This window comes from Amblyomma maculatum, chromosome 11 (assembly GCF_055883805.1).
Source record: "Amblyomma maculatum isolate TAMU_Amacu chromosome 11, ASM5588380v1, whole genome shotgun sequence".
In the NCBI taxonomy this organism is placed as follows: domain Eukaryota; kingdom Metazoa; phylum Arthropoda; class Arachnida; order Ixodida; family Ixodidae; genus Amblyomma; species Amblyomma maculatum.
Window position 1 is genome coordinate 53,312,180 of NC_139354.1, and position 69,248 is coordinate 53,381,427.

At 45.5% G+C, this 69,248-nt stretch overlaps 2 protein-coding genes across 5 annotated transcripts in view; both read right to left on the reverse strand.

Annotated features, from left to right (window-relative positions):
- LOC146173819 (zinc finger protein 711-like) overlaps window positions 1–5,969 on the reverse strand; it is a 25,174-nt gene extending 19,205 nt beyond the window's left edge. Inside the window, exon 1 of the mRNA XM_084583836.1 lies at window positions 5,762–5,969. The gene's annotated coding sequence lies outside the window, so the exon portion shown is untranslated. The remainder of the gene's footprint in view (window positions 1–5,761) is intronic.
- Window positions 5,970–30,268: 24,299 nt separating this feature from the next.
- Window positions 30,269–58,677, reverse strand: LOC146173820 (acetylcholinesterase-like). 4 transcript variants are annotated; one of them, XM_084585584.1, is made up of 7 exons: window positions 58,526–58,677; window positions 46,176–46,412; window positions 43,632–43,978; window positions 39,145–39,435; window positions 35,205–35,472; window positions 31,689–32,041; window positions 30,269–30,761 (listed from the first exon to the last, which is right to left on the reverse strand). In XM_084585584.1, the coding sequence occupies exons 2-7, from the start codon at window positions 46,383–46,385 to the stop codon at window positions 30,620–30,622; spliced, it is 1,611 nt and encodes a 536-aa protein (XP_084441710.1). In that variant the 5' UTR covers window positions 46,386–46,412; window positions 58,526–58,677; the 3' UTR covers window positions 30,269–30,619. The 4 variants fall into 4 exon arrangements, with proteins under 4 accessions (XP_084441710.1, XP_084441712.1, XP_084441711.1 ...); XM_084585586.1 differs by lacking the exon at window positions 58,526–58,677 and adding an exon at window positions 55,265–55,287; XM_084585585.1 differs by lacking the exon at window positions 58,526–58,677 and adding an exon at window positions 50,947–51,104.
- Between the last annotated feature and the right edge of the window lie 10,571 nt (window positions 58,678–69,248).

Here is a 69,248-nt window from a genome sequence, read left to right on the forward strand (position 1 = left end):
GACCTGAAGCCCCGGTTGCACACTGTAGCGAACCACACTCCGCGATGACGATGGGTATCTACAAGAGAGAGCAGTGTGAAGATGAAGCAGTACGTTCACCCGTGCGAAATATGAAGCGCCACGCAGTGCTCACAATATATTCAAGCACTTTCATGTACGGCTCGTCTAACCCCTGATTTAGCAATGCCTGCATCACCGCCAAGGTTTCTACTGAGCCAAATGCTTTTTCGTAATAAATGAAGGTTATGTATAAGGGCTGGCTATATTCTGAGCATTTTTCTATCACCTGGTTGATGGTATGGATATGATAGAAAACCGAAAACATGCTTGATCTTTTGCTTGGTTGCAGTCTGAAGCTGTTCCGATTCTATTAGCGATCACCTTGGTAAATACTTTATACATAACAGACAGCTAGGTGATTGGTCTGTAAATTTTTAAGTCCTTAGTCCAGGGTGGCCAGTTTTTCTGAACTGGCCACCCTGTATACGCAGTGCCTGGTGTCATCGACAGTATACCGGAACCATGGAAGGACGCAAACATTATCTTAATTCATAAGAAAGGGGACGCTAAGGAGTTAAAAATTTACAGACCAATCAGCTTTCTCTAAGCACGATATCCCCTCTGTCCTTCAACAAATCTATAGTTACCTGATCCTCTCCAGCCACTTTCCCTCTTTTCATAGTTTCTAGTGCTTTCTTGACCTCGTCCTCCGTCACTGGTGGAACGTCTGACTGTTTTTCCCTACCGTCAATCTCCTTACGCTCCTGACTTTTTGGCAGCTGTAGAGATCTGTATAGAACTCCTCGGCTACTTTGACTATCATCTCCATATTCGTGATGACGTTGCCCGCATTGTCCCTTAGCGCATACATCTGATTTTTGCCTATGCCCGATTTCTTCTTCATAGCTTTAAGGCTTCTCCCGTTATTTACAGCATGCTCAATATTTTCCATGTTATACTTCCTTGTATCGGCCACTTTCCGCTTATTGATTAGCTTTGATATCTCGGCCAATTTTATCTGGTCTGTTGGATTGGAAGCTTGCATACTTTAGCGTTTCTTAATCAAATCTTTCGTCTCCGCAGCTTATCGGTATCATCTCTATCCTACCGCCTACGTCTACAGCGCACTCAGTAATGATATCTCTGAAATTATTGTTCATTGCTTCTAGGCTAATGTCGTCATCCTCAGTTTGAGCTAAATATCTAATCTGTAGCGAGATCCCGAAATCTTCTGCCCTCCCCTCCCCTTCACTGCTAATACGTTGAGGAAATTCTTTCTTACTTGTCTGTTTCGTTCCCTTTTCAGATTTAAACTTTTTCGAGACCTTACTATCCTGTGGTCACTTCCCGGTTACCTCTACGTCATGCATAATCGCGGGGTTAGAAGACATTATAAAGTCAATTTCATTTTTAGTCTCCCCGTTAGGAATTTTCCATGGCCACTTTCGGTTATTTCGTTTGCTGAACAAATTGTTTTTTATGATTCTCAAGTTATTGCGCTCTGCAAACTCAACTAGTAACTCCCTGCTGATATTTCTAGAACCAATGCCATAGTCACCCACTGCCTGGTCTCCTGCCTGCTTTTTTCCTACCTTGGCATTGAAGTCGCCCATTAGTACAGTATACTGCGTCTTTACTTTTCGCATTGCCGATTCTACATCTTCGTAGAAGCTTTTAACTGCCTGGTCATCATAACTACATATAGGTGCATAGGCATGTACAACCTTAAGCTTGTACCGCTTATTAAGCTTAATTACAAGGCCTGCCACCCTCTCGTTAATTCTATAGAATTCGTCTATATTACCAGTTATATACTTATTGACAAGGAAACCTACCCCTAGTTCTCGCTTCTCTGGTAAATCTCAATATTACAGTACGAGCCCGTCTTTCAGTACAGTATATGCCTCATTTGGCCTCCTAACCTCACTAAGCCCTATGACATCCCATTTCAAACCCTCTACAGCACTGCTAAACTAGCTTGACTATAGCTAGAGTTCTTGCGTTAAATGTTGCCAGGGTTAGATTCTAATGGCGGCCTGTCCAGCGGAGCCAGATTATGGTGGCTAGAAGGGGGAGGTGACGCCAACGGCGGACGGAAGCCGCTCCTCCATTTCAAGCCGGGTGTAGGTGGCGCTGTTGGCCGTAGTGCGATGCATGGTACGCGCCGCTCGCCTTGAGCCACGGTACTTGAACATACGCATGCCTACCGTGCGTGCAACGCGTCGGCCTTTCAATGATGTTGCAGGTAATGGTTTAGCTCATTAAACTCTAGTCGAACCTGATTACGGCTGACAGAATTCAATTTTAAGCCGTGGTGGTGCGGTGGTTAGGGCGTTCGACTGTTGTGCCCAAGGATGAGGGATCGCGCATCCCGGCCGCGGCGACCGCTTTTCACTGGAGGCGAAAAGCAAGGCACGCGTGTGCTGTGCGATGTTAGTACAAGTTAAAGAACTCCAGGTGGTCGAAATTCCGGAGTCCTCCACTACGGTGTCTCTCATAGCCCGAGTAATTTTCGCACATAAAACCCAACAAACAAAACAATTAAAAACGATCGGTTGGTACTAAAATACTTCTGGTGTGTAGAATACAGGCGTATCTATCCTTTCAGTTTCAGGAATTAAAGGGTCTTGAATGAGTCCCGCCTGGTCAAGATAGTGCATGTCGAAAGTAGAAGACAGACCAAGAGAATGAGGGTGGAAGGATGTACGTTTCGGCTCCGTGCGGTCGCATTTTTTTTTCCCACAACGTTGTTTGCCCCAGGGGATAAAATAATATGCAAGAAGAAAATTAAAAGGGGTAATAAATGAAAGAAAAAAGGTTGGCTGTTCTCTGGTCGATGTTTTCCACCTCCTTCAGTTTCAAGAATACGAAGTATCAGCATTACTCCTAAAAAATGTGATTGGGGATCCAAACAAACAAAACAAAGCATAGCAAAAATTTATTGCACATCGTAGTAATAGCAATGTCAGTTCAGTTCAGTCGTGTCCGACTCTTCGTGACCCTATGGACCATGTCACGCCACGCTTTCCGGTCTCCCACTATCTTCCTAATATCACATAACTTCACCTGCAATGCCATCTAATGATCGCGTTCACTGCCTACCCCTTCTCCGGCGACCCTCAACCTTTCCCAACATCAAATATTTCTCCAGCGACTCCTCTCTTCTCATCAGATGACCAAAGTAGCTGAGCTTTAACTTTAGAATTTGACCCTCCAATGAGCAGTCAGGGTTTATGGTCGACAATATCGACTGAATTGATCTTCTGGCAGTCCAAGGAACTCTCAAAAGTCTCCGCCAGCACCACAACTCAAACGCGTCAAGTCTTCGGCAGTCACAAAATAGCAATGTACTGCACATCATAACATTCAGGGTAATTCAAAATAACAGATACATTTACACATGCTTCTGTGTAATTAGAAAAAAAACATTAAACATTGATTACAAACACTGCATTCATCTCTTGGCACTAAGAAATGGGGAGGCAAGGATATCACTTCCCGCTAAATAAAAAAAAAATATTACATTCGACCTTGAATAAATATGCAACTTAGAGCACCCTCCTAAGTTTCAGCACGTTCATTCTTCCCTGCTTAGCGTTGCGCTTACAGTTCTGGGCCTTAACATAGAAGTGCTGCCTGGTAAGAACATAAAACTTGATAATTTTGCTTGGGAGGGACATACTGTGATTTTTTTTTTTTTTTTTTTTGCGCTGGAGTTCATCTGTTCGACGAAGTTAGGCACCCACATTAACATGTAAGCAGCGCAACACATCTTGCCATAAACGAGAGATCACGCTGGCAGCCGCGAACAAACAGGAACGCTGCCGCACCGTCCATACACCGCGCGCGAACCTGCACACGCGCGCGATCGCGTGGCTGCATCGCCAAGCTGACCGCAGCGCCACCGCGGCCTTCGCGGCAGCGCATGAACCAGAGGATCGCGCTTTCTCGGCGGATACGCCGGCGCTGGCGCCACCTCCCCCTTCTAGCCACCATAGCCAGATATTCTTAGTACCCCCCGCTACGTCACAGGTCTGACCGCCGCCGTGGTCAGCTGCTCCGCAGGCGCTGGTGACTGAGGGCCGGTGTTTTGTAGGGCTAATCATACAACCCTACGACTAGTAATTAATGTTTTTTTTTACCAGTCTTGATTTCGGTTTTAAAAACCGATCGTGATGTCTGTGACGTCAATTCAAGCGTAAGTCACGTGAGCGATGGAAAACTGCCATATAATCGTTCTTCTGTCGTTTGGTTCACCTCGATGCTAAAAAATTACGAGTCAGGGACCACGGAGTAACCAATCCTGCACACGAGACCAGATGAGCACTGCTGCACGCATGAGAATTACGGTGGACGTACGGCCAATCAAATTACTCAGACGAGCAACAAACATACTACACTGGTTCTCGAAAAGCTACACTTCCAGTGCATGGAATGAAAAGAGCAAGACATGAGCGCGGAACACACTATGTACAGCCAGTCCGAGTTTTAATATATGGCGCAAACGTCGACCAAACTGCGGGTCAGCGCCTTGTAACGGTGATAAGCGTCGAATACGGCGATAATTCGCACATGGGGAGAGAGTGTCGTCTACTACATTGTTTCGATCACAAAGACACATGCAAGGTCGCAGTATCTGCTCGCAAAAAAAAAAAAAAAAAAAGGTGGGTAGTAGAGCACACATGCTTTCCTTGCATGGTGCCAATGTTATCGTTTTCCCACCCTTAGTGCTGCGCGGAAATAGAAGGTTAGCATTCCAGGGAATGCTTTACACGTGCTGATGTATGCTCGTTCTTTTATTTTTTCTTAACTCTGATATGCCAGCGCGGCATCCTGGAATAAAATTGGGAAATCACGTCTAACTGCCAGATCTTATTCAGGCGCATGCGCCCTACGGCCCGCCAGCTTTTCGCGATCAGATATTGGGACAGGGAGTGTGGCCTCATGGTCGGAACAGCGCAGAACTCTCGCTGAATTCCACGTGCCGCTATAAGTCCCTGACCAGCAGTCGGGTCGACGTTCGCGCTATATCATTAAAAATAATGAAGGCTGTAGATATTTTTAGGTAGCATTGCGATCTGCACCCACTCCCCGCTGCTGATTTGTCTAAACGGTGACTTGGCTGCAGAGTAACTAAATTAAATCTCGCAAGTGGGTCTCTTATGGCACATTGCATGTCGCCGCCGGCAATCGCCAGTGAGGAGGAAGAAAAGGTTAAAACGAGACCTTCCGTCAAAACAGCATGACACCACACATACAGGCGGCATCGCTTCGGGCTGCGGCTAACTAGATCAAACTTCCAAGGGCGTGCGTCCATATTCCGCGCACGTGGTTTGTATATTCCTTGCTGAAGGCAAGGCCATCAAGGACATTTAATGGACCACACAGTGCCCTGTGAGGAACTAAGTAATTAAAAAAAATTAACCGATGTTTATATCCTCTTAGAACAAATAAGACGTAAGAAAGCATTGCTTGGCATGGTTTTTCTCGGTTATTTAGCCTTGAGCAGCTATACAGAGTTTGGCAAAGCGTTAAACGTCTACGGTCATTAGGTTTGGGGGCTGAAAAAGGTTCATTATCTGTCTCATTTTTCAGTGCACGTCTGCATTACAATTAAAGGCACGCAACTGGAGACAAAGAACGCCTACGTCACAATATTGATACGATATTGATGATATCACGTTGCATCTGTTTGCTGCCACTTCCTTTGAACGTAACTCAGAAGCCAATCAAAAGGCACGCGCCTTATAAAGCTACGCACCTTGTGGCTGCTCTAGTCGTCACACTGTCCGTTCTCAGTTCGCCACTTCTTGCGGAAGCAACGCGCCGCGCTGTGACGTCAGAGGCACAGAAGGGATGCACATCTGGTCAAGCGAGTCTCAAAATTTGTTTCCCTAAAACTGCTCCGACCGCCCGCAGTAGGCTTAGCACGAGCGTTCGACCAACGTTCTGCGTTCGACAGCATGGAGTCGACTGTGCGACTTATACGACGGCCGCGCCGCCATGCGGGGACATTTAGGACCATTCAGTTATGTTTTCTGCACTTGACGATAGCTGGGGCAACATTTTATTATGCCAGTGTTACGTAGCATCCACGGTATAAGAGTAGATCTAGGCTGCGAGTGTGCAAGTGGCGCTGGTAGGGAGAGAAGGAGAGCCGACGCGGAAAGAAAGGGTAATGTCCGAAACCGCGCCGAGGCTGGTTTCGTTCTTCGGCGGCGCGAACTGGCTACTTTATGTTGTGGTTGGCGGGAAATGTTGGTTGGCTATTTGGCTATCCTTGGGCTATTCTGTATTTTTGCTTGAAACGTCCAGAAAAGGACTCCCTGACTGCAGCGGTGCAGCATAATTGTGACTTGAACAGACATGGCACAATAGAAGATCGGTCTTTGCTCTGCCTGTGGTAAGTTGATTGTTCGAGATGAGGGGTAAATGGAGGACTTCGTACAATACGCGTTCGGTAGACTGATGTGCGCAGGGAGAAAAGCTTATTTCCTTCCCTTTCCTGCTGGTCTAGCAACTTAATGGATAACTTTTTAAACTTAGCTTATCTGCTAGGCTAGTTTTACAACAGAAGGGCATGACTCAAGATGCCACTTTCACATTATCCGAAGAAACGAGCTGACGGAAATTCTCCTTTCTGAGTAAACTCACGAATGAATCTTGCAGTCTACTTCAAGATGATTCAGGGAGAGGGGTCGTGATTCAGTACAGTGTTTGAATACCACCTCTTTATACATGAAATAGAGGATGAGCGATGTGGGGATTGTCTAGCCCCTTGATCATCGAGGGTAACTGGGTACAAGCCCATTCGTCGCACTCCCGCCCCGCGAAACGTTTGAGACTCGCCATTAACTTTATGCGACTCGCAATTGTGAATGCACACTGCTTCTTTTCATCTCAGCAAAGACTGTCAATATATGTTTGAAATTAATTGTGTACTCTAATTGTATGAAGTTTTCTGGTTTGGCTATTTTGGGCTACATCGCGCAGAAAGTTTGGCGGGTCATGTTGTGAGTACCTGGAAACCCTGGCGAACAGTCCGCTTCGTTGGCAATTGGACTAACTGGTCGATGCATCCGGTCAACCCACGTGTTTGATCGCCAATCTTTCGCGCTGGGCATTGCATATGTTATAGTTTTCAACTTTCTTCCATACGCAACGGATCGACACGCTACGTTATCGCATCGCCCACTTAACGTTCTTTAGGCAGTCCCAAAATTTTATACCGTGCTATAAAATCCCCAGTCACCGATCTTTGCCCGACAGCTCGAACCGGAAGCGAAATGAAACGCGACGTGCAAGCGTACGTATTTCACATTTGGCCAGCTGACCAAACACACTTGGGTTCCGCCGACGTCTGAAGCGATCGCTCCGAAAATGGCGAAACTGCACACCTATTATTTTTGACAGAATCCCCCGCTGCACAGCGAATGAAATAGAACCGCCTTTGGCATATCAAATGTCGTCGCCTGGGGAGTCGTGGACGACACTTGAGAAACATGGATATTATGTCCTAGCGAAAGCTCAGTCACTTACAGCATGCAGAACTGAAGCCAGGCTTTCTGGTGGCGGTTGTCACAACGCACAGGACAAAGGGCCAGCCTAGAGTGAGCAGTCGCATCGTGCCAAGGGGGGAACCTCACCGGTTGTTACGTCAGACGCCGATGTTGTGGTGTTGTGGACTGTGCAGCGATGACGAAATATCCACGCCGGCTGCCGGTGAGAGAAGCTACATGCTTCACAAAACCGAGAGCTCACGAACCCAATGAAACAGTCGGGGCATAGAACGCGCAGTAGCAATGAGCGTAGCACCCCTTGCCTTGTGAGATGGAAGGGAGGATGTACCAGGTGCAGTCCTTCTGTGAGGGTAACTTTTTTTCCACCACGTGCACAGTCGGTGGAGGGTGACAGGCATGCGGGAGAACACAAGCACCTGGTTCCCCACCCCAAACGATGCAGCCACTTTCAGTCACTCTCCTCTCTTGAGGACGTCTCGCAAGTTCATACGCGCGCATGTCACCTTTCCGAAAACTTTTTGCGAAGAGAATGGCACGCGGGAGGCGAGAAAGAAAAGACACGCCCTTCGCAGAAAGGGGAGACCCATGCACGAGGTTAGTGGTGGTAGTGGTTCATTGGAAATAAAGAAAAAAGGAGGAAAAAAAATGACACTGAGAAGAAGTAAAGAGGGAGGTATAGCATAAAAGGAGAGGGAAGCTTTTCACATTACTCACAAATTACAGTGGATTGAAGAGAAGCACAACAGACCTCACTAAGTATATACGTTACAAATTACGCACTTGATGCTGCCACAATTTGCATGTACAGTGGACATGTGGCCAGAGACGCATGTTTCTTCCGCTTTCCAAATAAACGGCGTAACAAAAAAATGACCTGGGCTGGGAACGAAGTGACAGACTGACGTACTGCAAGATATGCCATTTGAGCTGATTGCAAACGTGTGTGCATGCGTATTAGGCCGAAAAAACAAACAATTTGCAATAATATTGTAAAGAATATATATTTTTTATATAATAAATAATAATAATATATAATTAAATCAGCCAGCAGTTTACGAGTCGAGGTAAACGTATGGGGATATTACTATTATTATTATATTTTGTACTGTTTTGTAGTTGATTTTGAACAGAGTTAGTACTGTGATGAGTTTAGGGAGAAAGAATGTAAATGCAAAGCGGTAGGAAAAACAACACGTTGATGGTTATTTAAACACACACACACACACACACGCACACACACACACACACACACACACACACACACACACACACACACACACACACACACACACACACACACACACACACACACACACACACACACACACACACACACACACACACACACACACACACACACACACGCACGCACGCACGCACGCACGCACGCACGCGCGCACGCGCACGCGCGCACGCGCACGCGCGCACGCACGCACGCACGCACGCACACACACACACACACACACACACACACACACACACACACACACACACACACACACACACACACACACACACACACACACACACACACACACACACACACACACACACACACACACACACACACACACACACACACACACACACACACACACACACACACACACACACACACACACACACACACACAAACGCGCGCGCGCGCGAATAAATAAAATGAGGACCCTGTGGAGCATCCAATTGGGAGTGGGGAAAGTGGCCGCTATAAGCGCCTACAAAACTGTCCCCGTTAGGTCCTTTCTTCTGGCAACCTTCCTTTACGACCCCCTCTCCCCTTCCCCCATTTCCCACATAGTTTAGTGTGAATGCGCCTCCTCAGTGCCGAAGAGAACAAGAATACATGCCTGCCTCCTGCGCGATACATAGCCTCTTGGTGGATTTCACATCTATTTCGAAATATCGATTCATCTCAAAAGGAAAAAAATGGGCAATCATTCACTTATTTGCACATTGTAACTTGCCAGCTCTAGTTTTCAAGATTGGACAAGCACGAACAAAAAATAAACAAGGGCGACTGTTGAGTGAAGTTCAGCTAATTATAGCTACATTATCATATTTGTAATCACGTTTGATAAAGCAAATTTCTGTTGAACACAAGAGCTGGCAGCTTCCACTCCAGTCAAGGAGTGTTCCGATCCCTACTATATCTATGGCATCAACAATAGGGAGGTTTAGAATATGGTACCCCTACCGCTTAGGCGGACAGGGTAATAGCGCGGGTGACAGTAGGAGCACAATTCTCTATTATAGTGCGCACGCTCTGCTATTACTCTATCCCACTTACAGAATGGGTCGCCGTATTCTAAAGCTCGCTAATGATCATTCGATTGCACAGCCCTAAAGACGAGGATCAAAAGAACACAAGACAGGCGCCGACTGCAACTGAGGTTTATTGACGAAGTCTGCAGAAATAATGCCATTCGCTTTTCCTTTTCACTCGTACTAAGATTGCACTGTGCAATCATGTTGACACCCTGTTTTATTTATGTTCAGTCAAGCTAGCCTACTGCAGTCCAGTCCAACCCCCTCATTCTCAGCGGGCAGGAGTAATCGGGTTTGTGGCTCCAGCGGAAACTATACTTCGTCTCACAAGATATCTGCAGCACTGCGCACTGCGAAAGGCAGAGGAGCCCTTTCAATTGTGCTCCTAAGTGCCTCTCGCCCGTGCGCACTATAATAGAGAATTGTGCTCCTACTGTCACCCCCCCCCCCCCCCAATTTGGGGGGGCGAGAGGCGCTTAGGAGCACAATTGCCTATTGTACGCGTAATCCTGGTTAGACCAGCTGGGGTGCTTCTGCCTTTCGCTGTGCTGCAAAAATCTTGTGAGACGAAGTATAGGCAAGAGAGGGAAGGCTCTTGCCCATTTTCGGGGCGCGTATTGTTCGAAGTAGTGGTGGGGTGGGGTGAAGAGGGGAGTTCAATGGGGCAGCCCATGCTGCGCAGGATGGGGACAAAAGTCCTCCTCTTCTCTGCCTGGACACTGATGTGGAGCCGCAAAAACTTTTCAAAGTCCGCGCAGCAACACAAGAAAAGCCTTCAGGCAGCGCAAGTCGAGAGGGCTGGGTGGCTGGGTATAGCTGGGTACTCAATTCCTCAGTCATGGATTAGTGGCGTAGCCTGGTGGCAGAATCTGAACTGCTTCCCAGATGGCGACCGTGGAACCGCCACCTTAAATGTATTCTTATTCGTTCAGACAATATATCCACTATTTGTCGCCTGGTTGCGCTGCTCACATGAATCACGCGCCGGAGCGTCGTCTTCGCGAGTGCTCCTACGGGACATGGTTTGCTAATGCGCCGCCGGCGCCGGGGTGGCGCACTGGTTACGGCTGAACTACTGCTCCCAAGGATGCGGGATCGAATCCCGGCCTCGGCGGCCACTTTTCGATGGAGGAGAAAAGCTAGGCGTCCGTGTGCTGTGCGATGTCACTGAAAGTTAAAGAACCCAAGGTGGTCGAAGTTTCCGGAGTCCTCCACTACGGCGTCTCTCATAGCCTGAGTCGATTTGGGACGCTAAACCCCACAGACCAAATACACGCACGCACGCACACTCATGCACGCACGCACGCACGCACGCATACTGCCTAGTCGAGTGGTCCGTAAGAATGACGAAGTACATCCTAAGAGAAGGCAAGGACAGCATGTGGTGGCAGAAAGTTAGGGGATGGATATGAGAATAGGAAGCTAGATGGAACAAGATAGCCTCACTACCCGGGACAATACTAAGTTTGCATATACGGGAGAGACCTTGTCCTGAAGCGGCCGTAGTCTGGTTGACCATGACAATATCGAGATTGCAATAACGCGCAGACCAGAATGGACCACTTGCGGAAAAGCTCCTGCGCATGCGCGACAAAGGAGCAACTAGCGCCCTCTGCAGGCGATTTGGTTTTGGTTGGAAAACATGACACGCCAGCGCTGCCTGGCCGTGCATTCTTGCGCTGTTGAGCGGTGGATGATTTGAGTTTCTTGTCTCTTGTGTGTGCCCGTGGCTCGAGAAAACTTATGCATTAAAAAAAAAAGTCGGACACGTGAAAAAAGGCCGTCTGGATATTTCATTACTGGTCCCGAGCGCGCGTCGTCTGCTAACGAAGTAGTGTGCTCGGTGTCCTCTAACGCTGCTGCTTTGCGGAGGCGCTTTTGTTCTCCCCCGTTTTTTTTTTTTCATTTTTTTTTGTCGGTGCCATAATCTATTCTTATGAGTTTTGTTTCCTTCTAAAGCCGCACCATTTACGGAAAAGGGGCCATCTCTGCCTTGAGACAAGGTAGTGTAGAGCTTCCCTTTGACACATAAATTGCCGGAGTGAGTTCTATACCTTCACCAAGAACTATCGACTTGCAGAGTACGCCCGTGAAAGAAGAAGCATCCTAGTGCCCTCACAGAAACACTCAACAGCAGCCGTGCTACATGCTGACAGGTTTCGCTGAGCCTTCAATAAGGAGTAAAGAAACGCAGCATTGTTCACTATTGCATGCAGTCTAAAGACAGCCATTTGACTGGAACGCCTTCTATCTAAGCTAAGCATGCGCCATGCAACAGCGACACTTGTACGTAAATATAACGAGGACCACGACGACATGCAAGGCGCGAAAGACGAAGCCGTTGATGGGGTCGGTTGGGCCCATACGGCCCTTTCCGAAGTAGCTGGGCGTTCTTGCTGTATTTGGCGCTTGCTACCAAATCAACACACATCGGTTTTATAAGAGTTCTTCCCTCGACAGATTCGGTGGGAGATGGAATATTTATATACTTGTATGAAAATCCACCGTAAATCCAACAATACAATAGCAAGATGCGCTATACCTGAACAGCGGAAGCACGGCAGAGTGCAGTCTACGCAGGAAGCGGTCTGTCAGTAAGCGAAGCTCTCGCGTGTGAGCGCGAGCGTGGTTGAGATAATACGAGTCGTTTAACAATCAGTAAAGCCTGGACTACATCAGAAGCTGCAGGGACGAAGTCAGCAGGAACTCTTGCCCTACATACCAGAAAACCCAGACAAACATTTGCGCGTGTTACAAAATAGTGCATCCCATGTCACTGTAACACTCGTCTGCGCATTAGCGCTCATGCAATACACGTTCATTTTGTGTACCAGCATTCTGCACCAGAGGGATACACATGTTTATAACCAAAATATCTCGCACCGCAATGCAATCGCAGTGAGTTCAAACTATGTGGCCCGAATCTACAGCGAACCATGGCATTGTCGCATAAACACTGCGGTTTTCATGGATGCTGCTCACTCTCATCAAAACTTGTTAGTGGTATGAAGATTCAAGTTCCTGACATTGCTTTCCTCCTTTAAGCATCGTCCGGGATGCGCCTGCAGGCGAACAGTTGAGGACGGAAACTGCACGTATTGCTCATACGTGGCCATTATTCTGCTACAACCCGAAAAGTGGGCGCTCTACATCGTTCTCCTTCTATATCATCTTCTTTCTTCAGCATATGCACGTTTTCAGCAAAAGAGCAACACTAAAACAACGATTTAAACGCACGTGAAGCGTCGAACGCTGCCTTGCGCATGCCAGTTCGAGAAGCCCTTTCCAACCAAAAGTGCCGGCGAAGCTTTCCATTTTGGACGACAGGTGGCACTCGCTTTTCCGCAAATGGCCGATTACGACTACTATAAGCTTTAGCTATTGATCCTTTTTTCATTTATTTGACCACACCCTTCATCCATCATAACATTCCTTTTATGCCCTGAGGCAATAAACTTCGCAAAAAAATAAAAAAAAAATAAAGAGGAAACATTGCTTTTGGAATTCAGGCCGGGTATCGTTTAAAGGGCGGGGCCACAGCCCCACTGCTGGGTATTCTCTCTTTCGCGAGTATATTTTAAGGCGAAAACATTTAATGCCTCATACTGTCGTTAGCAAATGTGTCCGCGTTACGGGTGCATGCCTTATATGGCCATATGCCAATCACCATTGAATTAATACTTAATCAATAGCAATCGGATGGCATAGTACCATGATTAAGGGCATTTTAAGATAATTACATGATAATACGACTAATAATAAAATAGTTAAGCAGATGCCCAGATTAACCTATGCATTTGGAGGTCATCGTAACTATCACTAACCGTTACTTATTAGTTAAGGGGTGTTTACCTAACATTAACCAGATATTAACTAGTGTTCAGAAAGTGCAAGTCATGGTTAACTACCACTAACCAATAGTAATGGTTAGACGTTTTGAGACGTACATAGCCGTCACCTGGTGACATCATAGGCCGTGACGTCATGACGAATGTGACGCCATCATGATGTCACATTCGGTCATGTCTAATAACCGGAAATGATAATGACGTCACATCCGGTTACAACGTCAATACTGTTGATGGTTCGTATTGACGTTGTAACCGGAGATTCACGCACATACGAAGCTTACCCCGCCGGGTGTTCGATCCAGGCGTCCGTGCGGCGCATTTCATTTGGCGCTTCCTCGAACGCCGCACCACAGAGAATGTATAGAAATAGAAGCAGTACAGCAGGCATCAGTGGCGCAATTCTAATCAATCACAAATGGCCTCGCAGCCAAGGCCTAACCAGCGCGGCGGGGAAGGCTTCCGCCTTGAAGCACTTTAGTGACCCAAAGTGCCCCCTGAATTTTTTCGTTTAAAACGGATATTCGACCAAGCAGCTACTATTCGTAAATACAATCCATTTTAATTCGACTAGGTCCTGCAACTGTTCGATTCGTATTCGATTCGAATTTTAGCTACACTTGTTCGATTCACTTAAAAAAAGCTATTTGCATCACATATTTGTGGTTCGTACTCGGTTTTACAAGTAATCCGTCAAGTCACAAGTCTCTCCATTGCGCCCTACAGAGCGCCCACATCCAATTTTATTTTGTGCGCGCTTAGGGTGTATATATCTTTAAGAAGGCAGTTCACACTCAACAATAAGCCTGATTTCGTATGCTTATTAGCACGCATAGCACTGGCGACAGTTTGCATATTTTTATTTTGTTTGAGGAAGCCTGCCTCCGTCGCGAAAATGAAGGCGGAAACGCCTTGCTCCGTGATCGCGCAAACCCATGCGGCTGAAACGTGGAGGCTAACCAAGAGGGTTTTACTTAAGTTGAGGACAACCCAGAGGGCTATAGAACGGAAAATGGTAGGGGTAACATTAAGACATAGGAAGCATGTAGAGTGGGTCAGAGAAATAACTCAAGTTACCGGCACTCTAGCGGAAATTAAGAAGAAGAAATGGACATGGGCAGGACATGTAGTGCGAAGAGAGGATACCCGATGGTCGCTTAGGGTGACAAACTTGATTCTAAGGGAAGGAAAGCGTAGCAGGGGGCGGCACGAAGTTAGATGGGCAGATGAGGTTAAGAAGTTCGCAGGGATCAAGTGGGTGTAGCTAGCACAAAACCGGGTTAAGTGAATAAATATGGGAGAGGCCTTCGCCCTGCAGTGGGTATAGTCAGGCTGATGATGATGATGATTGAAACATGGCCTGGTGGGTATGTGCCATTCACTATGAAGGAAGGAGACGAAGCAGGCACATTGTCTGCGCGCACGTGAACCGCCCGCCTTCGTGGGTACGTGCCATTTACCAAGGAAGAAGAAGACGGAAGCAGCAGTCGCCTATATCTACATTTCCTTTTCTATTCCCTAGCATTTATTATTTTTTTTTCCGATGTAGTTATACATCTCAAAATCTAATATCTCTGCACCCCAATTCTTGGCCGATCCCCCTATGTGGGTATGTGCCATCACATTAGAGGAGAACAACAACAACAACAACAGTCGCCATATTGTGCACCGAAGCGAGAGTGGAGAAGACATGCTGAAATTTGTGGCAGCCATGCCGTTCCTGCTTGCGGCGACGACGTGCACGGAACTCCCGAGTACCTGCGATCCATTTTACAAGAATTCGCCGACGCACACAGCGTGCAAACCGCCTAGCCCTTGGTGTCAAGTGTACAAGGCGGGCGTCTCTGACGACGACCGGAGGATAATCTTGAAGTTGCACACTACCGCAGCCAAGTAGCGTTGGGTCGGCTGGAGGGCTACCCTACTGCGGCCGACATGCCAAAACTGGATTGGGACGACGAGTTGGCAAAGGTGGCGCAGGTGAGTACGTGTGCTGCGGGCTTGTTAGAGGTGTCATTCACTTTTCTTGTCAAGCATGAAGCAGTGCAATGCCCGAGTGCTCAGATGTGCCGGCAGTATGCCTGCCCCAAAATGCGTGATTTCGTTATACTTCCAGCAGATGTCCCAAACGTATGTCACTAGGGTAAAATACTGCCTGTAATGCTTCATTGTGCAGCCACAAAGTTTCCCATCTATAGCAATGAAACGGCATTTTAGATACCGTTTTACCTTCTAACAGTATTGAAAGTCTCCCCATTTCTTCCTGTTTTATTAGTGCGCTACTATTAGATGAGTCCCTAGCGAAGCACCTGTGATGTGTCGGGATGCCTGCTCACATAGCAACAGTCTTTTCTGCTCTATTGCAAAGGGCACACAGCTCGCACCAGCAGATGCCGCCAAGCCAGTCGGCTATGTGCGTAGCCATGGCCGGATTCGAGCGGCGGAGGCGGCGACACACTGTTTACGGCCTGTAACAGGCGGTGTTTTCTATCCGCCGCCGCTGCGAAATTTTGTCGATGTGATCCTACTCGTCCTCCACCGGCGTAATGGCCACTCGTGTGAGAGGGGCGTTGGTGCGTTTCCTCTGCGATGGTGGTTTTGGTGCGCAAACTGGAAAGAAAATTTGTTGGCCGTGTCTGTAGCCGCAAGCCTACGCATGATTTATGCATTCACTGAGTTCTCATATTAACGTTCTTCATTCTCATCCACGAAACGTTGTAAAAGTTGCAGCGACAGTATAAGCCATTAAAGGCTTTCGCCCTAATACAAGGACGCGGCCAAGTGGCTTAGAAGTTGCTGTCGACGGTAGCAGTGTTACCGCCTTTGTAGACACCGGACCTGATTATTCGGTCATCAGTGCAGTTCAGTGCAGCAAGAAAGTGACGACCACTTGGGGTGAACCACTAATCCATACCGCTGGTGGTAACCTTATTATGCCGTCCAGGAGATGCACCGGAAGAGTGGCAGTGAATCGGCGTACTTATCCTACGAGCTTCATGGTCCTATAAAACTGTTCGCGAGACATTATCCTGGGTATGGACGGGCGATCATCGGCCTCCGATTACAGCTCATCAAGCTTTCTACGGACAAAGCCATGCCAACTACGATTACTTCGACGTAACCTTTCACTCTAAATGTCCGAGATGAAGAATTGACTGTGTTGCCCCGATCAAGCGTGGTAGTCTGCGTGGGTAGAGCATACATCGAAACTTCCGAAGGCGTCGTCGAAGAAAACACCCAGCTACTCTTGGAACGAGGTCTCGGCATCGCAAGAGGCATCGTCAATTTCCGGGGAGGACAAGGTAAGGTGCTCGTCACGAACTTCACTGAAGAATACCGGCACCTTAACGAGAGCACGACGATCGTTTTCCTCGACGTGCTAGAAGACACCTGAGGTGTTTTCGCCTAACAGACCAGCCCGTAGGCGATGCACCCAACGAGGAAATCTGTCCACGTTCGACGTCAACGTAGCACTACCATGGTGCAGATAAGATTAGATTCGCACTCTTAAGAGCTACAGCGAGGGCTTTTCCTCAGCTTCAAAGGTGTGACAAACCTCATTGGCAAAGCACCGAATTTTCACAGACGAACACACCCCACCTATTCGTCAAAGCCCCCGAGCGAGAACTCCAAGCCATCCGAGAGAAGGTCGATGAAATGCCTCGTGACGACGCCATCCAGCCATTTCAGAGCCCCTAAGCAGCACCCGTCGTCCTGGTGAAGATAAGACAGAGCGCTTCGTTTCTGGGTTGATTACCACCACTTAAATTATAAGACAAAGAAGGATGCCTACCCGCTTCTCTGCACCGAGGACACACTGAATAGGCTCTATAACGCTAAGTACCTCTCGTTGATGGACCTGAAGAGCGGGTAGCTGCAAATTGAGGTCGACGAAAGAGACCGCGAAAAAACTGCATTCATCAGGCCAGACGGCCTTTTCGAGTTGCAGGCAATGTCATTCGGCCTCAGCTTCGCACCAGCGATGTTCCAGCGGGTAATGGATACTGTACCGGCTGGTTTGAAATAGCCAATTCGTCAGAGATACTTAAAAAACGTTGCTGTCTTCTCTTAGAATATTGAAGACCATCTGAGAAGGCATCGAACAGTGCTTGATGCAATAAAGTTGTCAGGTTTAACGTTGAAACCATAGAAGTGTCACTTCGCCTGCGAAGAAATGTTTGTGTCATATCGTCAGCTAGGAGGGCGTTCGCCCCGACCCACATAAAGCAGCTGCGATCACACAGTTTCCACAGCCCGGCGACAAGAAAGTTTTACGCCGATTCCTCAAATTATGCGCATATAACTGACCATTTTTTAAGGAATTTTTGCACCTCGCCGGTCCTTTGACTCAGCTTACAAAGGCAGGTGTTCCATTTCATTGGGAAGCACCGAAAGGGGAAACTTCGAGGAATTTAAGCGTCGCTTACAGTTCCCTCCAGTCCGCGGGCACTTCAATGAAAATGCCGAGACAGACATTCATACTGATGCATGTAGCGTTGGTCTAGGCGCAGCCCTTGTTGAGAACAGTGCCGGTGTGAAAAATTTATCGCTTTTATAGTTGGTCTCTCTCAAAAGCCTAAGCAAATTACTCGACCACAGAAGAGTCCCTCGTGATAGTCTGGGCCGCGTCCAAGTTCTGTCCGTACCTGTATGGTCGGCCATTCAAGGTAGTAAGCGATCACTATACGCTCTGCTGGCTCGCCAGTTTCAAAGACCCCCTCCGGACGTCTTGCCAGATGGAGTCTATGTATTCAAGAATTTGGTATCGTGGTGGTCTACAAGACTGGTCACAAGCATTCTGACAAAGACTGCTTGTCCCGTGTCCCTGTGGATGCGCCCTTAAAAGATGACGACGACGCCTTTTTAGGACCCGTAAGCGCCAGCAGCTTCGTTATACAGCAGCGCTCGGACCCTTAGTTGAAATACTTAGCGGACTACTAGAAGAAAATATCGCTTCCCCTCATGATGTGTTCCGATGACAGTTGTCCTTCGCGCTGCAGAACGACATCCTCGTTGAGAACTTCGCTCCCAACAAGGCGACAAACCTCTTTGTTGTGCCTAACCGATTCTGAAAGGGAATTTAGCAGGCTTTCCTCGATGAGCCGACAGCAGGGTACTTCGGGATGGCATGCACTTTGCATCGAATCCAAGAGAGGTATTACGGGCCGCGGTTACCTGCCGACGTTGTCCAATACGAGAAAACATGCCGTAAGTGCTAGCGACGCAAGACGCTCCCTATCAGACCAGCTGGGCTACTGAACTGCATACAGCCCCGACCTAACTCTTTCAACAAGTGGAATGGTCCTGCTCGGCCCCTTTCTGACTTCTTCTATGGGTAACAAGTGCATCATCGTGGCCAGTGACTACTTTACTCGCTACGGCGAAGCAAAACCCGCTTATAATGGAACCGAAAAAATTCTCTTGCGACACGGCGCCCCATAAGTACTCATTACGGACAGTGCAACACCATTTTCGGCGTAGCTGACACAACAATCTTGACCTAGTCATTAAAGCCACCGACGTACGACAGCGTATCATCCCCAGAACAAAGGACTTAAGGAGCGCCCCAGTAAAACCATTTCAGGCATGATCGCCATGTACGTCGAAGCCGAACTCAATACATGGGACTCCAGTATATCCTACATCATTTTCGCGTATAACCGCCATCCAGGAGACTACTAGGTGGAACCCGTTTCTACTTGGGTGTGGCAGGAAACTCACAGCAATGCTCGACACAATACTACCGTACGTCACAGGCGAAGAAAACCTCGATGTCGTCGTCTACTTGCAACGTGCAGGGGAAGCCCGAACACTCGCCCAAATACGCATTAAAGGTAGCAACGAAGCGAAACCCGACGTTACACCTAACGAAGACCAGATGCTGAGTACAAGCCTGCAGATCAAGTCTTGGTCTGCAGATGAAGTCACCGCCGCGTACTTTTGTGTATTCTTCTCGCAATCCCTGTTTTTAACATGTTAGGTATTGCGGCAGTCTCTAAGAGTTCGTTAAGGATAAAAAGAAAGATATTCTCAAGAGTTCCATAATTCCTCTGAAGTAGAGACGCTTGAAGGCCATCAAGACCAGGTGGTTTGTTACGTTTGGAGCTAAAGATTATGCGCGCCAGGGGCTCTATTCTCGACACACATGACCGCCGTTTGGCGCCATTTTGTTTCTCTGATTTATTCTAAGAACAGTCACGTGTTTCAAATTTGTGGTGCGAAATTTCGGTGTGTCGAAATGGCTTTTTGCGGTGACGCAAAAATGACATGAGCGTAAAAACAGATTTTTAGCAGCTCTATTCATGATGCATGGAGGGTATATATAATTAAGTATCGAGGGGAAACAGGCATATATGATAGAAAGGGAAGCACTTACGGTTGTATTACGAATGGGCTGAAATGAACCGCCCACTGTCAAAATCTGACTCCTGAAATCTGATTGGCTGACGTTGTGCGGCGGGAAATACGTCATGAATAAAATTTAATGACGACGTCAAAATTTCGTTTCATTACGCAAAAAATGTTTATGCCATTGCTGTAAATGAACGAAGTTGGGCGCCGCATTTTGAACCACTTGAGGCGGCCGCGAAAGAAGCATGGCGAATTCGACGTGCAGTGAAGGCGACTGCTACCTCACCGCAGTTTGGTAGAGAGTTTAGTGATTGGTGAAGTAAGCTGACACACCTTGTTGCAATTGCAGAAATCATTGAAACGACAACATAAGGGAACTTTCCAGCTGCGTCATCTTTTAGCGGATTAATAATGATGACGCAAATTTACAGCCGCACGAGGGTCGTAGCTACCCTGCCGTTGCAAATGCTTTACTCTCATAGAGAAACCATCGATCCGCGCCGTCGATGCCAAGCGCAGCATTGCGGCCAGCTAACTCAAGCGGTTGATCTGAGCGATACAAGGCATTTCAGAGAGCAACAGAAGGGGAAGTTGGACGAGTTGTGGGTTGTTCATGCTGGCTCTTTAACACAGAGACAAGGAAAAAAAGAAATAAAGGCGCCAGTCTCGTGTTTCTATTAAACAGCGCCCACCAAACAATAATGAATTTCAGAGAGCACTGTGATGCTTTCTAATTATCTGTCTGATCGGTTCGTGAGCACAACGTGAGGGGTCATATGATTAGATGGCTGTGAGGGCGACAGGCAGGCGAATTCGCGCGACAGGCAGCGAGAGATGACCAAAAACTTTCTTAAACGTCGGCTCTAAACACTACCTTTTTGCCTTGCGCCATGCACTCACTGCAATGTTAATGAATTTATTAGCCTTTCCACGATGGGAAAAGCAAGCAAAAATACTCACAGCTTCTATTTTAATAAAGGAATGTATGTTCCATGTATATGTCACATGTTTGCTTGCCGCTAATTCCTCGGTGCGATATCGTGTTATAAACTATTGTACTTGCTTTCAGCTTACCCAATCTTACCCTCGCGTAAAGTTTCATGTGACAAATAGCCTTTGTTTTTCAGATAGAAGGACGATTTTTCAGCTGTTAAGCCGGACGCAGAAGCGTTTGTCGTCGTCATAGCAACGATCTCGCGAGATTACGCCAGACCAGAGTTGAGCGAGAAGTGGCTAGAGTGCCAGATGCAAGCCGGTAGCCAACCAGAGCCAATCCGTTGTAGGGGGAAGGTTGTGAAGTATGCATGAGTTCTATTGGTTCTGTTGCCCAGCGAATTCGCTTTTCCAACAGCGACGATCTGGATATGCTTCGCGACGTGAGAGAATGCAATCCATTCGAAGACTGCATGCAACACGCAGTGCGGTGGACGCATATAGGTATGCGCCTGTCGAAGGCAAAAAACAAAGCCTTCACTGCCCTCTCGGTCACTTTCTGTGCGCTTACAAACTGATCTGGCAGGCGCAAAGCTCTGACTAGATCATGCAGATCTTTTTTGCGAAATCTAAACTGCTGTCTGAACAGAGTACTGTCAATGCTATCAATATCGAGCAGTCCGAAGCGGGAAGGATACTTGAAAAGTTCGTGCTCCCTCCGGCGCCTCATATCATACTCGATTTCATCGAGTGTATAGTCTGCTTTCAGAAGCCATCGGTCCCTTCTAGTCAACAACAGGTCGTCAATTTCATCCCATGTCAATCGCGACACGACCTGATGATTGCACAAAATACTCGAAAGCATAGCGCGAACTGCTAATTGTTCACTGTAGATCAACGACGTTGAGAACAGCAATTTCCAATTCGACCGACTCTTGGCTACGGCCGCAGCATGGCTCGGCTCAAGACAGCTCGACTAAACAAAATTAGTTTTTTTCATCTGTACTAGATGGCGCGGCATAACACGTACGCACAGTTTTTCGAGGCTTGTATGAAAGGTCCATGCATTTTGCTTCGCGTACACCACGTACGTGAAACTAAAAGTAGTCGTGGCGAAATGCGCGGCGCACGTAGACTTCTCACGTTTGCGTGCGTAACTCTGTACGCACGTGAAACTAAAACGGTCTAACGGTCACTGCTTAGCGTTTTATTTACGTTGGTTCATGAGGCAGTTGTTTACAGAGATATGTCGGGACAGGTGTCCCGAGATGCACTGTTACCAATTCGTGTGGGCTATGAAGGAGCGTAGTCAGGGCTTCAATGTCAGGTATACCAACATGCGTCCCTTATGTGTGGCAGACGGGTAACCTCAGGCGAGGTGTGGCGCATTGAATTCTACGCCGATTACGGCCGGGCCCGGCCCACGTATGTAAGAATACTTTTGATGAGCATATTGAAGCTGTGACTTGTTCACGCGGACTCCTGTACACGTTCAAAAGGGGTACACTTTGACAGCCACAACAAAGAGGGAGGAGTTCAATATAGAAATGGTCAATATTATTGTCAAGAGAATCGTGTAAAATACCAGTGTACCACAAGTATACAGGTAGTGGGGGAGCGTCTATCCCTAGAGGCGAATCCGGGAGCGGCTAACTTCTCGCAGAATAATTACTGCAGGAGGATTACAGGAGTGAAGTTTAAAATGCTGAAGAGAGGTTTGTCTTTTGAAATCCCCTTCAGTTCTATTGACATATAGTTAATACACCTTTGGCGGCCATGATTCTGTTTCTTTTTCTTCAGTGTCTATCTTGGCAGTAGAGTTATCGCGGAGTTTCTGCTTTTTACGGCGGACTTTGGTTTCTGCACGCAGAGCCTTGATGGCTGAGTTAATGTAGCGGCGTGTTTTGAAGTGTTCTACGTTTATGCTCTAATAGATAGTTTGTTCAAAAACCGCTAAATGGTTATTAAGCTTTTCTTTGTATTCTCGAAGCTCTTGTACTAGTTCGCGGGGGTTGGTCGGTAAGGTTGGTGGGGGTGTGGGTGGCGGGGGTTGGTGTGGGAGCTGGAGTGAGAGGTTCAACGTTGTGAACGGGTGTCTTTTTGAGTGTCTTGATTTCTTACAAAAGTTCAGCTAATTATTTTTTTCACTTGAGCGTTTTCTTTTTTAGTTCAATAAAGAGGGGATGTTGAGATGAGGAGGATAAGAGAGGAGGCCACACTGCAGTACTCACCATACCCGTGTTGCCCGATCTGTATGATGTTGATGGCTGGCCCTCACTTGGGGGTCGAACGAGACTGTCTGCGATGATATATGAGACACTTCCTTGCCACCCTCGGTCGTACTCTGCTTTGGAGTTAAGTCACTGGTACTGCTCCTAAAGCCCGATCCAGAGCTTGAATTGGAGCGGTTAGTGGAAAGAGGTTGGGTAACTAAGGCTAAAGATAGTGGCGGGCTGTCCACCATTTGTCCTGTGATGTTAGGCACAAAGGGGATATTGTCGCCTTTGGTTTCCTTTTTGTGACGGGCTGGATGAACTTCTTGCAATCCTTGTGGTTTACTCCATGGTGTTCATCACACAGGGCACACTGGGGTTGGTACGTATCGTCGTCTGCATGGTCAGGAATGCCGTAGTCAGGGTACACCACATCTGCCGGATGCGGTAAGCGTCATATCTGTGTCCGGCCTCTACATAGTAACCACAAGCTGAGCGGGTCTTGCGATAAATGAAGCATCTTCGTTCGATTCAGCCATAGTTAACAGTAAAGAGACGATTTTGCTTTCAAGAACGATAACTGCTGCATTCGTTTTGCCCAGGCGGCGCACCTTGAGGACGAAGTGCGTGCGCGAGTGAAAGTGCTTGGTGAAATCGTAGTCGGTGGCGTTCGGGTCAATGCTTTACAGGAGAAGTCGAGGGGTGGCGACATAGGCATTGACAGCATGGAGTTTGCTTTCCAGGGGGAGGATGGTGAGGCGAGCAACGTTCGTAGCGTTGTCGACATGAGAAGTGCCGACAACCAGGATATTTTGGCTGGCCAAAATTTCGGATATGGGGCACGGTTAAGAGCGTTCACTTCCTGCGCGGCTTAGCTGGGGATCTTGAACGTACGCTGACATCGCACAGGACACGGACGTCTCTCCGTTTAAAAATTACAGAAAAACGTAATTATGTACTTCTTTTTTTTTTTATTCAGCGTCCCAAAGCAACTCATGTTATTAGATATTTAGATGCAGTCAAATACGTACATCTCAGGCCGTCAGCTACCTCAATCGCGGGCAAATAACTTCAATTCAGCCCAAATTTAATGCCATAGAATTAGACGAAATTGGCAAAGGTGTCAGAATTATCCATTTGGATTTCGATATGCGGCTTCCCCTCTTGAACGGGTGATCCTTATCCAGCTTTCCAAGCTAGGTAAATTGTCCTTGTTCTCGCTTTTTGTATAATGGCAATCTCTGTTAAGGTTTACAAAATTATTGAAACGAAACGAAAATTACTCGATATATATGATGAGTGCCGTAACATTGAAATAACCTTGAGTATACGACGTTTCCTTTGACAGGCTCACGCTAACCTCTGCAAACGCGAGACAGAAATCCTGGAGCACGACAAGGTGGAGGACCGCATCGTGCCGAGGTTCGAGAAAACAGGCCAAAACTTGGCCTGGAGCAGTCACGCGGAACCCGTCAAAGCGGCCAACTGGACCTTGGTCGTTGGCCAGTGGTTCATGGAGTACAAAGACTATTTGGCCAAAGACGTCGCTCAGTATGTTCACACAGCGATGACTGACAACTTCACCCAAGTCATCTGGGCAGCAACGGAATACGTGGGCTGCGGATACGTGTACTACACGCACAGCGGGGCCACCATTCCCCACATGACCAAATACACGTGCAACTATGGTCCCGGCGGAAACATATTGGGAGCACCCATCTACCGCGAGGGAGCCACGTGCAGCGATTGCCCAGAATGGTACAAGTGTAGGAATAAGACCTATGGATTGTGCCAGTTTGATCACGGGGCGCGTATGCAATCTGGTGGTTTGCCTTTTGAGTATCTGTCGTATTTCGCCTTCCTTTTCTTGTTGATGGCCATCTGCTGCTGTGTCCCCGTTTACTTACTCTGGCGCTCAAAAATTCGGGCGAGCAGCCCAGAGGTGCCGCCCGAAGAGCCTCCGCCCGCCGGCACGGCGACGACGTAATAGAGATTTAGCATACCGTGATCCGCGATCCGCCACCGCGACACTCTACCGCTCGTGGGCGGGGCGTTCAAGCTGATTGGTTCCGATGCGCCAGGTCAATGTGCCGACATCAAGTATGTGGCGCCATCTATCGGCATCAAAGTGATCTGGGCATGCGCAATGGAACGCGCGGTGGCGGTCCACGGTAGCGGATCGCGGATCACAGTGTGCTTAATCTCTCTAATGAGAGTTGGTGGCGGTACTCTTGGCCGCATTGAGGCAGAGCTAGTTCTGACTATATAGGCAAAAGTTTCACTGTATTAAAACACGGGACAGTGCAGCGGTGTACTTGAGGTGTGTAATTAAAGGAGCCCTGCTACATAATTTGAGTGCAATTTTCTGCTTCTTCGTTGCAATTTCTGAGTTGCGGCGATGGTATTACCTCCGGTTATAACACACATATTTCGATATTTTATTTGCTGAAGAACCAACGCCATGATAGTGACAATGTATGCAAACAGTGCTGCTTATTTGCACTGGATGCGGCATCAACTGGTTAGACTGACAGTTCAATAAATAACAAGGTTCCCTGTAAAATGTGTTCATTAGAAAAAATATGTTGTGTCGCTTGTTGTATCTTATATTGAGTCAATGAATGCAACATGTTTTCTTTACAAGTGACACGAAAATACCAACTGAGGCACTGTCCAGGGTAGAACGTGAGAAAGAAGATGGCTACACGGTATGAAAGAGCACTGAACAAAGATACAAATATAGAGGGGGGAGCATCAGTTCGCAGTTTCGACATGTGGACTTGTGTCTGGCCCAGACGAAAACAAGTCCACTTGTCGAAACGTATGCTCGACTTGCGAACTCAGGCTCCCCTCTCCTTTCTACCCTTGACCAGCGCTTTTTCTTAACGGAGGCGCTGAGTGATTGTGCAGCCAAAGATAGGCAGGAAAGAACTGAACGACCTCGTCAGTCGTTCCTCGCTATGGTATATGCCTGGGGATAGAGAAAGAGGCGGTCAATGAGCGGACTTACGAGAAAGGCAGAATAGTTGGGAGCGCATGGTGACAAATGAATGTTTCCTTCCCCTCGCTGCTACTGGTCTCTTTGTTCCACATCCTATTTCTTGGAGACGTCATGGAAGAGGGCTTGTGAACTTTATTTCTAAAGCGCGTGGCAGCAAGAGGACAACCGTGAGAAACCATCTTCCGCGATGCTTTAGAGACGGGCTCATGTAGGCTGTTTCGAGTGGTCCCGCGCGTGCCGTCATTGGGCGCGTGAAATGACAAAGCGAAAGACTGAGAACAGTGAGTTGAGGGGAATTTTCTAGGGAGGGCTGGGAGGCGGCCCTATCCAGTTCGGACCTGGAGGCCCAGCGTGTCCTGGTCCAGAAAGCTCGGGCAGCGGCGGCGGCCAATGGCGTCCCGGAATAAGGTCTGCCACTCAGCTCCACAACGAAACGCACCTCCCTTCCCAAATCATATCATCGTAAATAGTTTCTCCTCCTCCTTGAGTTTGCTTGTAATTTGGAACTTCATTCCTATTAACACGCACTCTAGTGCACAGATTCTTATAATTGTTTTTAATTCGGTATCTGCGTAACAAAGAATTCATGTAAGTGTAGCGGACAAACGTTTAAGGAGAAAGCCTTATATGCCTCATGAAAAGCAAATTCTTCGGCCGGAACTTGTTTGCAGGGGCTGCCCGCAAAATTGTCAACGAAAACTTCACATGCACAAGTTCGATGCCGCTTACAAAAATTGCTTTAGAAACTGCATTGTCGGGCTATTGACCACCTTCTGAAATTTGCTGAATTTCGATAGACATTCAACCCCAGCTGAGTACAATCATTATAGGACCAACACAATATTTATTGTGTTCTACCCAACAATTTCTCTCCAAATTTTTATGGATAGTTTTTAGAATTAACGGGGCACACTTAGCTCATGTTTTGTAAAAAAAGCTGCGAAAATATAGCCCTGAAAATTTTGTGATTGCAAGGGCCGCACTCATTAATGAAAACATATCGCTGAATCATAATAAAAACTCCGAGGCACCCTACCACCTGCTAGGGTGCCTCGATGCGCGCGCCCCCTTCCGCCGCTTCGGAGGGTAGTGACATTCTTTGAAAGGTACAGTGCCGCCTCTACGCCTCCATATTTGAGACCACACAAGTGTGTCCCGCTTTTGCGGTGGTTATTGCGTGGCGTTCCTTGGCGCGCGTTCAAGTTTGGGATTGCAGATGGCAGGAACGCTAGACAAGATGAAGGATGGATGGATGGATGGATGGATGGATGGATGGATGGAATATAGGAGCGTCCCCTTTGAAACGGGGTGGTAGCAGTAGCTATCATGCTCATTTTTCTCCCTATATCTTAATTATTGATTTAGAATGGTTAACTAAACCATCATTCTATTTATTAAATTTTGTTCCTACATTACTAACATTATGTCACTTCTCTGCTTTTAAGCCACCAATCTTCCAGTTGTTTTTTGCTAGTTTCCACCGCCGGTTTATTCACCCGGCCACTGTTATCTCTAAACCCCAGAGCTTCAGGAACAGTGATTGCGCCAGTACCAACTTCCGGATGGATACCATTACATTCGAGTATAATATGGGCAATTGTTTCACTGGAGTTTCCACATACAGCACATGCGTCATCTCCATTGTTAAATTTCTTTTTGTAGCTGCGTGTTCTAAGGCACCCTGACCTAGCTTCAAAAAGTAGGGCACTGCCTCTTCAGTGATCAAAGAATTCTTCCTTCCTGATCTGCATTTTCCACTTTCGGTATAATTCCACACTTTGTTTCTTTTCCATCGAATTTATCCAATTTTTTACCTTCTGTGTTTTTCACCTGTTGCTTAATGCTCTTTATTTCTCCGTCCTTATTACTAGCATACTTACTTGTTAGTTTCCTAGTTCTTTTCCTGCATTGTGAGTCAACGCTTTTTAGTTACAGGTATTTAAATACTTTAGCTGCCCATCTGTTACTGTCCAATTTCCTCAGGCGTTCCTCATATAATATTTTACTCTGAGCTTCCCGTACTTCGAAATATGCCCAGCCCATATCTCCCTGTACCGCCTCATTTGTAGTTTTGTCGTGGGCACCTAGTGCTAATCGTCCAACGGATCTCTGATTTGTTTCTAATGTCGACTGTACCTCTGATTTTAGGCACAAAACCGCATTTCCGAAAGTAAGTCCGGGCACTATAATTAATTTCCAAATACCCCTCAAAACCTCATACCGATTGTATCCCCACAATACCCTATGCTTCATTATCCCGGCATTCCTTCGCCCTTTGGCCTTAAGTGATTGCTCATGCTTTCTAATGTATGCCAATCCTTCGTTTACCCATACCCCCAGATATTTATATTCTGCTACTCTAGGTATTTAAAGGCCTTGTATTTTAAGACCCTGATCAGTTGAGCCGTTGAAAATCATCAGACCCGACTTAACGGCGCTGAAACTGAAGCCTAGAGGGTCCCCTTCGTCTCCGCAATACTTAACTAAAGTTCGCAATTTTTCCAGACTCTCAGCTAGCAGCACAATATCGTCTGCATACATCAAACCGGAGAGGCGCTGCTCTACCGCCTTTCCACCTAATCTATACGACAGGTTAAAACCTAGGTTACTGTCTTGTATCCTCCGTTCCAGGTTTATCATATAAAGCATGAACAGCACCGGGGATAGAGGACAGCCTTGTCTTAATCCTTTGCATACTTTGACATCCTCCATACTTCTTATCCCTTCCCACGTAATTTCTACTTTGTTATCCCGGTATATTTCCTGTAGGAACTCTATTATCTCATAACCGATACCTTCTTCTTTTAATATGTTCCACAGGAGTTCCCTGCTTACGTTGTCGTACGCCCCGTTTATGCCCAGGAAGGCCAAATACAAAGGTCTATTTTCCACTCTAGATATTTTGATGCATTGGGTAAGCACGAACAGGCTATCATCTAATCGCCTACCATTTCTAAAGCCGTTCTGAAGCTCTCCAAGTATGTTGTTACTTTCAACCCATGCTTGCACCTTTAATTTGGTTTGGTTCGTGGTTCGTGGTGTTTAACGTCCCAAAGCGACTCAGGCTGCATGGCTAACCTGTACATGTCAGATGTTATGGTAATCGGCCTGTAGGATTTTATGTGCATCCTGTCTCCTTTCCCTTTATAAACCAAATTCATTTTTCATGAAACTTCTGGACTACAGCGCACCTAGTGGGAGAAGCGCGAAACGCCTGGAATGGCTACGAGCCACGCTACGCTGAAGAGCAGACTTGGTAGCCCAGCTGTCGCGCTGGTATGACATAAGTTGTCACGTGGTGTAAAGCGTAACTACCAGACCCCGCTATGCTGAAGGCTCGAAACCTGGCGTAGTATTGCTTTCGCAATAATAGACACACGTGCGACAGATAACGTTCTGCCCCAGGCGCTCTCGGCGTAGCCCATTTATCTTATGCACGGCATTCAAAGTTTCGACAGAGCGCGCAATCAGACGCTTGTAAGCTCATGCAGGTGGTATAAAACGTCCTACGAAAGCGCCTCAAAAGTATTTGCTCTTCTCGCTAGGATGTGTTACGGCGCGGCGATCGACACAACAAACTCCTTTGCAGGCTGCCTATACCTTCTAGCGGCCGGAAATTGCAGCGCTAGCGCCATTTCCTGCTTCAGTTACGCCCTACAGTTTGGAGGCGTAACTACGAATCAAACCACGTTAACGCTAGGGAGGAGTCGTTCGCACAGCCGGGCGCCTCAAAACGCTACCTGGAAGGGGGGAAGATTGATGCGTGTTCTCCGCAAATCGCGCACCGTACGCGCGTATGAGGGTATTAGAGCTGTCTTTAATGCATTTTTCGCCTATTTCGCTCTGCTGTCGGAAGCTAGTTGCAGTGTCATGTCTAGCGTAGTAAGCTCGCAGCAGCAGTGACAAAATAGGCGAAGTTCATTAAAGGCAGCTTACTCAAGCGCATACGCGCGCTTGGAGTGCGATCAAATAAACACCACGTCCAGCGCGATGTGCTCGCAAACACAATGGCAAATTAGGCAAAGGTGCATTAAATGGAGCTAGAGAGCTCTCGCGCATACGCGTACAATGCACGCGACCTCGCTCGTGAACAGCTATCGTTCACCGATGCGATAAGAAAGTGCGCAAATACACTACTGAACCTTTGCAAGTCTTTTATTTAAAATTTGCACTTGAACCTAATCTGTTTTAAAAATGACGCGACTTTCGTGATAACGTAACATACATAAAACACATCACGTACGGGCGAAAGGTGTGCATTTCCTTTGCCGTGTTTGTCCACTGTCTCCCAAGACGTACCAGGCTTTTCGGCGTGTCGATCGGAGTTGTATCCGGCCAATTAAAGGTGGACCGTCGGTGCAAGAAATAAGCATTAATAATTGTTTCTTGGTAAAAGAGCATCCTGATTTGGTATTACCGAACAGCAGCGGAAAATGGATTGAGTAAGACTGTATAATTCTTTTTATGCCCGAATCTTTCGAGCAAAATCTAAAGGTGCCTGGCTAAGTAGGCGCATTGAATGGAATGAAAACCATTGATATTGGTTGTTGTATTGCTCTTCAGCAGCATTGACGTGGGTGTACGGGCGCTGTACGTCGGCCATGCAAATATCCCTTGGTCCGCAGGTAGGCTGAAAATATGAATAAACAAATGTATGTACAGTGAGGTCGATGTGATGAGGTTTTTGAGACTGAAATCTTAGCTGCCATTGTCCTATACACTAAATTCAGTCATAACTATATGTACATCGCGCAGCGACATTTGATAGCATAGCATACGTATCCAGCACAGTCAGACTGATCCTATATGTACTCCTGTACTCAAATAAAAGATGTGAAGCGTGCGGCTCTAGATCACACAAGGTCCTATTCCTTGAAGAAAAGTGCAGATATACATGCACTTGCAGTCGATGTCGAATTTGTTTGCGCTGGTAGTCAATATACCACAACAAGCCAGTTACCTATCTGTGTTGCCGATAAGAACAAATAAATACTGCGTAAGAACGTGTCATGTAAAAACAATTGTCTACACGTGAGCATATGAAGCATGTTTAGGCAGGGGTGAACAGTACATTATGTAGTACCTGTTTCAAGCCGGCCGTTTTCAACTTTTAACATTTACTTAACCTCTACCTTTAGGGCGATTTTAGCTATTGTGCAGTATTCTGCCTTAGAACTTTCTCTGTTTCTGGACACTCCATAAAAAATGTATAATGGTAGAGCAAGATGAGCTGCTTGAAACGAGGTTCTTATGAACAGTGTTACGAATTTCATGTTCTATGCTACTTGTTTGGAGGAAATCAAGATTCGGCGAGCAGTGAAAAACATCTGAAAGCTTTTCTTTTGCACTGGTTGGCGAGTCGTCCCAATGAATGAACGAAAAACGTCCAAATGTATAAATGTACGAGAGTAGGGTTCACAACGTATGAAACAAATTGTGTGGAAAATTCGCGACTCATTTACAATGATAATTTAACGTAGTAAAGAGGAATAACGCAGACGGGAACAAACAAAGAAAAGAAGGCAGGTCGCACTCGCAAATAGCGAATGGTTCTCACCCTGCAAATGTGCCGATCATCGTCAGCAGTCTTTCCGACATCGCTACGTCTTCGTCGGTGTGGTTGGCTCGGTTTTGTTCCAGCAGGGGTAACCCGAAGGTAAACGGGACATCGGCGGCGTGACTGACACCAGCCCAGGAAGGCCGTGGCATCTTCGCAGGCCAGTGGTCGAACACGTACGTGTATGCCGTGCCACCATGTAAGGCATGGGCGGCGGCAGCAGAGTGCATGGGGCACACGAACACTCTGTTGCTCAAGTAGTCGATGACCTTGCGCCTCATTGCAGCATTGCTTAAAGCCACGTCATCCTCCAGTAGATGGGGAGGCACGTCGCTCACCCACAAAGTGACTGCCTGCGAGACGCAAAGAACACGAAAGTACGCTTTAACTCTGTGCAGCTATGACAGTTTGATGTTTATTAAGGGGCAACTCCGGGTTTTTTTTGACATTCTAATATTCTAATAAAAATTTTACTGTAGATTCTCCTCTCCGTCCTGACGCATTCTACAAAATTTGGGCGCCGTACAATAATGCATTCGCGCGCAATACGACTTTAAAATATACTGTTTTCATGGCTTGAGTTGTGACTATTTCTGCCGGCAGCACTGAGTTTCTGACGTCACAAACGCTATACCGGCGTTACTGTCCCCTTCCCGCATGATTATGAAATTGTGAGGCTCATATTGAACTACCTCAGACATTTTATGCAATGCTTCATGATTTCCATAGTTTGTTTTCACCATCCAACGCCCATACGAGTGTTTCTCTAATACGGAGTGTGACGTCACCACTTCGTCACCTGGGACGTCGTTTCTGGCCGTGAAAGAAGTTTCGGTTTCGATTTGCTCTTTTTTCTTTTTAAAAATACTTCTAATTGGAATTTCGAAAAACGGTTTTTTGTGTTCGAGTCAGGACGTGCCGAGGAATGTATTTCAACCAAAAACACAAAATGATGGAAAACCCACCGGAGTTGACGTTTAAATGATTCGTAAGCAACTGGATAGAATGGCTCGGTTGAGTAATGCACAAAATATTTTAAAATATATTTTTTGCACTCTGCATAAAATAAGATGTAGCGCGAATGTGTGAGGCTTTATTTATATTCTGAGCATTTTAATATACCGCACTTTGAAAACATTGGATATGTTCATACTAACCCCGGCGCTGTAAGGCACTTCTATATTCTTCATTTGGTTACTACAGGAAAACATGTTCACAGTTGGCATTACCGCAGGCACAGGTCAATTTTTTAATGCGCTAAAATCAGAATACGTCGAGATAACTACACTCACTCGCCATCCCTCAACGGCCACTTCAAAAAATTTACCCTCAGGTCCGGGACATTCCTCTGCATTTATTCTTTATAAACATTTGACTGAAAATTGATGTATATATATATTTCCGTATCACTGCAAAAACGAATGCTGAAATTGAAAATTCTTTAACCACTATTTGACTGCAGAACTCTTCCAAGCATTTCTTCGACATGCCTGGAAAGTTTTGAATGATTTATTGAATTTAGTAACATTGAAAAGAGTGCTCTTGACTTCAGATATCTGTCAATAAAAAGTGTACTGAGTTTTTTCCTTCCCCCTAAGATGCATCAATTTAAAATCGGTTTTATCCGTCTCATTGATAAGTCAAAATACTTTAAAATTTAAATAACATTTTGATTCTTGCTTGCAATTATTCATAATTAGGGCTCCAAGTTTTTGCTCTCTTTCGTTGCTAATGTAATGCCTCTCATCTTCATACTTTGGCTTCAATTTTTCTTCTATGTAGACAAAAAAAAATCTATCAGTGTTCAAAAGCAAATTGCTTCAAATTTTTCCCTGGTTATTTAGGTCAGGGCTGCCAGACCAAGCGTGTTTTTAGAAATATTCATGCAAAACTCTGTAGACATCGCAATAGTCATATTAAACTGCCAGTAAATAAATGGTTTTGACTAAGTTATGAACAATTACAATTGTTTATTTATTTACCATATATATATATATTTTAGTATATGCTTTTGAAAAATTTCTACAATTCGAGAATGCTGATAACTTTAAACGCAACAGTGATCATTTTGCAGATTTGATTTATTTTGGTATTGCTTTTTAATGCCCATTATCAAGTCTGTTTTGCTGTGCATTGATTTGAGAAAAACGCTCCCAAATTAACGGCCGGGGTTTTTCAAGAGTTTTGAAAAATTATTAATCTTTTTTGTTTTTCGGCCTCGGCGGCCGCTTTTCGATGGAGGCGAAAAGCAAGGCGCCCGTGTGCTGTGCGATGTCAGTGCACATTAAAAAACCCCAGGTGGTCGAAATTTCCGGAGTCCTCCACTACGGCATCTCTCATAGCCTGAGTCGCTTTGGGACGTTAAACCCCACAAACCAAAACAAACCAAACATTTTTAGTTTTTGCTAGTGCTCTAATGGTCAATCGGTGGCGCTTATGACATTTAAAACATTCAGAGTTTCTGCAAACCGTGCACATCGCAAATTTGGTTGGTTGGTTGGTTGGTTCACAGGAAGGGTAAGGCGCAGTATCTGTCACACTTGCTCTGTGGACACCAGAACCGCGCCGTAAGGGAAGGGATGAAGTGAAAGTGGATGGAGAGAAAGGGGAGCCGTAGTGGAGGGCTACGGAGTAATTTCGACCACCTGGGGAGCTTTAACGTGCGCTGACATCGCACAGCACACGGACGCCTCTTCGTTTCGCCTCCATCGAAACGCAGCCGCCGTGGTCGGGTTCGAACCCGGGTACTCCGGCCCAGTAGTCGGGCGTCTTACCACTGCACCACCCCGGCGGGGCGTGCGGACAGAAGAGAACTGATTTATTTATAGGAAGGGAAAGGCGTGGTAACTGTCTCACTTGTTTTCTGTGGACACCTGAACCGCGGCGTAAGGGAAGGGATGAAGGTGGGAGTGAAGGTAGAAGGAGAGAAAGGAGCCGTAGTGGAGGGCTACGGAGTAATTTCGACCACCTGGGGAGCTTTAACGTGCGCTGACATCGCACAGCACACGGACGCAACTTCATTTCGCCTCCATCGAAACGCAGCCGCCGTGGTCGGGTTCGAACCCGGGAACTCCGGACAGTAGTCGGGCGTCTTACCACTGCACCACCACGTTATCTCAACTAAATATTGCCAAGGTTACCTTCTGCCCGGGTGCTACCTCCAAGACATGCCATGTATAGAGTTGGAGGTGTTTCACCAGCGCGTGGTACATACGAAGAAAACTTTTTGCATTAGGCGAGGGTTGCGTGCCCCGTTTTGCATTCGAGGTTTAGAAAGTGCGCGCGAGGTTAAATGACAAAGTAGCGCGGTACGCATGCATTTTACCGCTTACTCTGATAACCCTTTTTTTTTTCTTCATTCTCATATGGTCTCCCTACTTGCAACTTTCTTTTCGAGGCGCAAGCAAGACGTTAGGCAGTGGGCTGACGAACAGTTTCGAACCGTACAGTTTGTAGCAAGCAAAGTAGTAAACGCCTGTCTTTGAAGCGAACAGTATATGTAAGCATATCACTGACCTCGTACAGTGCGTTTTTCAGCGTCTCTCGGTCCAAGTTGTCAAGCTGCTCGGCAAGAATTTCGGGCTTTGGTTGCTTCCATACTAACATATTGGAGGCTTCGTCTGACGTCACTCCTGTGAGGAGGTCAATGCCAGCATCAAAGTCGCCTGTACGGAGGGCCACAGAAGGCTTTATGGGCAGGAAGGCATCATGGTACGTAGGCAAGAAGGGAATATGCTTTCCAGGTGCCGCAACAAACGAAGCATTGACGAGCTCGTCAGCCGACCTGGCGTAGGGAAACAATAGGAGCAGTCATTATTTCATCACATTTATTTCCGTCAATACATGAGCAGACACAGCCAAGTAGTCATCTGGAGAAAGAAATGTTTTCAGAGTGACTGTTGCTTCCGCTGCATCTGCATTTGCGTTTTAGGCGTCGCAAAGAGGAGTTTGTAAGAACTGAAACGGCTAGGGGAACACCTAGCCTCGACTTCATATACCTCTAGCGTCATGTTTGCGTAGCAGGAGAAACTTAACTTAGTGTCGTGCCACTCACGCGTCGAGCAATTACATTGCACACCCGCCAGTATAGTGGCTCACCCAGACTATAGCATGCTGCTAATTTTTACCTACAAGACAGCAAGCAGGAGACATGTGGAGATTATATATATATATATAAACTCCAAATTTGGTGCAGAAATAAAAGGACAAATATGAAATGAGAGGTATTGCTCGCATTAATTAGCAGGCCTGTACAATATGTAGAGAAATCAAAATAATAGAGGAAAGAGTTTCTATTCCTTGTTCGTCGACAAAATTTTACCTTAATGACAATTTGTACGAAATCGACATCTGGTATCCATCATCATCACCATAAACATCCCCAGCCTGACTACACCCATTCTTGACTCTCCCATATTCCTCCAATTAACCCGGTCCTGTGCGAGCTGCATGCACTTGACCCCTGCGAACTTCTTATCATCCGCTCACCTAACTTTCTGCCGCCCTCTGCTACGCTTTCCTTCCCTTGGAATCCAGTTTGTTACCCTAAGCGACCATCGGTTATCATTTCTTTGCGCTACATGTCCTGCCCATGCCCATTTCTTCTTCTAGATTTCCATTAGAATGTCAGTGACATGAGTTATTTCTCTGACCCAATCTGCACGTTTCCTATCTCTTAACGTTATCCCTACCATATTTCTTCCCATAGCTCTCTGCGTTGTCCTCAACTTAAGCAGAACCCTCTTTGTTAGCTAACACGTTTCAGCCCCATATGCAACTGTTGTATACTTTCTTCTTGAGCGATACTCGAAAGCTGCTAGTCATAAACTGGGAGTGCTTGGCAAATGCGCTCCATCGCAGTCTTATTCTCCTTGTTATTTCACTTTCAAGGTCGCGTATCCAAGGCACAGTTTAATATTGAGCATACTCAGACTGTGTCATAACTTTCATTGAACATCTTTGCAAATCTGACTTATATGCGTCATGCAGCGTCCGAAGAACATCCCTGCCAACGAGAATTCGTTCAGCAGATCGGCGTTGCTTGGGGTTGTTGCTGCGTAGCACACAATTATGTATCTCGGTTAAGAAAACAGAAAGCTCGGCCGCACTTTTGCTTGTCTCTTGTACGTACACGAGATGGAGAAGCCGGAATATATTATTCCATTGTTTTGTAGGCGCCAGCAAAGCAGCTTTTAGTGCAGAAAGCAAGCAACGCCAAGCCATCCACAGCGCTCATGGTCGCATGTTCACGGTATTTTCACTAAGCCGAATTTCTTCTTAAAATTAAACACTCGGCCTGTTTAACTATTTTACAACATTTCAACTGAATAACAGAATTGACAATTGTAGTTCAAATAGGAGACGCAACTGAAATGTAACGCACCCGAAATTTTGCCTTGTCGTAATCGTCCTTGTACGTCGTTGTAGGCTTTTAAAAATATTCGTTTCTGTTTTTTTTTTCACTTTGGTAGTTGTTCATTTTAAACGCACTTGTTTTTCTGCTTACAAATCAATACATCAATGTAAAGCGGCCATAGGCGCGAACGACCAGCGTGTTTGAGAAAGTATAGGAGCCGGCGAGAATAAAAAAATGAAGTGGTGAGGCAGGTTTAGGATAATTGTCGGCAAGGGCTAGATTTATATGTTACAACCGTTCGGAAATTTACAGCCCGTCAGTGTTCTGTCTGAGATTTATATTTTTAAAATCAGTAGTGTCTATCTTCTCCTACCCAGGTCATTGCTCCAGCTCATGGTGGACCACCTAAGTGGTCGTGAGTAGACCAAATGAAGCAAACATTTATAGCAGATCATTGGTTTCACTGATGATGCGGATACTTAAGTCTACAAGAGGGAAAAAAAGTACTTAAGACAAAAGCTGCCCGATAAGGTTTGTTCCACAGGACACCACTCCAGCGTTGTAAGCAAGTATGTTTAACGATGCACATGCAAACGTGTTGCTTACGCAATTGAAATCACTGATTCATGTAAACGGTACCGAAGTTGACCTTCCTTATTAGAACTCTAAGCCCATCACTATTCAAAACGAAGCCAGGTTTAGTGTCCAGCACCAATCAATGTTTATCAAAGCCTTACTTACATCGTGCAATGCAGCATTAAAAAAGAGAAACGTTCGCTATTTCTTGCTTTCCGCTATGTCTGGACACGCAGCACCGATGACCTTAACATTCTTCAGAAATAGTTGGAGAAAGCGATACTTTTATGCGGCCCGTTTTACACGGCGGGTGCTAGCAGACAAATACAGATGATCTGAAACACTTTATTTGGATCCTTACATTACCCCGGCAAGAAGAAAGCGTTTCGATAAATCTAGGCTCTCATTTTCTGTATAACAACGCACTTCTATTACGAAATAAACTAAAATGTGTTAGCCTTCTTTCTTACAGTCGCATTCATGGCTCGACTGGTGCGCCCCCTATAGCTCGTGAAATTCGCCAGTACGCCTCTTGCCCGACTATGTGCGCGTTCGTGATAGAAAAAAAAGAAAGATTAGATAGTAAGCACTGAGTAAATCGCCGGTGGAAGTGCTTCGTCTTGTTTGTGCAGATATTGACAGCCTGCCTTATGCGCACTTAAGAAGAGGGCTTTGTCGAGCTGTTTGGTTCATGTTGAACGAAACTGGTCTGTTTCACCTCTCCACTCGTCTTGTTTGTTAGCGGTGTGTCTTGATTTCGTTGTTTCGCCCATTGCATGCTTTCTCAATTATATGTACACCCGTGAGCAAAAGTGGTATACTCCACGCGAACTGCAACGACTGCAATTTTTCAGCGTAAAATGATATGCCACTCAAAATTGCTTGGACAAGATGGCAAGTATATCAAGGCGGGTACGTAATGCGTATTTTAGAAATAACTGCTTCTTTGTCGGAAAAATCTGGTGGGCAGTTTTCTCGCAGCGCGTGGAGTATACGACGTTTGTTCACGACTGTACCAATGCATGAGACGACCGGGCTACATGTTACCTACTTCGTTGTGTAGTCCTGAAAATGAAATAATTCAGCGTGCATCATTTGAAGTACTTCTATGAACACTTTTATTATTAATGACCTTGAGCGTGCTTCTTGTTACCGATGCTTCGTTCCCTTCATCATAATTTAGCAAGATTTTTATGTGTTATTGTCAGGTAATTTTGGTCACTACAACCTATCAGTGTTACTGCTCATGCACCACAGGCAAGACCAAGCGTTCCGGACTTCTCGCCTCTTTGTCTGTTCTTAATTTCTGACCTGTTGCCCCTTTGTTCATGAACAGGAATGAATGGCCTGAGAAGCATTCTAGAGACAAATACACTTCCCGCATGTATAGTGTAGCATCAAGATTGTGTGCAATTCGATTCAATGAGCCGGCCGAGCCGCAAGGATAAAACTATCACAACTCACACGAATAAAATAAAATAAAAGCACTCATCCACGCAGTTCAAAGACAAGCTTGATACTAACCGTGTACGCAGGCACCGGATGACCTCATCCGGGTGTGATGCAAGAGTTTTGTTTCCAGGATGGCAGCCTACAATGGCGGCCAGGGCATCTCCCGTAGCTACGCTCTCATTTATGGTTTCGGTGAAGTCAGGTGCGTTGATGACGCCACTCATGGCGATGGCCCGCCAGAACAGGCCTCTGCTCATCGGTGAAAGCACGTGCGCGTGTACGCTCATGCCGCCAGAGCTCTCCCCAAACAACGTCATTCGTGAAGGGTCGCCACCGAAGTGCTGAATATTATTCTTGATCCACCTGTTAAAGATAGCAAGGAATAACGTTTCGCTTTCAATTTCTATGTACTGCAGGCTCTCTTATGAATATGCATTCGCTTTATTCTTTGCCGAAAAAATCAGTTACTTTAAGTTTTTGTGCAATAAGAACAGTTTCCGCATTCTGCCAAAGAGAGTGTTGCATTTAAAAGATTTTTTTTGAGGTTTGCACAAAAACTTTTTTTTTGTAGTCGCCGAGATAAAATAAAGTGAGAGTATGATGCTTTGCGATGCTAGCGAAACGTAGACTGTGGGTTGAGAAATATACGATCAAAATAACTTTTCTTCGCACATATGTGACGCATGAAGCTTATTATAAAGTTAGAGCGATTTTGCAACAAGAATTCCAGCATTCGAAGCAGGCTACAGGACCTTCAAAGCAAAGCAAAGCAAAAGATGAGTAAAGTGGTGAGAATAATGTTAGAAAAACAAAAACACAGAAAATAGGCTGACGAGCAAACAAAATAGAAATTGTTTACTTTGAAAAGGTTTAAAATCCAAAAGGGATGAAATTAGGAGAGGCACTATAGTTCAATGTTGCGGAAATTTCGACCACCTGCAGTTCGGTAATGTACTCTGACATGGCACATTACACGCGTGCCTTGCTCTTCGCCTCCATCAAGGAGCAAAAACGCTGCCGGCATTTGAACCCACGTACTTGCGTTCAGCTGCCCAGTGCCATACCGCTTAGCCACCGTGGTGACCGAAATGTATCATGACATACGAGCTAATCAGAAAATACGAAGCAGGGCGAAAAAATATGCTCAAAGCGCAAATATAAGTAAATAAAAGACACCAAAACAGAACTAACGAAAATGTAGTTAGTATATTGCGCAGATATAATTACCAGCGCAAGAAGAAAAAAGTGCTAGACCGCCAAAGGTGTGCGATTTAGAGCATTAGTTCGAGTTATACAGAACTTAATCCTATCTCCTCAACTTCGGAACGAACCTGTACTACATCACGAAACAATAATTCGTTTTGTACCACCCGCATCTCTCTACGACCATTGGCTCGGCTGCCACGGCCCACCGAAGATTGCCCCACCGGAGTAGCGAAGTGGTTACGGCGCTCGACTACTGTTCCCAAGGATGCGGGATCGAATCCCGGCCTCGGCGGCCGCTTTTCGCTGGAGGCGAAAAGCAAGGCGCCCGTGTGCTGTGCGATGTCCGTGCATGTTAAAGAACCCAATGAGGTTGACATTTCCGGAGTCCTCCACTACGGCGTCTCTTATAGCCTGAGTCGCTTTGGGACGTTAAACCCCACCAACCAACCAACCACCGAAGGTCGAATCTCATGACGGTTTCGAGAAAGAGGCCCTCTGTACGAATCCCTCCCCCATGTTTGGATTCCGCTCGACAACAGTGCTTTATGTCATACGGTGTCGGTTAGTTTGGTATCACTCAGAGCTCTGTATCTCAAAAGGGTCGACCAGAATTTGGCCACAAGTGCTGATTTTAATTGGCTGCACACGCACAGAATCCCATGGAGTATATAAGGTCGCTAGATATGCAACGCACTAGGAAGGAGGAGCGGGGGGGGGGGGGGGAGGCTCAGTTACATTGCTTTGGGGAACCATGATGTCGCATACGGTGGACCAGGCATGGCGGTAGTAAACTGGGGGCGAACGCAGAACCCAAAAGCGGTTTAGCGTGACTGTCGTACAGCCACACGTCGGAGGGCGAAACACTCAAATAAAAAAAAATTCTACAACTACAGAAATAAAAGCTATATACCTACACAATAATAATAAATACATTTTGCCTGGTTTTACGAAAAAGGCAAGCTATCTTAAAAAACCGCTTCATTTGCCATGTATACTGTAAACCAAAATACACCCTTAAGGGTGGATATCAATGTCTATAACTAACACCCTTACACCCTCCCTAAAGGAGAATTTTAGGTTGAAATGTACCCTTATAAAAGATTATTTTTCACTATTTCTCCCTTTTGCAGCAGAAACTGGGAAAGGTGTTTTATGACAGTTACACCCTTTCACAATGGGTGTAAAGAACATATTTTACCTTCGCAACCTTTTTTATTTTGCACTTTTACACCGTCCCTTTGCACTTTTATACCCCCCTTTATACCGGCCGTGCTGGCTGCCAGCGAAGGAGACAACGAAGCAGGTTCTTATCACTGCCGTTAGGTGCCACCATAACTGCCGTCCCGCTGTGAGCGACGGTGCTCCCGGCAATGGTGCGAAGTTATCTCTCTTGTCTAAAAATGTGCGTTTGCAGAGGTTTCGTCTTGCATGCAAGTTGCTCCTCACTAATTTGTATTAGGTAGAATTCTCCCGATTTTGTAAGTCCGTCGTTTTCTCGTTCTACTTGCGGCTAGCGCTGTCTTGTTTCGTCGTTGTTACACCTTTTGTTTCTATCAAAGCTATTGGCTCCTGTTCTCTTGGACTGTCTCATCGTGCAACAGCGAGGACTGTATACCGCCAGTGTCACTTTTTTTTTTCGCAAGACTGACACCCTTCTCTTTGGATTCATTTTGCACCAGGCGACTCCTATACGTAGAGCCTCCTTGAACGTGCTTGTGGACGAGCGTGTAGGGCAGGGGTTCATGAGTAAGCAGGTGTTGGGAGGAGGCAGTGTGAAGGGAACAGGTGTGCTGGAGTGATCACAGGAGGTTTTCTGTGATGTGGACATAGTACGGTTTTTTGGGATATGGACTGGTTGATCTTCTAACAGAAGTAGAGGTTTAACGTTTGGGTTTGAGTTCCGGGGGGAAGCCGATAGACATGACAATAATAAAAATAATTCAACGGACTTACTGTACACTAATTACTGTTCTGGTAGTTTTAATCTAATGAATTTTTAAAATTTGATAATTTAGTAATTTAATGAATTCTATTATGGCTGCAATTTCATATACAAAAGGGATAAATTCATTTTGAAATTACGTTTACTAATGTGCCCCACCGCTCTTTCAATTGAAAACGCGGTAGTGTGCAGTGAAAGCAGTAATGACGCGCTGCAAGCTTGGGCCAGCGTAAAGGATTGACAAAAAGAAAGGAAAATGAGTAGAACTATGCGTCTGATACCTCCGGTTTCCTTTGTAGCCGGGTCACTTACTGCGGCTATCCAATGAGTAGTTGCAACCATTCCCTAGCAGCAGGATATAGGCCTCAAGAGGCCGCCAAAGGGAAAGGTGGTGCAAGACGGTCGGAGTTCAAAACTAGTTGGAAACACGCAGAAGCACTTCCTTTTGCGTCGTCTAGGGCAAGGTGCTTCCTAGTTACACTCGTAGCCATGGGACAAGGGAGGGGTGACGGTGGGGGCCGTCACGTGGAAGGGTCCATGACGTGAGAATTACTGCGGGAAAGGTGCCGAGGTCGATTCTTGGGACTACGGAAGCAACAAATAATCTAGCTCCTTCCTGGCCTTCAAACGGGGGAGACAGCTCCGGGTCAGCAAGACGCTGAATTCGTAGTTTGTATCTGTCTTCAGCACAACGAAAGTGACGAGCGTTCGATCGCACTTCTGTTTTTGTAGTTTTATTGCTGTTGTGTTACCATCGTAATGGTGCGTGCTGTAGAAAAGAGGGAGGGGATAGTTGCCTGGAGCGAAATTTGGCGGGAAGAGGAAAGTGTGCGTCATGTCTCGAAAAAAGTTGTTTTGTTTACTATATGCGTACTTAGTATTTGATTTGGTTTCAGTTATGGTGTCGAATGTCGCAAAGCGACTGAGGCTTTGAGAGACGCCGTAGTGCAAGGTTCAAGAAATGTCGACCACCAGTGACATCGCACAGCAAACGGGAGCCTTGCTTTTCGCCTCCACCGAAAAGCAGTCGCCGCTGCCGGGATTCAATCCTGCATCATTGGGTACAGCAGTCGAGCGCCCTTAGTAATGTAATTGCGTTATTGCAATATTGAGCAAAGCAATTAATAATGCAATGAAATGACTTTTGAAAAGTAATTTTGCCATGTATGACACCGTCACATAGTAGATTATTTTTAAACAGGGGTTGTTAAAAGTTAGCGAAGAATTTGTGCCCCGTAGAGAGAGTTTTAATGTCACAGAAAGATCCTATAAAGTTCCCGACGCGCTCTAATCCAATAGGTGCATCAAATAGCGCAAGCTTTGCGCCCGCACAATGTAAGCCGCATTTCACCGAGTGAGGTATACTATAGGCTATAGCATGCAAATTAAACATACATCCCAGACTGCTTACTTGAGCGCCAAGTTCTGGTCGAGTAATCCCATGTTCCCGGGTGACTCGGGGCTCCCGGCATTGAGAAAGCCTAGGACTCCTACTCGGTAGTTCATGGACGCCACGACAATGCCAGTCTTGGCGGCGATCACAGCGCCACTGTACTTCTCGACGGAGGCTGACCCGTGTATGAAGCCTCCTCCGAAGATCCAGACCAGCACCGGAGCGCCGAAGCTGCCCCCTCGAACCCACACGTTAAGGTGGAGGCAGTCTTCGCCGTACTCTATCTTGTCGGTCACGGGTTCTATGTCCAGCGGCTGTGGGCATACGCTTCGTAGTGTAGTGGCGTTCAGAGTACCCTCCCATGCCTAGTACATGTAAAGAGTAGGTTAAAACCGAATGAAATGAAAAACACTTCATAATTACATGACTCCATGATGCTTTTTGGCTATAAATATCGTTCAGAAATAAAGCGATCTCATAACCATATGCTGTGTGGTTGTGCATCGAGTTACGCCTACACCAAGAACAAGGAACATTGGGACAAAGTGTTAAAAAGTGCTTCACTACATGATCAGCTTCGGGCTGTCCAGGTGGCCCGCGCGGCGGCGGAGAGCTTTGGGCTGTCTGTGCCGACGTGGGAGCTGCCCTCTACACCTGGCGCCTAGCTGAGTGTCCTCCAGGACCCCTACTGTGGGAAATAAAGTTTTACCAAACCAAACCAATAACTTCTCTTACTTTATCATTTTCAGACAGCCAGCTCAATTATTCATTTGTTACACCACGATACAGCCGTATGATCTCTGAAAGAAAACAAAATAACCCCTGCCATTCATTTTGTCTTTGGATGCGCCATTGAAAACACCAATTATGCACAGATTGCTGAAACACCCAAAAACCAAAGGGAGGGAGCGCTTATTCTTCAGTACATGTCTGTTTTTCTTTTTATCAAGCCACGATAAGCTAGGCAGTAGGAACGGTTTGAAAGCACAGCACGCCGTATTTTTTCAGATTCTGGCCTTTTATGCTATGATAGGGGCCCTTAACCTCGGAAAAGAATTGCCGACGGTATAATTATGAAATCATTTTGTTTTGCAAATTAGGAGTTAGCCTTTTTGATGCTAATAACTCTTTTCGCTAGGCACGCATACATGAGCTATTTAGGAAATGCCAACGAACTTAAGCAATGAATTATCTCGCGCACACTTTAAAGTTTCACGAAATAAATTTTCACACCGTCTACGCATAATACTATATTATTGTCGAATAACAATATGCGACAGACAGCTACCATGGGTGCTTTCTCTTTGCCAAGAAAACGAGGCTGGTCCTAGAGACCGTATTTCTGGAATTGACGGATACGCGTAGGGTTTTTTTTTTTTCGTTCATATATCATTGTGTTATTATCTTGCATCTCTCTGCGACGTAAAAAACTCAGCACCTTGTGCAAAACATGCAAAAGCTTTGAAAGCTGTTGATTTATTTGGAGACATATTCGTCACGTGCCCGCTATACATGTTTTTGGAGGAACAAGTGCTATTTATGGTCCTTATTAACGCCGTGAAACTCGACAACCGTTTTATGTTACATTAACTTGAAACCCTATGTAAATAAAAGGGGAAACCTCACTGAGTGGGCTTGTTGGCATTCATGTTATCTATTCGTGTGGTCCTGCTTAATTTTGTTGCCCACATACTAATAAGAGAAGTGCAACGCTTCTTGCCCTCGCCAGCTGCGAGGCTTCCACTCCTATGTGGATCAGTGGGATCAGTGGGGACCATGAGGGCCTTCTATCTCTTCTTTGTGAAATTCTGTCCTCTCAATTGTTTAGGAAGCTACTGTTAACCAGACTCACAAAGAAATGGACAACACGGAAAGTTTATTGTAATATGGAATATAACATACGCTTTCTGATAAGATGTTTCCGGGCACAGACATTGGAATGCATTTTTTTTCTATCCAAACATACTCTTCACGGCTTCAAAAATATTCTGGTCATGTGTGTTCTAGTTAATTTATTTATCGTGATTTTTCGTGACCAACGATTATAGGCTATGTGGAAGGCAGCACGTGGTGGAGATTTTAGGACAATTTCTAGACCTGTATTTCTTTAATGCGCACCGATATCGCAAAAGACAGGTGTTTTGCACCTGACGTACATCTAAACACGGAATCGGCGTTCTCGATCGACTCCTAGCACACGGCTTCGTAGTCAAGCGCCCTGCTACCTAGCCATCGCATCAGGACTTATTTCGAGAAAACATTTCGCGAAGTAGACATAGAACAGATGTCGACATTTCTTGCGCAAACGTCTGAAAATAATCATGCTACATAGGTAATGTCGCATACTATGCTACGTAAAATGCTGCTCACAATGTACATGTATTAGATGACTTTCTTAATGAATCCTTTTAAGGAAGCACTGAATAAAATAGTTTGGGTTGCGTCATGATGTTTAACGTCCCAAAGCGACTCAAGCTGTGTGAGTCACGCACTGAATGAAATAAGCCAGCCGCTTCGTTAGCTGTGCATATACCTAACCACACTGCATTATTCAATCGTTACCTTGGCAGGCAACGGGGGCTTGAAGCGAAGTTCCCTGATGGGGGGCTCGGCGAAAGGAATGCCACGATACGCTTCGACCGTGGTGCCCAGGACTTCAATTTTCAGACCACCCACAGCTCCAAGTTCCGTGGTGCGTTGGACGTCGTATCCGGTGCAAAGAAGCCCCTTCAGAAGAAATACCACCACTACCGCAGCTGCCGCTCCCTTCATCCTGGTACGTGCAGAGCTTCCTGAAAGCTAATAGGAACAGAAGTTTAATCACGCGTCAGATAATGCACGGGAGCCCTCATGCTAGCCTTATCAGAAATATGCACCACTCATTTAGTCGATTTCCCATTGCTACTAGTTTTAAATTGACCACTTTTCTTGCAAATGCAAATAATCATCTTCGACGAAATGATTTGGAGTCTACAATCTGCATATGCGGGTATGAGTGCAATGGAGAAAACTAGACCAGAATACAGAGATAAGTTGTTAAACACACCCGCGATACTGTATTCTTCGGCAAGTATAAGAACGAAACAATCAGATGTCCATATTTTTGCTTTGATTTTAAGAATGTTATTAAAAGCATGTAACGGAGACAACAGCACAGATCACAGTTGAAGCATGACAGCTTAAAGCTGAAACAAACAAGGAATGGCACGCGGCATAAAAAACGTACTTTTGATACAGTGGGTTATTGGGAAAGTCGGTCAAGCATGATAGATATAGTGGGTGCCGCGTAGAAAGTGACAGGGAGAATTGAGCACAATAATAATAATAATTGGTTCACAGGAAGGGAAAGGCGCAGTATCTGTCACACTTGCTCTGTGGACACCTGAACCGCGCCGTAAGGGAAGGGAGGACGTTGGGAGTGAAAATGGAAAGAGAGAAAGAGGGGCCGTAGTGGAGGGCTGCCGAGTAATTTCAACCACCTGGGGATCTTTAACCTGCGCTGACATCGCACAGCACACGGACGCTTCATTTCGCCTTCATCGAAACGCAGCCGCCGAGGTCGGGTTCGAACCCGGGTACTCCGGCACAGTAGTTGGGCGTCTTACCACTGCACCACCCAGGCGGGGCAAGGGAAGAGATGGAGGTGGGAGGTAAAGAGAAAAGAGAGAAAGGGGAGCCGTAGTGGAGGGCTACGGAGTAATTTCGACCACCTGGGGATCTGTAACGTGCGCTGACATCGCACACCACACGGACGCCTCTTCATTTTGCCTCCATCGAAACGCAGCCGCCGTGGTCGGGTGTCTCACCACTGCACCACCCCTGCGGGGCAAACACAACAAGCTCACGAAGCAAATTCTGCTATTTTCTTCCTATCTCGATCTTGTCCCTCAGTACCCATCATATGTATCCTGCTTGACCAGCCTGCCCAACAACGCACTTTCTTAAACTAAATTTCTTACGCTGTGGGCGCTTTCATTTATTTTGCATCTACAAGCTGTCTTGTTTCAACTGTGATCAACGCCATTGTCTATGCTAACTGTTGCGCAATGTTTTTCGGCTTTAAAAATAAAAAAAACGCCCGAATTTAAGCGCGAAGCGGACTATGGAAACGAAGCACATGACGTTCAGGTATGCCAAGCGTATGTTCATTGCCCAGGCATTTCTTTCACACTCTAATGTCTAAGTGAATCAGGGATCGCCAGTCAAATTATGCCAGTTGGCGATTACCGGCCCTCCGTCTGCTATTCAGTGAAACCGCTTTTTATAGCAGTCTCGAGTAAAAAAATCTTCCGAGAACACTGTGGAATTTACGCTGCAGAAACGCGTAAGTCTAAGTGTCGCTGGTGCACATCGTGCATCACGTTCGCTATCATTATTATTATCAACTTTATGCACAGTCATTATCATTGCTAATGTCGTCATTGTTATTATCTAACTGCAGCGTCTTTGTCATCACTACTATCATCCACATGGTATAGGCAAGGATAATTATGATGTGCTGTTCACGATGCCGTGCATGAAGTAATATAAGTCTGACGTCAATGGAGAAGCCGAGAAGGCTTTTGTCGGAAAGCGGTATTAAGCCTTCTCGGCTTCTCCATTGATTTCAAATACAAATTACTGCTTGCCTCATGATAACCTATACTTACCATAGATAATTGCATCCTTCATTATAGAGCGGTGGCATTCCAAAATGAATCAGGTTTGTCTTCTGACAGCTTTTTTTTAGATTTGCTCATGTTTTATCTCCGCGCCATTTTGATAAACTGGCAAGGCGCTCCTTAGATTAAAAACCATATAATATACATTGTGTCTTGTTTGGCCTTCGTACTTCGTAAGCTATACCTTGCGCACCTTGACATGATCCTCCAAGAACGACTTGCGAACTCTTGCGTGATTAGTGTCTTCAGATCAGCTCAGTTCAGTTCAGTCGTTCAGTCGTGTCCGACTCTTCGTGACCCTATTGACCACGTCACAGTATCTTCAGATATGTGAATAATTTTTTCTTTCTTCTTAACTGCACATCATTGGACCATCAGGCCGTGGCGTTGGACATTTTGGCGAATGTACAAGGTTGTTTTCACCCGCTACTATTGACTAGCGAAATGTGCTATTGACTCAGCGATCAAGTGTCTTTATATTCGTTTCAATTTCACCGACAGCCAAGCTTGCTGGTGCTATTCATCTCGAGTCAACACATCTACCAGTGTACGTCAGCACATTCTAAACTCATAAAACGCCGTATTATTAACCTCTGCATGAAAAATTCACTTGGACAGTGATGCCCCCCCCCCCCCCCCCCCCCTTCCCAATCCACATCTTGCTTTCATGAACAAGTGGCAAAAATTCTCGATGCAGGGCATCCTGGTTTCGTGGTTTCAGTAGCCGAATTCTTGTTGAAAAAGAAATTCCGAAAAAAAAAAAACGTGAAACCATACAAGAAACGAAAAAACGAAGAACACATTGGCTGTCAGTGCTTTCATCTGTTGCCTCTCGCACAATTTCAAGAAATGTTTTCAGTCGTAGAGTAACTGCGACTAAGTTTGTTAAGCAAAAACCCTCTGCCCTCCGCACAACAGTACCAAAGGCTGGAGTGCACCATCCACCACCGGAAAATATTTGTCAAATGCATTGAGGGCATTTGGTATAACATCGCGCTTTCTTGTGGCAGGCAGTATGCTGGTAAATCCGGTAGGTGCCTGAACGAAAGGCTTCGTGAGCACAGAAACAACATGAAGACATATAATGGCAGTAACCTAGCTTTGCATTGTAAAGTGTGAAAGTGCGCGCCTTCTTTGGATAAATTCTCAGTCGTTGCCAAGAGTAGCTATAAGCTAACTTGGGAAATTGTGGAAGCTGTGCAGATAGCTATATACAAAGATAACTGTGTTAGTATACGTTCCCTTTCCATGTCTAAAAGTAAGTTGGCCTTCTTGAATTCAAAGAATCTGCGATCTCGCACTTTTATCGCTTCTTGTTTTCTTTTTTCCTTCTCTACTTTCTTATGTTTGGCGCATGCGCTTCTTCTGCTTAGTTAAAGTTAAATTGGTTCACGGGAAGGGAAAGGCGCAGTAACTGTCACACTTGCTCTGTGGACACCCGAACCGCGCCGTAGGGGAAGGGAGGAGGTTTCTTTGTCACTCGGAAGTTAGCGCTTGTGATGTGTGTGTTCTCCCCGTTGTGTGTTGTTCTGTTTTTGCACTTTCTTATGTTATAGATCAATATCTACTTGACCAAGTTTCCACCCTGGTCAGGCAAATCAGCCATTTGCTTACCAATTTGTTTGAGCTGGATAGCTGGGCCCTGGACGCTAAATGCGCAGTCTCAATTTCTGAGGACGAAGCTGGAATTCAAATTGTTGTAAGCTACGCATTTTTTTTCTGTCGCCTGAGGCTGTCAAATTCCTTATTGCAAAGCATTGGGCCGTTTTTTTTCCTGACATTTCGAAATGCTTTTTGTTTTCTTTTTAGACGGGTGTGTTTGAATTATAATTGGCTTCCCAGCAGAACACCAAACTTCGGAGCCACTCCAGCAGGTCATATCTTCACGAGTTTGAAGACTTCCGCATCGTTTTGTTTGAAACATTAAAATATATATCTGATACCAAATTTAGATATGATGTTAACAGCTCGAATTATAAAAGTGTGCAAATACAAAAACTTCTAGGCAGAAAGTGAAGCCAGTGTAAAGATGCATTGCAACGAAGGATAGGTTCGGCCAGGTAGTGCAACTGTGGATTACAGTTTTAACCATAAGCAGTGGAAACACGAAGGACACTGAAATAAGCCAAAAATGTTAGGTGAGGTTATGACAAAGCAATTAGGCATCATTCGAAAACGGACGCGAGATGCTAATCTAAAAGTGATTTAGGAGGGGCTAATATCCAGCAAGCCAGTCTGTGCAAATTGCTGAGCTAGATGCGCGCACCACACCTGCAACTACGCCGTAAGGTCCAAAATGATTCACAATCTGCTTGCCCACGTTTTTTTGATCCAACTGTTATTTTGGAAGTAAACGGTTGTTCTTGAACCGAGAAGTGGAAGTGTTTTCTACAGTGCTTGATATGTTACATTACTGCCCTTCTCATCTGAAATATGGTGAGGTGACAAGAGTTTTGTCAATGGCAAATGCATGACAAACGTTTTGAGGCCTGCGACATGGTTCGCGTCTCTATCTACAGGGAAAGCGGTAGCGGATAATTAAAATTTCAGCACTCTATCGAATTTGCAGCACTCTATCTAATGTCAACTGAAAGAACGTGCCTTCAATAGCAGCGTATGGTTCTCGTGCCCCTTGTTAGGCTCGCATTCTTAACGCGAAACCAATATCGTACCTGATGCTTTGGGCGGTAGTCCTCGCTCCCTTGGAAAGTCGGATGTTCAATACGCGCGACGCCGTACTCGAAGGAATAGCTGACAACAAAGCTGCCTTCGGTTGCGTCTACGAAGCAGCACTTGAAGGGTGTCTGCAATTTTCAGACGTGCCACGTGCCAGACACGTACCAACGCTGAAATAGGTGACAGTGCTTTTCGTTCAACTGATAACACAGTATCCTTGGCCTTGACGCTTTCAGCGTCGATGACTTCAAACAAAATTTGTTTTTGTACTTATTGCTAACCACGTTCTTTTCGGTGTGCCTTTAGATAGCACAACGGCCTCTTGAGCGATTGCGAAAACAACGATAAGATACCAACGAAAAGAGATAGATACGTGACTGCAAGTATCCATGTTGCGCACATGTCTAACTTTCAACGTGCAAGGAATCCACGGCGATTTACGTGGGGGGAACCAACTGGTAATTGATAAATCGGAATGGCCAAAGCTAACGTATTCGTACACTCGCTCATAGAGCTTAGGATATTTTTCTTTGGTATCATAAGCTTAAGCTTCAATATTATCAGCTTGCTTATTTACAAATTTTCTTTTGTCGACGTCCGTCGTGTACAAATGAGCGCAGCTTTGACACCTTAATGATTAGGATCAAGAATTATTCAATCTAATTGTACTGAGAGGGTATTAAAGTGCCTCCTTTAAAGTTCGTAAATCAAACGTTACGGTACGAAAGAACTTATGTTGTGTTTTAGCAAGGCATTATATTTGACCACTGCTAGCTTCGCGCAATCACTGATACTGATGCAACAGCGCATGTATAACACTGAGTCGAACTAAGCAAGCGAAATTCATGCCTATGCAGCTACGCTGCGCTACGCAAACCGCGTTTTACTTCACTTCGGTTTATGGCTAAAGTTTTAAGGTCAGGTTTACTTCAAGGAACGAAAACGATCAACGATTAAACACATTAGCAGTAACGAGCTATCAGAGTTTGATGTCGCTAACGCATCCCAACTGGGGAAGATGAGAGCGGTGTTTGCTCTACCTTTCGTGCACGAGTCACAGTTGACGAGGACGACTTCATGGAGTGCACAGCACGACAGGGTTGCAGCTAAACACGTGCGGTGATCGGTTGTGGAGATAGCGGTAGAGACTTTTAGTAGACCGGTATTATAGCCAGCAGAGCGGAGTGGGCGAGCGGGGACTCCACTGCGCATGCGCGCAACGCTCGTCTATTTACCGCAGCAGAGCACGACCAGGGAACAAGCGTCGTCAAAGTGCAACATATGCGGCCTCGAGTGCAAAACGAAAATACTGAACGCCATTTTTTATTTTACCAAAACTTCCGTTTGGGCTAGATGGTGCATAGCTTATATTGAAATGAATACAACCGCACAAGAATAAGCACACAAGAAAGGAAACACACAGCGCCTGTCCTGTGTGTTTCCTTTCTTGTCTGCGTGTTCTTGTGCGCTTGCGTTCATTTCAAAATAAGCAATTTTTTCTAACATGACGAACTTGCGATGGAATTAGAAGGATTAAATAATAAACTAGAAATTAAACAAATGTCCTTGTAAATTGGTTCACAGGAAGGGAAAGGCGCAGTAACTGTCACACTTGCTCTGTGGACACCCGAACCGCGCCGTAAGGGAGGGGAGGAAGGTGGGAATGAAAGTGGAAAGAGAGAAAGAGGAGCCGTAGTGGAGGGCTACGGAGTAATTTCGACCACCTGGGGATCTTTAACGTGCGCTGACATCGCACAGCACACGGACGCCACTTCGTTTCGCCTCCATCGAAACGCAGCCGCCGAGGATGTTAAGCTGTTTTAGCGTAATCAAGGAAGCCTAATTATTATTCGTTTCGGCGTAACTCTTCATTTAACCAAAAGGGTCTCAGCAGAACACTCCTCTATAGAACTCTGATTTATTTATTTAACTGATTTTTTTATAGGAAGGGAAAGGCGCGGTAACTGTCTCACTTGTTTTCTGTGTACACCGCAGCCGCGTCGTAAGGGAAGGGAAGGGAGGAAGGTGGGAGTGAAAGTGGAAAGAGAGAAAGTGGAGCTGTAGTGGAGGGCTACGGAGTAATTTCGACCACCTGGGGATCTTTAACGTGCGCTGACGTCGCACAGCACAAGGACGCCTCTTCGTTTCGCCTCCATCGAAACGCAGCCGCCGAGGTCGGGTTCGAACCCGGGTACTCCGGCACAGTAGTCGGGCGTCTTACCACTGCACCACCCCGGCGGGGCTATAGAACTCTGAATTGTGCGTGTGTTGCAGAGATGTGAGGAAGATCTGGATCTGGACTAATTACCTTCATTTAGGCTCCGTGTGTTACTTTCTGCAATGGTAAAAAATTGGTACACTAGGTAGTTTTCAAGGAACCTTGCAAACGATGGCAGAATAATCTTAATCGCAGGCATTTACATAGAGAAAAAACGTGTTTTACGCGCTCACCAACCCAGTGGTAAAAGTAAGCACAATTCTATTGCAGCTTTGAGTTCCAAGCCACAGCTGCTGGCACGGTGCAGTGGTTGGGTGGTTCAATCGCTGTACCCTAACATGCAAGGTCAAATGCAGGCCACGGCGGCTGCATTTCAATGCTGGCGAAAAGCTATGCGACATCCGTAAGTAAAAGAAACCATGGCGGTTGAAATTTCCAGAGCCCTCTGCTACGAATTTCATACCTTGAGTCGCAATGTGATAATAAACCTTCTAAACAAAATCTTGCGAAACCAAAGGAAATGATGGAGCACAATCACAATATCACGTGCAGTGCTGTCTGCACCAATCATGTCTTTTTCTGCAAAAAAATTCAATCTTACAAAAATATTACGTTTACATTTCAATGAAAACGACCTGCTGGTCGTTTTCATTGAAATGTAAACCTCTCAGTCCTCTAATCCTCCCAGTCCTCTAATCCTCTCAGTCAAGTTCTAGCTAATGTTTTTTTAGGGGGGGGGGGGGAGCCGCATGAAAAGGATACACAAAAAAAGCCTATATGTTTAGGTTCGAAAGGCACATCGACTTTTATAGCAGAAAATAATAATAATAATAATAAGTTCACAGGAAGGGAAAGGCGCAGTATTGGTCACACTTGCTCGGTGGACACCTGAACCGCGCCGTAAGGGAGAGGAGGAAGGTGGGAATGAAGGTGAAAAGAGAGAAGAGGGAGCCTTAGTGGAAGGCTTCGGAGTAATTTCGACCATCTGGGGATCTTTAACGTGCGCTGACATCGCACAGCACACGGACGCCACTTCGTTTCGCCTCCATCGAAACGCAGCCGCCGAGGTCGGGATCGAACCCGGGAACTTCGACAGAGTGGTCGGGCGTCTTACCACTGCACCACCCCGGCGGGGGTGATAGCAGAGAATGTTTGCGTATATTTACTTATTTCTTCATAGTATCGGTTCTGACTTCAAGATCCTCGTCTAATTATGTTTTTCTTTCTGTGGTTCTCAGCGCTTCTATGCTGCTTAATAAGGAAGGAAACATGAATATATTACAAGTACGCATCATGTTGTCATAAAGCTTTCCAGGAAAGGGAAAAGGCACTTTCTCTAGGCCATAAAAAGGCCATGAAAAGCAAACTAAATCCACGCTTTATCTTCGGCGCAAAAAGAAATGTGTAACAGAAACCAAGCCCAGAAATGTTTCGTGCACAACGGAACAGCAGTCGTTGCTTTCAGGTAAAGCAATCGCTTTGCAGAATGCAGACTATACAGGTAAAACAGAGGCACAAAAATAAGGCTTTCTTGGTTCAGACGCTTCTAGCAGACGGTATTTCAGTCTTATGAGAGAAAGGTGTCACTCATATCTCAAAGTTCCGGACGCAGAAATATTTTTCGAAAGGTGTTATATCCTGTCTGTCGAAAAATAAAATCAGAAAAAAAAAAGGCCTTAAGGAAAAGCGGGGTGGCGATGCTGGGCTAAGAAAAGTTTCGGTTTTCCGACACGGAATCTCCCGGCCCGCCTTGCTACGTCACCTGGTTTGAGAGGCTGGAAGCCTTTGATAACATCGGCCATTGTGGCTATCTTCGAACTATATGGGTTAGGGGTTAGTTAACGGCTCTTGCTGGACTACCGACCTTGTTGATGCATTTATGTAGGTCGTTTTGGAGGTGGAGTCTCCTGTGGAGCCCTACGGCAGCAATTTCTAAAGGGCAATGATCTTGGAATTGAGCGAAACGATGGCATACGTCTGGAGGCAAGCAGTTACGGCTCTCTCCTTCTACAGCTGAGCATTGTCCACACGGATCATTCTCACTTGGCCAGTCTAAATTGTTACGTTCGTGAAGTAGCAAGAGTCACCTAGTGTACCAGGTAGCGTCTTGAGCACTGCGACTTGTTCAGCCAGAGTTTCACCTGGCAGGAGAGCTCACTCCACGTGCATGCAAAGAAGAGTGACTGTGATGCGGTCACGCTAGCGTTGAGTTCTTACTTGGAACAATTTCAGTTGTCACAGCTGTTAAGCCTAACCTGTTCTTCATTTACGCGCAAAAAAAAAAAAAGCGCCTCCTCCTGTTAAAGTTTATTTTCTGTGCTTTAATTTTGGACAAGAGCCTAGTTTGCTTGGTTTTTGAGAATATGTTGTTTTCTATTGACAGAAGAGACAGAAACGTAACAAATATCCCACATCAGCGCCATAATAATCTGATGATAGGATAATCTTATGTTATGGAATGATTCCTGAAATCTGAACTGAGTCTCTTTAATTAATTAGGGAAGTATTTGGAATAGCAATCTGGCGGCGCCACCCATTGCTAAAATTGGTTTCTGTCTTAAGTTTAACCTAACATAATTATTGTAGATTTGTAGCAGTCGCATACTTGCCGTTTAATCTAAGTGATAGTGGTCGCACTAAACAATTGTAAGCTGAATTGTGTATGTTTATGAATTCCATCTTGACTTGTTGGATTATGAGCCGTCGTAGTCGGTCAGTTGTTAGGGTGTTTCAGTACTAAGCCATATGTCTCGAGGTGCCTTCCGGCAACGTCCACCGCGTTTCTATGCAATTGCAATGAACGTTGGCAGTGTGATGTGTAATGCTGGTTCACGTTTTACAGCCGCTGGTATTTGAATTATTGAAGGTAACTCCGTAAAGTTGCGAATATTAATCCCTATTCACCCGTGAATTTGAATCAGCCTTTAGGGCGCTCGATTACTGCACTCAAGGACGCTCGCCTAAGCAAGCAGCACGACCATGCCTATGTGGTCTATGGTAGCACATTAGTGTAAAATTGGAAGGGTCCTGGATATTCCCATGTAAAATAAGAAGCCCGGATTCCCAGCTCCTGCTAAATGAACACGTCACCTGGTCACATGACGTCCAAAATCCTGCGACAAATCATTGTCAGGTTGTATCAGCTTTCAGCCACAACCTGCTAGAGCCAAACCTGCGAGTTTTCCCCTTACGCTGCGACAACGCCAAAGCTGTATTGTCTACGAATGGGCTCTTAACGCCATATATTTAAAATATATTTGAGGAAAAACACTTATATAAGCGATATGTCCCACCGCCGGACGGTGCTGCAGAGCGCCAGATGCCGCAGAGTCGCCGAATCTCAGTCACTAGAACACGACGGCAGGCAAACGCTGACATGAGCGCTCTTTCTAGCGCTAGGGGTGCAAGTTCCCTTTTGTCCCGTCGGGCAATTCCACGCTCATTCCGTGGTTTAGCAGACGACGTACAGTGTCCGGCTTTTCTTATTCCAGCTATATTCCGTGTAGAAACAAGTTCGCCCATTGATCAGTATTTTGTATCTTTTTTACTAAAATATCATAATTTCCTGAAGCAAATTGAAAGTTAATCTCAAATGCAGCTCTGAGCGGCTGACTTTTTGAGAACAATTAAAGGCCTCACTGGATGTTCTATTCAGGAGTGGAGCTAAAGAGACATACATATCCGCACAAATATTGGACAAATATTGGTAGACGTTTTGAACGTAATTTGATTCCTGTTTTATAACCGTTTCAGAGCGACCTTTATATCTGCAGATACACCTTCGCGAGGCTTATGCACGTTCTCCTAAGTAACTAAACTACCGTTCATTTTTGCTTTTCCATGGCCGTCTTAACTAGTCTGTGTCAGCGCAGGACGAAAATGAGGCGCAAACTTCATCCAGCACATCGAAAGTTACGAGATATATGTCAATATTGGCATAATCATGTGATTGAATACTATACATTTGTCTCGCCAATATTTTTGGAAACACAACCCACTGGTTTTCCACCAAAGATCTGACGGCTCAGTGGATGCGCTGTAAATATTTAAGCCATAATATCTTTGCTCCTCGGATGCTTACCCTTTTCCGGTAAACATGTATATAACGTTAATATATGCCCTGAAGTTGCGCAAAAATGAAAATATATTATAAAAGTTTTACTTGAAAGCAGGAACAGTATTCTAAGAATAGTTTAGGAGAAAGCCATGATAAAAATTACGGAAACTTATTACGCATACACCATTGCGAGCGCATAGAAAGTCTTTCTGAAACAACACAGTAAACCAGATAAAACATTAGGGCATAAAAAGAAACATATTAGAGTGATCAAAGATATACAAAATTGCACAAAGCAAGTGAAGCGTTTGAAAACAATATTTTGTGTTCTCAGTTAGCCACTTGAAATATGTGGAACACATATTCACAGGGTACCAGATAACTTAAGTTATCGAGAAGCTAGTAGCGATTTTTCGATATGAATCCGCAGTTGTTCGGAAACCGAGGCCGCACCGCAACTGACTCTGTGTTACCCACAGCAGGGGTAGGGATTTTAAGGCGAAAACCTTTTTAATGCTCATGGAGCAAAATTCCGTAAGCGATAGTTGTGCGCAGAATCTGTGCGTCGGATCTGTGCATATAATTTGTGCATCGTATCTTTGCGCAGATGTGGCACCTCCTAATAACGGACGTACAAAAAAAAAAAATAAAAATCCTGCTTCCACTGTGGATCGAACCTCTATCCCTCGAATCCCCAGTCGAGCGCATTGACCAATTGCCCATGCCCAGAATTTTTTCTGTTACAGCATGGTATTTTTCACACACGTTTACATGCACAAAGAAGCCAAATGCATTATTTGCAAAGTAATCCGCCCGTAGCCGAACAAAGTCGATTGAAATATACAACAGCCACTCCCGTGATCGTAAAACGCACATCCTAATTATCCTGGTCTACCGCGATAATGATAGTAGCGAATACAATGGCGCTGCAATGAGTGATAATGATAATGATTACAGCAGGTATGATAATGAGTGGATTTAGCTGATAATATTAATGGGCGCAAACGTCACGCACCATGCAGCTGCAAGATTCTGGCTTTCACCTTTCTGGTGTGTAGATTCTATAGTGCCCACGGAATATGCTAAGCTCTGAGTGGTGATGACTACAATGACGGCATGACTCAGAATGACTACAAAACGACCAATAGGTCAAGCGACAACTTGAATGTCCGCAACTGACTAGAAACGAGGGAAAGAGGTAAATGATAGGAGAAGAAGGGCAGGCTTTCGCTGTTCCCCTCTTAAGCGACATCTAAAAGACCCCCTAATATTTGAGTTCAAGGAGACCGCACATGCTCACCCGAGCGCTCCTTGAAGGTCCACTGCGTAGGAAGTTCCACCCTTTTAAACGAAAATAGAAGTGTGGCGGCGTTGGAAGCGCGACAGCTTATATCTCGCATCCGACAGTGTCGACGGTATTACCTGCCTCTCCCTCTTACACTCGAGCGCTGTTACTGCAGCGGCGGTAACAACTGGCAACCTTGTGTTTCCCTCGGGGCACGTTAGACGCCCCTATTTCTAAGCTCTTCTACAATTCGCCTACTCGGTAGTGTCGAAGTTACACCGGCATCTTGCCTCGTCTTGCGCAATCGGGGCTGTTTTGAATTATTTGTCTTCCTCTTCCTTCGGCGGTTTCTGGGTCTTTCCTGTCGGTTGCTGGCGGAGGAAGCAAACGCGTGCAATACGTGGGCTGAGCGGTATACACGGGCGCCGTAAAGGCTTTGTCTGCGTCAATGGGCCAACGACCGCAGAGACACAGACACAAACACAACACCAAGAACTAAGGTTTTGCACTGGTTATTCACGAGTAAAAGCACATGTAATGTAAGAAAAGACCCAGAGCTCACAATTTATAAAGTATTTGGCGCAAGAACTGATAGAAAGCTAATCCATGATGATTTTTTTGCTTAATGGCGTACACAAACGCTAACAAAGAAAAACTCGGCTAATATTGCAGCACGTCACGATAAACGTGATGATCAATGATTGTGTAGCTGGGCGATTAATGAAAAAAAAAAATCTTATATTTGGAGTACAGTTCTTGAATCCTTCTCTTTTTACCTGGCTTAATTTGTGTTCCCTCGCCAATTTTTCTCCTGCATGGAGTTTTATATTTCCCGCCACGAACTCAGGCTGACCATTTTTGTCATTGTTTATATATGTTTTGTCTTTTGTACGAATGCGTATAGAGCTTGTTCCGTCAACATCCGCCCCTCGCTTCATAAGCAGTCGCGCAAAAAATCCTGAGGTTGATAGGGTCATGACGCCACTATACCACCTTAGCACGTGCGGAAATTTCTAACATTTCTCATTTAAATAAAGCGAGCGAATTAGGCAGGGTCGGATTGATTCAGGATTGTGGAGGAAGTTCCTTTCATAACTGCGTTTCCGAAAACGAAGTGCTTCCTTAAAATAAAATTGCCGCCGCTCAGGTTCAAGTCAGTCTCTGCGTGTCGCGCGGGTGCGCAACGCGTAGGGCACATATACGGCAGTTGGTATACCTTTTGCCTTAGACGGGCAACTGTGAACGTCGCAACAAAAATAAGAAAAAAAAAAACATGAAGGAGAACAAATACAGCAATAAAAATAAAGAGGAAGAAGAAGAATTAAAAGCAAGAAAGAAAATTATGAGCAAAATAAAACAAAAACAAAAAAATCATTTTTTTTGCTTCGTACAGCTTCAGTTACTAACATGGTTTGGAAAGTAAAGTAGTGTGACGATGTATATACAGATGGATTTGTTGAAAGGAAAGGCAGATAGGTTGGCTGGAATGATTAAAATCTGGCCTGCTACTCTGCTCTGGAAAAGGGGAAGGGAAGAAAAAGTAGATCATGATGGGTGACGATGTGGGGGAAGGCATATGAAATGTTATATATTGCCACCTGGTGTCCCCATGTTCTTGCTGCGCCTGGAAGAAGAGGAGAGTGAAGTTGACTCGCGTGCTGTGCGCCGAACTTTGCCTGCGGGTACAGCTTCGTCCCGTGGATTTAGTCACGTCGTGCCCTGTGGTCCTTAACTACATATATATATATATATATATATACAGGCAGGGCAGCTTGCGTTACATGCGTGAATCAAGTCCAGTGACACACGTAAAACGGCAAATAGCCTGCACTGCCTGCACTGACTGGAAACCCTTCCCCTTGTCACTTGTCAGCGCTTGATGCGAAGCATGAACTTGCTTTTGGTGTTTTCTTTTCTTTTAAGCCTCGCAGTGCATTGTATTTTTCTGACCGGCTTTTGTATAGTCGAAAATCGGATAACAACAGTGTGGGCTATAGCTTGGTGCGAGTTCTTGTGCGAATTATGTGGTGTTGGTCTCTAGTCAACTGATTATTTAGCTTCTGCTTGCACTCTTCAATAAGAAGTGGGAATCGGTAACCGTGGTGTCGTGATTTTGTTCGCCATAGTTTCAGCTTCGTGTTCGCTTTCCAGCTTTGTCTGCCCATCGTCACGCTTCCCAGAGATGGCGGCACAGTATTGGGGCCGGTGCGGTTGTGGCTCGCATTCTTCAAGCTAGTGCTTCGCTACCCAGCCTTCAACACTTCCGGTTTGTTTACATCCTAGGTTTAGTTATTACTGGTGTCTGTTTCCCCTGTTGTTGGAATGGGAGACAGGAAGAATAAATGAAAACTACAGTGAAAAATGGAAACAAAACGAGCGCGCGTATATCTATCAATAAAAGAATGGAATGAACTCTCACCAAAAATCGCCACGATAACAGAATCATCTTTATTTCAGTCAGCATTGAAAACCTACCTCGAATCATTACACTTTCGGTAAATATTGTGGACCACTATGCCGGCTCTTTTCCTCTATTTTCTTTCTTTTGCATGAATTTCCACCGCGATTGCATTATGCTCAATTTCTAGGATATAATGCTATGTTATCTCTGGGTTTGTTGTTCATGAGTGCTACTTCACCATCTTCATTTCTCTGTTTGTTCTTTTTTTTGGTGTTTGTTTGATTGATTGTTTCTTTAACAAAGAATTGTATACTGGCTTATGTCCCCCCCCCCCCCCCCCTATGTAATGCCCCGAGCGGGCCTTTAGGGTATCTGAATAAATAAATAAATAAATAAATAAATAAATAAATAAATAAATAAATAAATAAATAAATAAATAAATCTGACTGGGACAGGCGGATGGCGGTTTAACAAAGGTCTTTGGGCACGCACTGTACAGTTGGTACTTTATTTTCTGCCATGGTGCACAGCCTGGTCCCGCCATGGAGTTCCGAGCCGAAGAAATGAGCAAGAAAATTAGGCTTTCTTTCCCAGAATGCAATGCTCAAGCTCGTGCTGTTTTAAAAAGTGCGTGAATCACGCTGTGAAGAGAGCAAGCGAAAACACGAAAATGGCGCAGCCTGCGAAGACGAGCAGAGGCAGCAAGCCTGCAGTTAGAACACTTCTACGATGTGACCACTTTTCACTCCTTAATCTAGGTTGACGAAGGTGCTAAAGTGTTGAGGTAGCACAATTTATAACAAACCAGAAAGAAGAGAAAGATCAAACGGAATTGGGGAATTGATAGCATCTTGAATATCTCAGATGCGTATGGCAGAAATATGAGGGTCTGGGGAGGAAAGCAGCTGAATACTGCAAATGGAAACGATCGCGAGATATGACAGAGTAGCGATAGATACGAAAAAAAAAAAAAAAAGAAATTACCCGCAATTGTAGGACATAAGTGGCTTCAATCATTATTTTAAGAGTATTTCATCCAGCTCAAATTTACAGGCACGCGGTCACCGTTCCCAAACACGCGTGTGCTTTTCTCCCCTCTTATATGCATCGCTTCGCGCGCTCTTCCACAGTATTTACAAAACGCGCACGTCGGGCTTTTCTTTTCCCAGAAAGAGAAAAAAAATGAACATTCGTGCAGCGCTCACATAAGCGGGGGGAGGGGGCATTAAATTTCTTGCATTCGTATGCAGTTGCTTCACATGGGAAAGTCAGTACTTCGCTTTGTGTCTGTTGTAAAGATAGAAACAGAGAAGTTAAGCTCACATTGTTACCTCGCCTCTGCTCAAAGTGATAATGTTCGCAGTCGTCCGCAGTGACTAACGATTACTGTATTAACTATAAATTTTCCAGTACCCACTTGACAGCAGTGACTCAAATTAACTTACTGACCTTGTTCCAAACACTGACTGCATAGGGCCACCCCAACAAGAGAAGGTCACGTCGTACTGGAGCACCGGCTAGTGCTGTAGCCCAGGTGGGACAGTCGCACCCTTCTCAGTCCCGCAACACGAACTCCACGTTTAATGAAATAAATATTTCTCACTTACTCTCTATTGATTGACGGCACTGAGAGCGCTGCTCATAGGGGAAGCGCGCGTCTTTTGGGCGAGATAAATAGAATATGTTGAATCACAGTGCCGAGGGTAATTGCGCGTTTTTAACGCGATAAATGTAAGGGCTCGGTGCTGTAGAAAAGTCGGTGTCGGCGCTGTGGTTGTAGCAAAAAATTCCGAAGAAGGTAAAGAAATAATGAAAGTTTTGCGGAAACCACTACACCACAGAACCGCATTGCTTGTTTTCAATAAAGGTGGTCATATAGTGTATGCATTGCCTCATGACTGTCAGCTAATGTTTAGGAGCGTCCTTAGAAAGAAACTAATCACGGAAGTAATCGTTACAAAAGCAGCAAAGAACATTCAGCTTTGCTTACCTGCGCGATGAAGCGCTCACTGGTTCCTTGGATCGTACGGCGCCGATGCAACTGATGGCGCGACCCACCGCCCAATTCGATGCCTTATACATCCATTCATCTTCTTCAAAGCATTGTGGTCTAAACGCTATCACACTGAACTCTTAAAGAAGAAGCTTAAGCGTCCCCCAATATTTGTTTTTGTTTTTTTTTGAGTTCTAAGAACTGATATTGCCTGCTAATTGCCGGCCACAACTGTAAAGTAACGGAACGTCCACCTGTAATGTGTGAAATGTCGCTTCTAAAAATTGCTTACCAGCTTACCAATGAGCGATCGTGAAATGTTTTGTTCTCTTCTCCACTAATGCTCGTATACTGGGCCACAGAACTTGTCTTAATAACGAAAAGGAATATGTTTAAATATTAGTGGCCGGCTTTTATCACGCAAACGTTAGTCTTCCTATAGTGCAAAAGAAAGCATTTGACTCACTCGCCACCTCTGCTGTGAGGCAAATATTAAACCTCCCTGTGTAGTTGAGCAGTACATAACAGTATTTACAGATATAAATAGCTGTTGCGCAGCCGCCTTACGTTACAGTAATAAAATATAACATCTCAAACAGGCGGAGTCCCGCGTCGCAAGACGCGATTTCTTCGCTTCTAGCAACTGGGTATGTTTTCAGTGATCGATATTGGTAAGATTGTAGGTTACCGTTAGTAAAGAGAACCTTCGTAACCAGCGATTCGCTTATGATAATGTTAAGGAAAGTAACACTGGGAACAAATTACAATTATCCCACCGACAATCAGGGCGTATTTGAGGTGTCCCCAAACAAGTGTGAAAAATACTAAGCCTTTCTTTTGCTGTGAACGAAATATAAAAGCAGCGTGGCAGCATTCTGCTGGAAGTTCAACCTCAGCCCTTCATGTAATCAGTGACTTGAAAGCGGCAATAAGGTATTACAGCAGAGGCAGGATAATCGCTTCAGAAGGAAAATGCTTGGGCGTGTTAGCTTATTGCCCCACAGAAAGCTAAGCGCAAAAATTACGAAGGAAGAATTGAAGAGAGGACAAGCGCTACTATCAACAAACGTTTATTGCGGTCCTTACACTACGAAATCCCACTCAGTTTTTAATAAAGCCAAAGAAGGTGGTTTGTTGACACATTCATCCCTTGACCTGCTGTCAGCGATGCTTCCACAAACTCCGTAGTCAGGCCGGTGCGGTGGTGATACAAAGTGATCGTCTGGTCGAAAAAATGATGGCGCAGTGTCTCAGGGTCACGCTTTTCAATGGTCTGCTAACTGTCTATGACAGCGTTACTGACTTTATTAGAAAGCTCTTGCAGCCAGACGTTCAGGCATCTTCTAATTTGTAAAACATAGTGCGTAACCTATGAAAACAGAATTTTGTACACGACTTCTTTCTGGGAGATACCAAGTGATCCCTGTGTTTGATGGTGCACGCCGGTTTTCGCGTACACATAGGACACTTAAATTACAAAGGCTCATGTCCTTCTCCTGCCCTCACCTCGTCCGTTGTCGTTTTTTTTTGGCACTGTACTTTCTTTGTGGGGTTATCCACTGTAGCACTCAAATTGCTGCTTGCGTCTAAAACGACTCACCGTCCCTACATCTAATTTGAACACCAGCACATTCCTCCCTTCAGGGTAATGAAACTGCCCACAATTTTGCCCGAGGACTCGTCAGTCAGCTGATCGGACAACCCCCTGATGAGGTCGACGAGGAACTGTATGGTTTCCTACTGAGAAAGCACGCTACACTTCCGGCAAACACGTGCCCTATACGCTATGTTGCTACGTGACAGAAATCTCCCACAAAGGCACAGGAGGCCATCTGGCGAAAATTACGGAATTATATTCCTTTCCAAACCCACTCACCTTCGCCCATGCATATCCTACCTGCATTATACACCCCTTACTGTAACGTATGTCACCAGTAGGCCGACGTACTCAGATCCGCTAATCCAACTGCGGGCCATCGAGTGTGGAACACAGGTCACCCGAGCTCTGGGCCTTCTGGTCCACTAGCGCGGAAACGCCTGCTTAAGACATCGTCAGCTAATAAAAGTTTATCCTCCTCCTCCTCCTCCTGGAAGATATCTACCTGGTCTATTCCAGCACACATGAAAGGCTTACAATCGATCCCTCCTGACTTTAGTAAGAAAACAAATCCTTTCTGCCTGTGTCGATCGTCTAATAGGCGGGCTAACAAACCTTGTGAATCCTAGACTTGGCTGACGAGTATAGAAATTTCGTTTAATAAGACACGCATATTTAAGGTTATCTCAGAGACGTGCTAAGACAGGTTAGAAGCTTAATGTTTTATTGTTAGCATAATAGAAATCCAAGGCTAGTGGGGAATTCTCTAGACAACACCTGGCCTAATGTAGGTTCTTCGACACAAGCTTGACATCAGTTTATGAAAGAAATGCCGACAACACCTTAACGCGGAACTTGTCTTGAAAAAATTGTTTCGATACAGCCGGTATATAGACGTCTGAGCTTAATTGCTGTGGCTTTATTTAAATTGTTTACGCAATATATATTGCATTTATATATATATCGATACAGCCGGTATATAGACGTCTGAGCGTAATTTGCTGTGACTTTATTTAAATTGTTTACGCAATATATATCGCATTTTACTAGGCAATCTAGAGTTGCCATGCAGCCGTGGTATATTATTACGCACTTCGTTCTCAAATCACGTAAACACACGCAATACGGGAAGTTAGTTTCTTTTTCTTCTAAAAAAAAAAAAAGCACATTGAGAAAAACAGGTTTTCTCCGGATGAACAAAAAATGAAATGCCGCTCAACATTTAGGTGCAGGTAGCGAATGCTGGTCATGTGAACGTTACTTAATAATAAAGCTTTTGAAACTTTCTGAGTCGCTGTTGGACGATAACCTGCATATACATCATGATAAATGTATTGCAGCTTTGAAGAAAATGTTTACGTGATATGTCCTTGTACTCCTGTGTCTGATCTCTTTTGATACAGTTAATGTCCTATTGGGATGAATTGATGCTTATTGTACGGTGTAACTTTTATGTATGCAATATTTTGTGCTCACTCTTACTTGTAGTCATGTGACATCAGTTTTATTAATACAATGGGTAAATGAAATAAGAAAATCAAACTTTTCTCCTAGCGGCGTCTTAAGCAACATGCCCGAAGTTATAGAAAGCCCCGAGCGGTTCCTCTTGCGGGCATACCTTTTTATTTTGTTTTATAGGGTCACAATTGCAACCATGCTTAAAATGTGAATAACTCTGAAAATTTATGCACCAAGAAATTTTATTCAAACTTTCCCATACAAGACTACCAAAGGGAATCCTCTTCTCGAAGTTCGTACGCCGTACGACTCGAGAACGTATATGGTCCAATGAACGAAAGAGCTGGACCCATTACAGAAGTGTCGGTTGAGACGTCCTTATCAAATGCCTTATAGTTTCCAATATTTCTTTTTATCCAGGGCATATAGGCATCGACTCGTATGAAGACAGAGGAGCGTTCCCCGCAGTTCGGTTTTTCTCCAAATACCGTGATTCCTACATGGACAAAGCGAAATTTGCTGACTTTCACGAACATCGGTCCACCAGAATCACCCTGCGAGATATTAAATGTGAATGACAAGTTCATGAAGGGCAGTTTAGCTTAATATTGAACCACTCTTGCGGCAATAAAACGCAAATATGATTTACTAATCGCATAGCTAATTATGAGTAAGATGGCCAGTTCGAAACCCACCGCCGGACACCCACCGGTAAAATGGGTACAAGCGTCCCCCGGCCCGGCGCCCGGCTCTCTCAGGGGTGTGCGTTTGGAAGAGGCTCTGCTAACCCTGCTATGCTCCTTAGAGGGCTTAAAGTTTCGAACAACTAATGACCTGCAAAGGTCGGGTTCTCACAGGTCAGGTAGGGCTAGAAGAAAACAAACTGGGTGTAGGCAGCAGTCACAAGGGTTTCCAGCACTCATTCACTTGTAGGGACAAAGACCACATTTTTAAGCGCGGACGAAGAATAAGAAACAATATTTCGTAAGTTGATTCTGGCTAAAGGTTTAGTCTTTTGAAGCTAGTCTATATTGTGAAGAACACATCAAATGGCTAACCTTCCAAAACAAACTGCGATGCTTTGATAATGCATTTCCCGCAATGACTTTCATAATAATAAACTTTATCAATTACTCAGTACGGTTATTATAACTTGTTAGAACTTGCTATTATGTGAATATTTCAAAATGAAAGCCCTCCTTACGACTCTATACGACTGTTCCGATATCGGCTAAATAATAAATGTGCTTCCGATGTAGGTATCTACTTTCTAAAGATGTACACCTTTTGTCAAAAGTTTAGAGCCCAGAGGGTTTGTTTTTAAGCCGTCCTTCTTTAACAATCGTGGAAGTGTCAGCCAATTGAAAGGGTAGGACGAAAATTTTCTTCCCTTCAGCAAGTTTGGAAGCCTGGGAATGCATTACGAGCACCATAGTATGGCTCAGAAGTAGATCCCCCTGGGTTCTAAACTTTTGACAAAGGCTGTACATCAAAAGGCACTCCCACAAAAGGTCTCCAACTTCTGCTATAAACTTTGTTGGAGTTGTTTTGTTTTTTGCTTGTTTTGTTTTGTTTGCCAAGCTAGTTTCTTTTTTTGCACTATCAATGTGGCAACGTTTGTTTTTTGCCATAACGCAATCTGTTTTTTGCTATATATTCCAAATTTGTGGCACATTTTATCAAGTGTCTTTAGGCTGCCCATAATAAATAAATGCACGATGCGGGGGTATGCCGCGATATCATGGGTCATAACTCGAACATGTACAACACTAAGAGGCCTGATTATCTTCCAGACGTTCCAGAAACATACGCGCCGCTAAGTATTAAACTGCATAAATGGCCTTTGAATAAATTGAGTGCAATTTCTTTAAGATGTGCTTTATCGTTAGGATCCCCGCTACATCGGACATCACATAAAACCATTTTCGCTTCACGATGATATTTCTCTCTGCCCGCCAACTGACCATAAAATTTATAGCAATAAACGTCCCCCCCCCCTCCCCCCTAACAATTTAGTGGCGCGTTTTAGCATTAAGAAACTTTTTTAAAGTGGAGCTGAGCTTAAATATATATATATTTATAGTAACTAAGCGCATTGCCACATATATGTGCAATTCCGCCAGTAAAATGTGCTTGAACTCCCTAATACGTTCGCAGAAATCAACGTTTACTCCTATTCCCCCACTATCCTACGTTATTTCTTTTATATCCCATACAGCTCCCTTTCGATGCTGCGGTCCCCAATTTACTTTTCAATGCATAGCAGCATGAAAGAGAATTTTAAAGGCAGGCTATATTTTGTAACTCATTAAGAGTCCCTCTGTCTCTCTCTCTCTCTCTCTCTCTCTCACACTCACACACACACACACACACACACACACACACACACACACACACACACACACACACGCACGCACGCACGCACGCACGCACGCACGCACGCACGCACGCACGCACGCACGCACGCACGCACGCACACACACACACACACACACACACACACACACACACACACACACACACACACACACACACACACACACACACACACACACACACACACACACACACACACACACACACACACACACACACACGCACGCACGCACGCACGCACGCACGCACGCACGCACGCACGCACGCACGCACGCACGCACGCACGCACGCACGCACGCACGCACGCACGCACGCACGCACGCACGCACGCACGCACGCACGCACACACACACACACACACACACACACACACACACACACACACACACACACACACACACACACACACACACACACACACACACACACACACACACACACACACACACACACACACACACACACACACACACACACACACACACACACACACACACACACACACACACACACACACACACACACACACACACACACACACACACACACACACACACACACACACACACACACACACACACACACACACACACACACACACACACACACAGGTTTGCGTCCATTACGGAAATCACAGCACCAGTGCCAATTAAGGGCATGACAAACACCCTCTGCCATTACTTCAATAAGGTTGGCTGGGGATAGATGTGGACGTGGAAAGTTCGATGAGTCGCAATTCTCGCTTCAGGAACAGCGGCCTCTAGTTTTCATGACGTGAATCGTTCAGTGGACTTCTCATTGGAGAGATAGAGCGGCATCGCGGCCATGGTGAAAGGTGGTCGGAGATGGCTGAGCGGTCTGGCGAGAAAGGACAGCTTGCTGGAGGCTCAGTAGGCGCGGAATACTGAGGCGT

Excerpts from the sequence above, each read along its gene's own strand:
- LOC146173820 (XM_084585583.1), bottom strand. The coding sequence starts at position 47,350 with ATGTCAGCGCACGTTACAGATCCCCAG. Across the intron at positions 46,413-47,323 it reads CGCACGTTACAGATCCCCAG|CTTTCAGGAAGCTCTGCACG; the intron begins GTGGTCGAAATT and ends TGTTCCTATTAG. Across the intron at positions 39,436-43,631 it reads GACCAGAACTTGGCGCTCAA|GTGGATCAAGAATAATATTC; the intron begins GTAAGCAGTCTG and ends TATCTTTAACAG.